Source organism: Pistacia vera, unplaced genomic scaffold (genome assembly GCF_008641045.1).
Source record: "Pistacia vera cultivar Batoury unplaced genomic scaffold, PisVer_v2 Contig505, whole genome shotgun sequence".
In the NCBI taxonomy this organism is placed as follows: domain Eukaryota; kingdom Viridiplantae; phylum Streptophyta; class Magnoliopsida; order Sapindales; family Anacardiaceae; genus Pistacia; species Pistacia vera.
In genome coordinates this window covers 46,272-117,810 of record NW_022196341.1, presented here as the reverse complement: position 1 = coordinate 117,810, position 71,539 = coordinate 46,272, and the positions used below count along the sequence as shown (strand labels likewise).

Genomic DNA, 71,539 nt, shown 5'->3' with positions numbered 1-71,539 from the left:
ACACATTTCTTGCTATCCTTAAAGATCACACTCACATTCTACTCAATCCCATAAAGTTGATTGAGTATCTTGCATTGTTACGAGTTTTCGTATCAACATTTTGGCGCTAGAAGAGGAGGGTCTTTCCTTACAACTCGTCACAACAACCACAAAAATAGTCATGACACATACCAAAGCATCCACAAGTGCAATCAGTACTAATTAGCCGACAACAATGAAAAGACCTCAGAATTTGAATCAAAGTCATATGATTCTTACTATAAATTGATATACACAGTAGGTATTTATAGATTTACAAGAAAATATAAGGAAATAAATATTAGTGAGCTAATCAATCTCAAAAATCCTATAGTTAATCCATAATAATAACAAGATCCTACTGCTAGCAAAGTAAATTGTCAACAACTACTCTAATCTATTATAGACAACAATCTTCTGACTTTGATATTTTCCAACACTCCCCCTCAAGCTCAAACTGGTTTGAAGATATCTTTCAAAGCCATTTCCTAATTAAAATTTCAATTGCTTCTTTGACAATCCCTTTATAAGTATTATCCGCACCTTGTTCACTAGTAGAAGTAAGTCATGCAAATCTGTCTGCTCTCCACCTTTTCTTTTATAAAGTGTCTATCGACCTCAACATGATTCATTCTATCATAAGTATACTGGTTGTGGGCATAGAAATAGCAACCTTGTTGTCACAGTACACCTTCATATAGTTAATGGATTAAACATATTCAATCTTCTAGTTTCTCTTAATCCACAATACTTCACAAATTCCATGAGCATAGCCTTAATTCAGTCTCTGCACTACTTCTAGCTACCACATTTTGCTTCTTACTGCACCAAGTAACCAGTTTCCCCCAATGAAGTTCATATCCAGAGGTTTATTTTCTATCTGTTATGATCCCAGCCAGCCAGTTTGCATTAGATATATTCCACTTGAAGATGTCCATGGTTCTCAAACATAAACCTATACTTGGAGTTCCCTTTAAATATCTCAATCCTGTAAACAGCATTAAGTGCTCAGGTCTAGGAGAATGCATGATTGACTTACCAGATTGACTACAAAAGCTATATCAAGGCGTGTATGTGAGAGTATATCAATTTTCCAACCAGTCTTTGATATGGTCCTTATTGATACTTCTTCAGGCTTGGAGGTTGTAGCTTCACATTAGAATCTACAGGTGTCTCAACAGCTTTACACCCTAGTAAACCTGTTTCTCCAAGTTAGTCAAGCACTTATTTTTTGTGTAAACAAAGTTCCTGTAATGCCCAACATGGAGGTACATGATTTAATTATGTTTTATAGCCCTTAGTTAATTTTTATTAAAGTTATTTTAAGAGAATATGAAGAAAATGTCTTAAACTTGTATTAAGGTAAAATGGTCTTTTCACTCAAAATTAGTTGTGAAAAGGGGAGTGAAAAGAGGTAAATTTCATCAAGAATGCAATAAAAATGAGGGCATATATAATTGACTACGGGACAAGGATGGAATTTCAAAAAAAGTATAAGGGCAAAATGGGAGTGAGTTTATAAAATAAGATGAAAGGGTTTTGTAACCCTTATTTCCTTCATTCCACTGCCACACTACTCCCCCATTTTCTCTCAAATTTTCATTCAATCCTCCTAGGATTTTGAGAGCTTTTGAGTAATTTTTAATAGGGTTTTGATTCAGACTTCAAAAGGTAAGAATTCATGCTCTTTATCTATGATTTATTTGTGTAAAGTTGAGTTCTTAGTGAAGTTTTGCTTAGGGTTAGAAGAAGTTTGAATCCAACAAGATTAGAGAGCTTAGTAGAGAAGACTCAAGCATAGCGGAAAGTAAATTCCACTCAAAATCCAACTCAAATTAAAGTTTAAGAATTCAAGTGAGTAGAGATTTCTTTTAAGTATGCATATGTTATGGTTATTGAGAAATTGAGATGAGATTGATGATGAATTATGCTTGTTGTTGGATATATTTGAATATGAGAAGTGTATGTGATGGTTTGATGATGGGTTGAAATTGGAATAATTGGAGGAAATTTTGGGAGTGTGCTTGCCGTGTAGGTATGGTGATGCTACAAGAGAGATTTTCTCTCATTTTTGGATGGTTGAGAAACAAATTGAATGATAATTAAATTAGGGTTTGTTTATGCACAAGTAATGTTTGATGAAATGCCTAAGTGAGAACATGTTACCATGGTTGCCCTGTCATAGCCGTGACCTTCTGAGTAATTTTTTGGCATCTTACAGATTGAACTGGGTTGAGACCAAAACATAAACGTTGTAGCCCTGTCTCTAAGCTTTAAAAAAAGACCAAAATTGTAGCAATCTAATGTGTATAACCCAAGTTATGCCTTCTTGAGTGTGACCTGTGCAGAATAACTATCTTAATGCAACATTGCATTTGTGCATTCCATAAGTGCCTTAAGTAAGAAATTTTAAGCATGAGCCATCCTTATACATTAATTGTGCATTGAGAAGTAGCTTGAGAAAGAGTAGAAAACTTTGTGAATGAACTACTTTAAGAGTAGAGAGAATGAGAAAAACACAAAGAGCGGGTTGGTGCTTTATAAACTCCACCCGGCAGTCACGAAGAGTGGCTTGGTGCTTTGTGAACTCCACCCGGCCGTGCCTCCGGTAAGATAAGGTCGTGACTTACAATAGAAAATTAATAAAAGAGAGCTATGTGAAAGAGAAATAGAAAAAGAAAATAAATGAGACGAGAAGTGTGTAAGGAAAGAATTAAGAAAAAGAGTTACGGGGACAGACGAGTAGAGGATTTATTTACTGAGCATTATTTTTGTGCTCACCCCGTTGTTTTTCTTTGTGTTTACATGATCTAGGTGAGGACGCGGTCAGATTGGTGTCGGCAAGCGAGGAGCAATAGCTACACTGTCCACTGTTTTTGATAACTTTTTTTGTAAAATGTTTATATGTACAAAAAGAAAATTTTGGGTCTATCTACTTTTATTGATATAAATGTATTTTACTTTATGTATTTCTATGAGTATCCTAGTATAAATGAGTTATTACAGATCCCTTTCTTTGACTTGGCGAACTTCATACCCAGAAAATACTTCAAGATGCCCAGGTCTTTGATTTCAAATTCATTAGCAAGTGCCTCATTTAATCTCTCCAGTTCAATGTTATCATCCCCTATCAATATTATATCATTAACATAAACAATTAGAATAGCAACCTTTCCTTCATTTGAATGTTTATAGAACATAGTGTGATATGCTTGGCCTTGACAATAACCATGATTGTTCATGACATTTCTAAAGCATTCGAACTAGGCTCTGGGTGATTGTTTGAGGCCATATAGGGATTTTTTTTTTTTTAATCTACATACTTTGTTCTTGCCAAGTTTACCTTTGACCTAAAGTGGCAGCTCCATAAACACTTCTTCTACTAAGTCCCTATTTACGAGGGTATTCTTCACGTCCAACTGATGTGATGACCAATCATAGTGTATAGCCAAGGATAGTAAGACTTGTATTGAATTTATCTTGGCTACTGGTGCGAATGTCTCCTGGTAGTCTATTCCATGTGTTTGTGTAAACCCCTTAGCTACAAGCCTCGCCCTGTATCTTTCTATACTACCATCAGCTTTACATTTAATGGTAAACACCCATTTGCACCTCACAGTCCTTTTTCATTTTGGTAAGTCAGCAACCTTCCAAGTATCATTGTTACGAAGAGCGTTTATCTCCTCTAGAACTGCTAATTTCCAATCCAGATGATCAAAGGCTTCCTAAACATTTCTTGGAACAAACAGGTGAGAGATATTGGAGGTAAAAGCTTTATGGCTTTCTAAAAGTCTATGATAAGAAAGATATTTAGCAATAGGGTGTTTGGTACATGTTCTGACTCCTTTCCTAAGAGCTATAGGATCACTGAGATCTAAAGATTCATTAATAAGAATTGTAACAGAAGAAGAATTACCTGGATTTTCAGGATGATTAGTTGTTGGGGCGATTATTGATCATGCTCGAGAATTGTGAGTTAATCCTTACTATTTTGATGTAACCTACGTTTGGATTTTGGAATAAACAAGAAGCTCATAAGAAGGATCATCCCGTAGTATTCCTCTCCTTGCTTGTGGTACATCTATGCCTAGATCTAGAGAATTAAGATTTTCTTCTTTTTCATTACTTAAAACCCCCTTTTCTTTCTCATAAGAATTTTTTTTTTTTTTTTTTTTTTTTCAAAAACTTCAAAGATAGACATAGTTTGCTAAAACTGATCTTCATTGCTTTTCTCCCCCTGAAGATTATTTTGGTAAAAAACTTGATCTTCAATAAACACCACATCCATGATTATATGATGCTTCTTCGTTTTAGGATTAAAGCACTTATACCCTTCTTTATTTGGAGCATACCCAAGAAAAATACATTTTTTTGCTCTTGGATCAAGTTTACTTGTAAGGGAATTAGGAATGTGAACGAAAGTAGTGCACCCAAAAACCTTTAAAGGTAAATCTAAAATTAATCTATTTTCAGGAAACTGGTTTTTCAAAAATGACAGAGGAGTTTTATATTGCAAAACACAGGTAGGCATCCGATTAATCAAGTAACATGAAGTTAATACAACATCCCCCCTTAAACATTTTGGAACATGCATAGAAAATATTAAAGCTCTTCCAACCTCTAATAAGTGTGGATTTTTTCTTTCAACAATGTCATTTTGTTGTGGTGTACTACGATAAGTCATTTGATGTTGAATACCTTTTTCTTTCAAAAAAATTTCCAAATATATGTTAAAATATTTTGTATCATTATTAGTTCAAAATATACAAATTTTTGTTTGAAACTGATTTTCAATCATACTATAAAAGTATTTGAACAATTTTTCAACTTCAGATTTTTCACTCATCAAATAAACCCAACATAGATGAGTATGATCGTCTATAAAAGTCACAAACCATTTGAACAATTTTTAGGGACCCCAAACATCACTATGAATTAAATAAAAAGGCTTTGATGCACGATATGGTTTTGACTTATAAGAAATTCGGTGACTTTTAGATAAGTGACAAGTTTCACAATCAAATGAAGTACAATCCAAACTCTTAAATAAATCAAGAAATAAATGTTTTAAATAAGAAAAACTAGGATGTCCTCGTCTAAGGTGACAAACCATTATTTGTTCATGCACATGGATTGAACTGATACTACCACTCAAACCTTGAGCTTGTTTATTGTTAAAATTGTTATCATCAAAATAGTATAGGCCATCAATCATCCTAGCACTGCCAATCATCGTCCTTGACTTCTAGTCTTGAAATTCACAATGGGAATCAAAGAATGTGACATGACAATTAGAATATTGTGATAATCTACTCATAGATAAAAGATTACAAGAGAGTTTAGGAACATGAAGAACATATTTTAGTTTAATTGTTTCTGAAATTTTTGTTGAGCCTTTTTTAGCAAAGGATGAAAAGCTTATGTTGATGTATGCCCTAGAAACCAATCGTGTTGTCGGTTTCAAGACATTATATCTTGTAAATGTATTATGAATAAAAGAAAGTATTTTTATTTCACATGTTGATTTACTGCTTCATGTATATTATATTTAATATTACATGTGAAATGTCCGAATTACACGAATCTTTAAAAGATCAAATCATTGAAGCATTCCCTAACAAGTAATGTTAATTGGGTAATAACATTGCATAGTAGGCATGCTGAATGTCTTTATTCAATATCATGTGATGGTATTAGTGTGGGTAATTATAAGAGGCATGTAACTAAGGCATTAGCATGGATAAACGGTTAGTGAACTGTTTATCAAATATGACCGATTACAATGAATCACATGAGTGTGGTCAACGATACATTATAGGATCGTGCTAGTGTACCACTGATCCTTAGACCTGAGACATCATGGTTGGAATCAACATAGGATGCATATGGTTCATATGGTGTATAAGCACGAGACTAGTCATGTCTTGTGTAATAAGGCAGTTCGGTCATAAGTTATTCATGTGTGAGGACAAGTGATGGTCAAGATGGGATCCGTTAACTCAAAATAATCCAATCTCGAGTTCCTAGAAGAATGTCAATATACATTAGAAAAGGGAAATATTTGGCTAAAGTATAATGAATATCAGATGAAAAGTAGTTTCATGTTGACGAGTTTCATTGTATCGATTGACAATTCGATTAAAGATTAAGTTAAGGGTTTTGACATACCATGAACCATTCTTAATCAAGATTAGATGACAAAGGGATTTTACTACACAGTACATATGATCAAAAAATGTTCATTGGAGTTTATACTTCATTGTGGTTTAGGGGTTATGAAACATTGCTAGATGTTTATCACAATCAATGGGAGTTTCGATTATAAGGAATTATAACAAAACATATCGGAATTTGATATTGGGCCCACAGCTAGATCATAGTGAACCAAAATGGTCACACATAAAACCAAGCTCGAGGAGAGAGAGTAATACATATCATTAATCGGATTAATGATGTTCGGACGTAAACGGTTGCATCCGAATTAATGTATTGGTGAGAAACGATTATCTATGGATAGCTAGCACTAACCAATGGTAATAAGGATTTATTAAATATTATTATTGAATTGGATTCAATAATGGGGGAAAAAGTGCATTGGTTTTATTCTAAAGGGTTAGAATATTTAATGGAATTAAAATTTGGTCTAATTATGAATTAACCATAAAACCAAGGACTCAACATAAATGTTTATTCTCAAATCAATTTTAAATTGTTTGAGGCCTTCCCAAAACAATTTAAAATTGCACTTTGTGCCCATGGTATATAAATAAAGTCTTATACCATTTTTCATTATGAAATAACTATCATTCACTCAAAAACTCTCTCACTCATAATCGGCTATCTCTTCCTTAGTTTGTGTCACATTTTGAGTTTCTTCAATCTTGTTTGAAGAATAAAGGCTCTAAGAAAGAAGATCCAAACATTAAATAGCAAAGGAGTAGGTAATATACTATTCTTTTTCTTTAAAACATGCTATTGATGCTATGTTTGTGTTCTACCATGCATCCATCATCTTGTTCATCATTTCACACCATTTCCATGTCCGAAATGCATGAATAACAATAGCTTCCATCTGTAATCCCAACTTTATTATTACCAAGACAAGGTGACTATGATTTAAACAAATGAGGAATACTAGTCATGTGATTGGATGCACCTAAATCAATCATCCATGGTGCAAAGGCTAAAACACTAGAGTTAGCATTAGGAATTCTACCTAATAGGGCAACAGATCCAAGAGGGATACCTGATGATGGATTAGATTTTAGTAGTAGAAGAAGTTGATCAAACTGCTTCTTGCTCAAATGATTGGTTTCGGTTGCATTAGCTTTGGAAGTTATGTGACTACTTTTATCTCCGAGTCTGATGCCCTTCCCATTTGTTGGTTTTCCATGGAGCTTCCAACAATTTTCTCTAGAATGACATGCTTTGTTGCAGTAGTCACACTGTACTCATGGTTTCTCATAAAGCCTTTGCTGGTTTTGGTTGTTTTATTGTGACCAATTTACAGCAAATGCAAAATTTTCAGAATTGTTGATAGTAACCAAGGCAGAGTTCTCAGTAGATCTGATCTTATAACGCTCCCTTCTAACCCAACATAACACTTCGACGACTTTCCTCCCTTCTTACTTTCAAGAAGACTTCTCTAATGGAAGGATGAGGTTGTTTGCCAAGAATTCTTCCTCTAACCTCATCAAACTCAATGTTCAGTCTAGCCAAGAATTTAAAAATTCTTGCACTCTGCACAGTTTTTCTTGTGGTGATTCCAATCATCTAAATTATTCCACTCATAATTGTTGAACAAATCCAAATCTTTCCAAAGGCCCTTGACGGCATTAAAGTACTTAGACATGCTGTCTTCTCCTTGTTGGGTTTCTCTAACTTTTTGCTATAATTCATAGATCTGAGATTGGTTCCCAAGATCGGAATACATCTCAACAACACTATCCCAGAGTTCTTTTGCAGTAGGGTATCACATATAGTTGGAACTGATGTCCTCATCCATGGAGTTCACCAGCCATGACATAATCATGGAATTTTTTGCATCCCATGTAGCGTATGATGGATCTGTCTTCTCAAGTGCTTTGATTTCACTAGTAAAGTACCCGATCTTGCGTTTCTCTCGGATATACATACATACAGATTGGGACTAGCAAATAAAGTTTCCTTCTTTGAGTCAAATAGTCGTAATCTGGACAGAATGAGACTCGGTATGGCTAATATTGGTGTTATTATTTTTTGTGGTGACAACAAAGGGAGACGCGGATGAAATGTTAGACATAGTGATGAATTTTTTCTGACAATTTTATTCCCAAACAAGAGCCTGATAATCTGATACCATAAAGACTATAGAATTTGAATCAAAGTCATATGATTGTTATTATAAATTGATATACATAGTAGGTATTTATAGGATTTACAAGAAAAATAGATAAGGGAAGAAATAATTAGTAAGCTAATCAATCTCTAAAAATCCTACAGCTAATCCTATAATAAAAACAAAAATCCTATAGCTAGCGAAAGTAAATTGTCAACAGCCACTCTAATCTAATTATAGACAACAAATCTTCTGACTTTGATGTTTTCCAACAACTTGGCCATCAAGAAGCCAATCAGAGGTTTACGCAGACTCGCCCGCCAATTGTTCCACTTCCTCAACCAGTAAACAAATACGGCATAGGTACATCAAGCCCGGAGAATTCCCAAATGATAGACATGCTAAGGTCGATCACTAGTGCAGTCCAAACCTTGCAAGAAGAGGTGAATGGAATGAAGAAAGTACAGCAAGGAAACTAGACTCCTAGCCAACAAAATGTTGCAGCAAGAACGCAAAGCTAGGAGCTTGAAACCACTGACGATGACTCTAGTTCGTCTAGCAAGCACCACCATCGGCGACAAAGAGTGGAGGGAGCATAGAGGCGTGAGAATCAAGATCAGAATAACCCAAGCAGACACCTAGGGAAACAACCAATGGGCAAGAGAGAAAAGCGCTAGGAAGTTAATCGCTCTAAGCGAGCTAATGATCAAGTTTAGCTTGCCGGTTTGAACCCATGCCAAGATCGTACATCACATTAGTTAAGCGCCCAAAACATGAAACATGAAATGACAACTGTTACGGGCTGTCTTAATCCTAAAATCGATCTACCTACACTTGATTCAATCTCAAGTACCTGGGGTGCCTTTGAACAAACCACCCAATGACGAGCTCTAGCAATGAGCACGAACTTTGACAAAATAGACAGATTTTGGCAATAATCTCCAGCTACCCTAAGTAAGTTTTCAATCTTAAAATCTAGAAGAAAAAAAAAACTCAATATTTTCGTTTATATTCAACCTAACCACAACCACAATGGCAAAGTCAAGAGCAAGAATGGAGAAAGCAAGGGAAACAAAAACTTACTGTAAATTAAAAGTCGAGAAACCATCGAAAAATCATTGTGAAATTGAAGTTTGAGGTAGAAAACATTTGGTTTTGAAGAACAGTATGTTTGGATTTGCAAAAGAAAGGATTTGAAAAGGTTTAAGCCTAGGGTTAGGTACCTTTCATAGAAAGGAAACCTGAGCACAAAACGATCTTGGCTGTCCATTCTTGCCACGTGGTGATGATCGCATGTAATTGCCATTTTGAAAAGCAAAACGTTAGCCTGACTGTTCAGCGTGATTGTTTGCCTACGGCTACATTAAATGCATGGATGTTACCCTTCACATCCCAAGTTGAAATGTCATCTTGGCCTTATGTCCTTTTTCAAAAGAAACCAATAACGCCAAATTCTTTCAAGTTTTTGGTACCTCGTTAGATAAGCATACATGTTGCAAAGTAACAACTCGTACTAACACACTGGTTCGTCATCAAAAAGGACACTAAGAGCAAGCTCTATCTAGAACTCGAATATGTTTGATTGGACCCGATTCACAAACCAATTTAGTTTGGCAGCAACTTGCACATTGATAGCTCATCCAAAAAGGCTCATAGTTTTTGAAGTTCGACACAACCTCTAAAAACTGGGGAGCAAATGTTGTGTGAGGATGTGCGACCAGCTTAGAGCAGGCAGTAGCTCGGCGTAACTTGTGAAGCAATAACCAAATTGAAGGGAGTTGCGATTAGATTGAAATGAGCTATGTTCATGCTGAAGCGAGTTGTTTGGCAGTTATCTTATAGATCATGGATAAATTTTATCTCTAAATATAAGCGTTATCCCCTAAAATCAAGGAGAAGATCATGACAACTCTCCCTATAATTTTGGTCTGTTGTAAATGATAAAATCTACCTGGAAATATCACCAGGACATTGAGCCACTAAAAATCATGAATTCCTGCAGAGAGACATGAAAACGAATGTGAAGCACTCAAGGGACATTAATGTGGTGTTTGCAGTAGGCACTCTGATGCTCAAGTTAGCAAGATTGTGACGAAAAACTGAGCTGGAGTAATGGTAAGGTAAGTTACTGTGTTTCAAGGCTAGGCAAACTGTTTTTATCATAGAGTAGTCGAAATGCAGTTCTACAACAAAAAACGGCTCAATGGGGGAATTATGACACACTTGCGTTAGAATGCTTGGATTCTAGGCTGATAAGTGTGTAAAAACATATATAGAATTGAAAGGGCTGGCTTCTGCTTTTATAGCAAGTCATGAAGGTTTCAGTCTCAGTAGAACTAGGAGTTCTATGGCTTATCCATTTAGGAATTCTAGTTTCTGTGAAACTAGAGTGTTTGAGGAAGAAAACCATTTCTAAGACTCAAAAATTGCCAGGATTTATGAGAATCATGATAGGACTTATAGTCTGTGGACGTTTAGAGTTTGCATAAGACTTTAGGACTAGTTAAATGTCCGAGATCATCTAATACTAGGAGTCTTAGGTTGCCAGACTCTTTGTAGACTTAGGAGTTTACGAAGTCTAGTTGGTATTTCATGGACTTCACGATTTAGGTCACTCAGTGAGCTAGATCTCTCTAACAAGTTGGGCTAAGATGCAAGGCGAGCTGGCCAAAGGTCTCAAGCTCATCTAACTTCGAATTCCACAAAGACTTATACAGTAGCAGAACTCGTGGAGTGTGGACAAGCTCGTAGAAGGTACCAACTTGTAACCTTCCTAGAAAAGATTTCAATGCAAGACCCACCAAATTCAGGTCACGATTGTTTTGCTAGAACAACCAAGGTTGAACCAAAGGCCATATTGGTGATGTGGGCCAACTGTAGTTGGGTCAAAATATTGGGTTGTATAATGATTACAATGTTACTGGACTGTTAGGGGTCCAGTGTGATTTTTTGCCTATACACCTGTCAATCTCGCCAGGACCATGGGATTGATTCCCTAAAATCAAGTCATTATCCCAAACTTTACTATTGTAACCATTATCATCTTATTGTATAAATACCACCAAAAAAATCATTTTACGGTGTTAGCAAAATTAAAGAGAGAGAGAGAGCTTATTTTGTAAGGCAAAATAAAAGAATAGTGGACGTATGCTTGATTGAACACGTCGTATCACTTTAAAAATTGTCTTTCGCTTTTATTTTCTTATTCAAATCAATTTCTTGTTGATCCTTAGATATCACACTCAAAATTCAATCATATTCTATTAAACTCAAAATATTTAGATTATTTTTAACCCTCTAGGTTTGTTAATTTAACTAAACACTTCCAATAATAAAAGTTTATAAATTGACAAAAATAGCTTCATCCACCCACGTATTGTCGGCAACCGGCCACTATTGTCGGAAGGTAGTCGAAATCTGTTAGAATGGCGCACGATCGGCTAGATCTAGCCGGTTGTGGGCCAATCTGGCCTTTCTCGACCATATATATCGTAGATATGGCCGATGACGGCCACATCTAGCCATTGACAACTACCACATCTTGGTCATCATTTGGCCATCAACGACAGCCAAGATATGGCCGTCAATGGTAGTAGATCTGGCCTTTTCCAGCCAAATCCATCGTGGAACTAGTCAGAAAAGGTCAGATCAGCGCACGATCGACCAGATCTAGCTGATCATGTACCATTTCGACAAATTCTGACCACCTTCCCATGGTGGTGGCTGGCTGCGGGCAATACGTGGGTGGGTGGCTGGGAGTGTTTTTGTCAATTTATAAATTTTTATTATTAGAGGTGTTTAGTTAAATTAACAAACCTAGGAGGTTAAAATAATCTAAATTATTTCAGAAAATGCTATTTAGAAATGTAACAATTTTTTTTCATAATCCTATCATATTTTCCAAAAATGCTAAATAGCATAGAATGTTATTCTAAATAACTAACCAAAGGGAGCTCACTTTCAATGTCAAAATCATATAAGCCATTAAATGCCTAAACCGAATTATCAAATCTTTTTTTTTTACCTTGATCTGAGAAAATAATGTAATTATTGTAGAATACCTAGGAAATAATTTAATAGATTACAATTGTAATTGAGATAATTAAGGAAATAATTTAACACAATATTAGCATAATAAACAAATATTTAATTTGGTTAAAAAAATATTTAAAAATAAAAGGAAATAATATAATTTTGGTATAAAATCAAGGAAATTTGTTAGAATATAATTGTAATTGAAATGATGAAGTGTTGATAGATAATAAGCAAAGATTTTATATGTTTTCAATATTTTAATAGGCGTTATTTTCTTTTACCATTGCAAAATTTTAATATTTGTTTTCATTATCTGAGAAAAATATATATGTTTATAATTTTTGTTTCATTAATTTACAAGTAATAAAGGGTGTCCAAACTTTCCATAATTTTTTTAAAACCTACCATATAAATTAATGATGAGGCAACTTCCAAAATCAATTAACCTCAAGGGGTTGGCTTGACGATCAAAAAAGTTTATTCTTTTTTTTAGGTTTTTGGATTTAAACATTGAGGCCAACTATTATATTGTAACTTATTTTATTCGTTGGACTTGTAAGGTATTTGATGGATCCTGAAGATTAGTTAAAGTGCACGCAAGCTGATCCAAACACGCCGGTTACAAAAAAAAAAGGAAAAAAGATTCCAAAATCAATTTTGTTATGCTTGGAAAAGTAGGGCTCACACAGAAGTCTTGTCAGCATGGATGGTCAGAGCTTAAGAAAGTTCTACAACCACTTAGATGCGGCCGCGTCGCGTGATGACGCGAGCAGCATGCTCCTACCAGTGTAGTAGGTGTACGCTAGGTTGGCAAATGGTTGAAAACGATCCACGTATCCAATCCCTGCACAAGTCAAGGAAATCACGCGGACAGATGAGCAATGGGACGCAGAGATGGATTTGCACGACATATACCCCACTTGCAGGTTTATTAATCATTACCTTGGTTCATCCCATTATAAATAGAGGATTTCTCTCCCATTTGTGAGATTGACTAATTTCACTCTAGAAAAGCTTACTCTCTCTCTCTCTTATATTTTCAAAGCTAAAACTCAACTTATTAATACAATATCAGTAGACGTAGGATTCGCCTTGTGAGCATCTAAACCACTTTAAACATTGTTTTTCACTCTTTATTCAATTAAATACTTCAATAATCATGTGTAACTTCTGAGCTTGCTCAGCATTTCTCACATACAAATAGTTTATATCAAAATCAAGCATCAACAAATTCAAATCTTAAAAATATACATGTTCAACTTTTATCTATAAAAGGGAAGCTTGAAAATTACATTAAAGGGTTCGACAGACAGTTAACGACTTAACGTTAAGGTTATTACTTATTATGGCCACCACTCGAGGTGACACTTTGGACCCTGCAGTCTTACGTCTTGGGAGGCTTGATATAAAAATTGAGTACCCTTTGTCGGATAGACGACAAAAGAGGCCCGTTTTTCAGGTAGGTGGTGTGCACATTCCCATCTGTAAAGTTTTATGATTATTGATTAGTGATTATTTTTGTCGCTCTTTATTCTGTTGTGAGGATTAATTTTCCTTGCCCGTGTTGTCATACGTCTAATCTACTTTATGATGGCTGGGTGTCTGCCAGGTTTGCACTGCTAAAATGGACCTAAGTGATGAGGCGGACTTGGAGGATTTTGTTTCTCGACCTGACAAAATCAGTGCTGCAGAAGTCGGTTTCAATTTTCTTTATAGAAACTCACTATGTTACGATTGTAGTTGACTCCTATCTAGCAGGAAAATCTTTCTAGGCTTTTGCATATTTCTTTTCTTCAATGTCACATAACAGATCCATTTTAATCTACTCAAACCAGAAGGGATGAAACAGTTGATGAAGAGTTAGTGGGTGGGGCTCTAGCTCATTAGGTTCATTTTATGTTTTTAGAATATGATGAAGATATCAAATATATTCATAATTAACCAATTTTCGACTACTACAGATCGCAACTATCTGTCAAGGAGTCGGAATGCATTGCAATACGCAAGAATCGGTACGTCATAGTACTCCCAACCCAAAGGACTTTGAAAAGGGTTATGGAAACCTGACACTGACTTTGAATTTTACAAATGAAGAGGGCCACAAGTGTTTGTCTAATGTTTGAGCCGTATAGCATTGTTGCACTATCCAAAATTCACATCATTGAATTTGACATTATCATATCATCATTTAAAATTTTCAATACCATAGAATTACACAAGAATTTTAGGGTAATTTCTGTGATGTGAAAGTCGACAAAAGCTTTATATGTTTATATATTCATTAGAGCAACGAAAAACACATCATCTTGGATACTTGGATTCTTCAATTAAGAGTTTGATAGAGCCTCCATAATTGGATTATTCTTGAACGATTCAGCTGATGAGGAATCGTTTTTATTTTTGGTGTGGAAATTAACAAGTTGAATAAATCTCAAATCTATAAAGTGGAATCCAATGCGAAAAGAGGGAATCCTAAAACGTCCTTATACACTCTTAAGTCAAACACAAATCCCACACTAGAAGATCTTGTATTTGTATTTTAAGTCAAAATCACCCCATTACATACAACTCCTATCTAGTTAATGGCAAATTTTTGTTTACCCCAAGTATCTGACTAAAGTTCAAACTGATACACTTTTGATTTTTCAGGGGTTTTAATGTAAAATAAACATTAACCATAAGAGGTTAGCACAGTAATTGGACTCATGATTTGCTTCTACAAAGTCTAAGGTTAAGGTATGAGTCCACTCATGGCTACATCCGAAAGATGGTTGACAAGAGGAAGTGTCCAATAAAAACAGAGTTTGGTTGACCAGAAAGTAGGAGAAATGCTGGTATCTTTATCAATGAAGGATTCTTTTGACAATAAATATTTTAGTTTGATCTATAATTCAGACAACAACACTTGCTGTTGTGTTTGTCGCTTTTGTTGTTCCCAATTTCTTTAATAAATTAAATAATATTCCTTCTAACAACCCAATTATTCTTTTTTAATTATTTTCATATCATCCACTGCTTAAACACACTCTTACATATTGCCACAACTCAACTCAATTCTGGTGTGTTGTTTTATTAAAAAAAATAAAAATAATTAAATATATAACAAGGAATATTATTTGCAAGGTATGAAGAGAATGATTAACTTATTTTGTATACAATTTTAACTTATTTTCAATAGGGTCAAATTTTATTTAAATAAAATAATATGTAGGAATGTCAAGGTCAAAATTACAGTACTTTTAATTTGACATGATTTAATTTTTAATTTCTTTATTATATATTGGCATTTTAATATTTCATGTAACAGTTATTAATATTGTATGTTAAGCTGTCTTAATCAGTTCAACAACTAAGCAACATTTTAATATTTTAATTTCTAATAAAAAAAACTAATTAATGATCTCATAAATAATTTTCTACAATAAATCAAATTTAAATAAATAAAATGTAATTTAAAATAATGATTCTTAAATATTATAAAGGGACCTACAGTATCTAAAATTTCGATGCATGGCCTAAGCCTTCACCTAATTCTAGAAAAAGTGATGGCCCTACCATGTGCTTTTAGAATAAAAAGTCGTAACAAAATGATTGTTTCAACTTCATTCTTTCAAAGTTCTTCTTAATAACTTATTATTATTATTATTATTTATCAAGTCTAACACTTGAAAATCAGCAAATGTATGATTTTAATATTCAAATCTATAATCATTTTAAGCTCAATTTTAATTTAGCAATAAAAGTACATGATGCAATTAGTACACAATTTTTTACAATTTCAGAATGATCATGCTGGAAGGAAATTATTCAAATTATATATAAAAAAAATTTGAAAATTTGATTTTCAATTTGGGTTGGATTAGGGGTGTTAGCCGAGCTGAGTTGCTCGCGAACAGCTTGGGCTCGGCTTGACTTCTGTCTAGTGACTCGACTACAATGTTGACTTGTTGAGCCGAGCTCGAACACGCCACCACTCGACTCGTCAAGCTCGCAAACTGAGCCGAGCTTGATATATTATAATTTTTTTCTTATCTCTTATGTCTCTCTTTTAGCCCCTCTTTTTCCTTCGTCGTCTTTTCTTTTTTCATATTTCTCTAGTTTTCCTTCTCCTTTCTTTCTTTTTCTTTTTTCTCCTCTTCCTTTCTTTTGTTTCCGACCGACAACACTTGGGTTTTTTCAAGTTTGCTTGCGACCTTGTTCGTTTGGAGTTTTGTTTTGTGTTTGTTTGGAAGTTTGTTGATTGTTGAAGGGATTTCAAAGTGTTGGTGGTTGTGTTGTTGTTTTTCCGGTCGCTAGCAACCCCAAACGGTCTTAACTCCACCTCTTTCCAACAAGCATACCAGAAGTTCAATAAAAGGCCACACCTAGTGCCTGCCACTCAAGCTCGCACACAACACTCCACCTGCTCGATCTTTGGTCGAGCTCGAGCCTAAGCCCAAGCTCAATTTTTTAGTGTCGAGCTTGAGCTCAATATTGTAGCAACCAAGCTGAGCTCGATAAGCCCAAAGCTCGGCTCGGCTCGGCTCGGTTTGGCTTGATTACACCCCTATGTTGGATACATTAGTTTTTAGTTGGATTTATTACATTTATTGCAATGTAACACATTGGATTTTGTCTAGGTATATATGGTTTGATAGAAAATTAAATTAGATAATGATGATTTTGTAATTTTTGGTTGAATTTTGAGATTATTTATTTATTAATTAATAAGAAATTTGATTGCGTTAACATGAAGTATATGCTTTCTGATTTGCTTCCTTGCAACTAACGAAAATTTAATCACTTTCATCCAAAGCATCGAAATCGTTTATTTTATATTATTTATCAACGTAATGAGGAAAATATTTTTTTTAGCACTATATGATGAAGACAATATCTTATTTAACAAAATGTAAATCTTATAAAATATCTCATTTACCCATGCATTTAACTATTTAAGTCTCAAAATTAATGAGGTTAGCAAAATGTATTTGTAAAATTAAACTTTTAACCATTAAAAAGAAGGGTATAATTGTAATTAAAAGGTAAACATATTTTGGTATAAATACCCAATGATTAGTTAATAAAGGATACATTAATTTTATGCAAGTCATGGAATGATGATCAATAAAGAGTTAAAACTTGTCATTCATGGATATGTTATATAGGTTAGATTGGTTGATTCAAAGCAATAGAAAATGATTCATCTTGGTTGTAAACATCCATCAATCTAAGTTGTAACTTAATTATCATTCACCACATTTAACATTAAGCATAAATAATAACTAACAAAGCTTTTTTTTTTTTTTTTTATCACCAAGAGTGTTCAAGCTAGTTTACGCGCACCTCAATTATTTTTAAAGATCTTGAAACTGTCAGTCAGGTAAAAATGTCAATGACCACTTTTATCAGGGGTTGTGAGGATTCGAACTTGAGAGACCATATAAACTTAGATTCTCTTTTATTCTTTTACCATTTGGCTACACAGTTGTAGTTTAATAATAAATATTATACCTTAAGTTACTAAGTTAAACCTTTCAAACATATCTCTTTTTATTGGATAAATTTAATTAATCATCTCTTATGTATTTTTATATGAGCTCAAAGAGACAAGATAACAACCTATGAATAATCAGTACAAGGATCCACGTTGCATGGTTATAAAAACATGAATTAAATTGATTTGGTGGGAGTTGTTAAGAGTATTAAAAAAAATAAAATAGAGTAGTTGGATATTCCTCTCCTCAACCTCAAGGAAATAGAGTCACCTCTAAATTTAAAGCATTTTGCCTTGCGTCATTAATTGGTTGGGTTGCCGTATTCTAAGGTAACCAATCAAGCTAGCTATACTTGAATGCTCTCATTTAATACACTGTATACTTAGCCAAGGAAAATGGTATTCAAAACTTTAAAGTAGTTCTTATATTAAATGAATTCATATTCCAATGGTCCCTTCTCAACACCACCCATGGGAGTTCACACATGGACATATTTAAGGCAATTGGTCCTCTTCTCTTTGTCAAATCTACCGCACAAAACAAGATCAAGAGGTTGGTGATAGGGATGTTCAAAACTAGTTAATTGATTTTGTAAATCGAGCTGGTTTTTTAGTTTAGGAATTTTTCTGAATTGAAACCAAATCGATTAACCAGTTTTAATTTAATATTTAATGTATTTTTAATTTAATATTTTTATAATTAACCAGTTTTGGTTAACCAGTTTCCGTATTTTTCTAAACCGGTAACCGAATCGAAAATTATGTTTTTTATTTTCTTTGAACCGAACCAGTTTTTCGAATAACCAAAAATTCGATTCGGTTTTTGCATTTTTTTTTTTTTAACACCCTTAATTGGCGAGGAGGGTCATTGGCGTAAACCCTCCAAATAACATATTTAAGGGATGTTAAACTTTTATTTACAATGTAAATCTCTTATAGGTGAATGAATATTTGGAGTGACGTAGAGCTCCTATAGGTGATTATTATGCAATAATCAACATAAATTCACAAAAAGGCAAGTGAGGTGAATGCCTATTTCAAAAACTTTATGGGAGTTTGTTGTAGTTTCTGAAAACCTTATGGGAGGTTCTTGTAAAATGCAAATCCTCAAATTAAAAAACAAAAGAAGAAAAAGAGAGAAATGTGAAGGCATAATACTACAAGTAAACGGCTACACACAGCTTGACTTTAAAGAAGAAACATTAAAAGGTGTTGAAGAGAGAAAGTCTCACTCTCACTCTCTCTCTCACTCTCTCTCTCACTCTCTTCATCGTCAGTCAAACCCCATTGCTTTTCTTTCTTTCTTTTTTTTTAACAAAATTCTCTCTTCTTTAACCTCTAGCCAGCTCAAAACAACTGCTTCTAACATGTCTCACATCATCCCCACGTGTCTCCAATTCATCTTAATTTACTTCCCACTTCACTTTTTTTAGTTCAACCTCAAATGCTGGATCTGGAACTCCACTTCCTACATTCCTGAGCAAATGTTATTGCATAGACTCTTCAGTTTTACCTCTAATGTTCAAGCTGAGTTGACCTGTCAACTCATTATTGGATGACAGGTACACTTTCAATTTACATTTTTTTAGTTTTAAATTTTTCATCTTTTTCACTCGGTAGATCTGGGTCATTCTGGGTTTTTGATTGATTATGTAAATGTGGTTTATTTTACGAAAAAATCCGTTTTCTGAATATACGTTTATAAATTTTTTTGTGGGTTTAGTGTTATGTTGCTTGCATTGTCATAATTTTTTGTTGTTTATGAGAATTTAAAACTCTTTTTGTATTGAAAGTTTTGTGCTTGTTGTGTAATTGGTAAAGTTAGATGTATTTGTAATGGAGCTTTAAATTTCATACACTTATTATTATTTCTTTGTTTGTATTGCTGCTTTTTGATAATGCTTACTTTTATGTATTTTTAACAAACTTTTTCTTTTTTAAATTTGAGATAACTTTTTAATGAAAAAGTTGATAAATTCCCTAATTCATTATGTTATCTGAATGTAGATGTTTCAGTCCCTCAATGGTTGAAATAGCTATTAAATTTCTTAGCTTTGAACAAGTACTTTTGGGTTTCAGTATTGTGTATTTTTAATGGGAAAAAAAAAAAAAAAAAAATTGCTCCATTTTAGCAGCAGAAGTAGGCAATGCTTTATTTCTGTGCATATATTTTTAAGCATAAAAATATAACTTTTATGGTTTTATAACTTTAATACTTTATAGATCAGAAAGAAATCGAGGGAAGAATTCTCCTGTATAATTTCTGTTGTTTGGGAAAATTAGCACCATCTCTATCATTTGGAAAATTAACGAAAAGATTTGTTGCATTGGCTTTTACAATTGCGAATCTTTGTAGTTATTATTGTTTTGGCTTGTCCATAGATGGAGCTTGTTTTCTTTTCTTGTAAAGATTCCTGTTGATTATTTATTTACTCTTTCTATTAGTGGTTGTTGATTTGTGTTTCTAGGTGTCTAATGTTGCTCTGTGGTTTACCAGGAATTCAGGGCCTCCATCGGGTTCCTTTCTGTTACGGCATTCAATTTCAGATACCCTGTGTCAAACAACTCCTCATGAAGTTAGAATTCACTTCAGTGTTTGCTTTCCTATTTATCATAGTCAATCTGTTTGCTTCAGCTGTTACAGACCTGAACTCGGATCGACAAGCCCTTCTTGATTTTGCAGCTGAGGTTCCCCATCTAAGGAAACTCAACTGGAGCTCTACTAATCCCATCTGCCAGTCTTGGGTGGGCATCACTTGCACAAAGGATGATACTCGTGTGGTTGCACTCCGGCTCCCAGGAATTGGACTTGTAGGCCCTATTCCAAACAACACTCTTGGGAAACTAGATGCCCTTAGGATTTTAAGCCTTCGATCTAATGTACTAACTGGTAGTCTACCTTCTGATATTGTCTCCCTTCCTTCTCTGCATTACCTCTTTCTCCAACATAATAACTTCTCTGGTGACATTCCTGCATCCCTTTCACCACAACTCACTGTATTGGATCTTTCATTCAATTCCTTAACGGGAAACATTCCGCAGAGCATAAAAAATTTGACCCAACTCACTGGATTGAATCTTCAGAACAACAACCTTTCTGGACCCATTCCCACATTAAATGACACTAAGCTCAGGCACTTGAATTTAAGCTACAACCATCTTAACGGTTCAATCCCACTGTCCCTTAAAAAGTTCCCCAATTCCTCTTTTATAGGAAACTCTTTCTTATGTGGACCACCACTACAAGCGTGCTCCATTATTCCACCTTCTCCATCACCTACTTCTTCTCCACCCCCTGTGTTACCCCGAAAAAAAAGCTCCAAACAGAAACTAGCATTGGGTGCTATCATCGCCATTGCTGTAGGAGGAGCCGTCGCACTATGTTTTCTAGCTCTAATTATTTTATTTTGCTGTTTGAAGAAAAAAGATAATCAAAGCAATGGTGTATCTAAAGGGAAGGCTTCTAGTAGTAGCAGGGGTGAGAAGCCTAAAGAGGAGTTTGGAAGTGGGGTGCAAGAACCAGAGAAAAACAAGCTAGTTTTCTTTGAAGGTTGCTCTTATAATTTTGACCTTGAGGATTTATTAAGGGCTTCAGCTGAAGTGCTGGGTAAGGGTAGTTATGGCACAGCATATAAAGCTGTCCTGGAGGAATCAACGACAGTAGTGGTTAAAAGGTTAAAGGAAGTGGTTGTGGGCAAGAGGGACTTTGAACAGCAAATGGAGACTGTTGGAAGGGTTGGGCAACACCCAAATGTTGTGCCACTTCGTGCTTATTACTACTCAAAGGATGAAAAGTTATTGGTTTATGATTATTATTCAAGTGGCAACTTATCAACACTTTTGCATGGTATGCTTTTTGTGCTACTCTGTTTCTTTTATTCAAGTCAAAGAATAATTAAGAATGAAGGAGTAACTAGGAAGCTTTATTTTGTTTTAAAATTTAGAGTTACCTTGAAAACTGACAAAGAGATATCTTGCCATGTTTATGACACGTAAACCTATGAAATTTACTACCCTTATCTTCATATTTGGAGTCAAGAGTTCATATCTTTATACTTGACTATTGTGAGACTATTGAAAAATCCCCCATATGTAAAAAGGTAGTCTGTTTAGATCTTACAATTTATCAATGTGGACTCTAGCATACTGGTGTTTTATTATTAACTCGGGAAGTTTTTAATAACCCAAATATGAGGAAATAGATATATGGCAATATGAATACGAATATTACTATGCTTATGAATAAACATGTATTATTGCTGGAAGTTTATCATATTAAAATGAGTGAAAATTAGAAAATAAAATGACAACAACCCTATTCTATATGGCATTATGTAGTGATTTGACTGTGGAAAAATGATCTGTAGTTTAGAGATTTTTTTAACCTGTTAAAAATGGGAGTATGCTTGAGATAGTAGCTTGATAATCGAACTGATGACTACTTTATTTTCTTATGTTGTCGGAGATCTATGACTCAATTTAGAAATGATTCATCATATCAGTAGATATGTGATCTCTAAATTAGTTGACAAATTGTGACTTAAATATTTAATGTTGTTATCATGGTTACATAGTGACTTGCAATATTATAATTTGGTATAGGATAAAAATAAGTTTCGAAGGATATGTGACGGATTTGATGATTGTGTAGTGACATAGGATTCTTACCATTATATTTGACATGGCTTGATTACTTGGAAGAAACAGGAGTACGTTTTTATGGTACGGATGGATTTCAGTGTTGATGGTTCAGAAATTATTAAATCCCGGGAAAGTAATTGACTGTGAAATTGCTTCCATAAGAAAGTATGAAAATGCAACTTGGATGATTTTAACTTCCTGATAATCTAAGTTATATAGAAAAGCTTGGATATTTTTAGGACTTGAGCCTGGATGATACTAACTTCCAGATAATCTAAGTTAAATAAAAAAGATTGGATATTCTTCAGAACTTGAGGCGTATTAATTAGGATTTATATCATTTATGCAGAACCACCCATCAGTACATGGGATTTCTGCTACCTTCTTTACAATGGTCTGTTATTTTAGAAATCTGCCTTGGTCTAGTCCAGCTGTTTCATCTGGAGGATTCTCTTATACCCTGCATTATATATTTGTTGACAGGAAACCGGGGAGCTGGAAGAGCGCCACTTGACTGGGACACCAGAATAAAGATATCCCTTGGGACTGCAAGAGGAATCACTCATGTTCATTCCATGGGTGGCCCAAAATTCACTCATGGAAATATTAAATCCTCAAATGTCCTTCTCAACCAAGATCTTGATGGTTGCATCTCTGATTTTGGCCTGACCCCTCTTATGAATGTTCCTGCAACTCCATCTCGGAGTGCAGGCTATCGTGCTCCCGAAGTGATTGAAACTCGTAAGCACAGTCATAAATCAGATGTGTACAGTTTTGGTGTTCTTCTCCTTGAGATGCTGACTGGAAAAGCGCCACTCCAGTCTCCAGGCCGTGATGATATGGTCGATCTTCCGAGGTGGGTTCAGTCTGTTGTTAGGGAAGAATGGACAGCTGAGGTTTTTGACATCGAGTTGATGAGATTCCAGAACATTGAAGAAGAGATGGTGCAGATGTTGCAAATTGCCATGGCTTGTGTGGCAAAAGTGCCAGACATGAGGCCTAATATGGATGAAGTTGTTAGAATGATTGAAGAAATCCGGCAATCTGACTCGGAAAACCGGCCGTCATCTGAAGAGAACAAATCAAAGGATTCAAATGTGCAGACTCCATGATTGTTTACAAAATTTGTGCCTAATTATTTCAAGATTCAGTATTTTCTATGGGGAGATCATAGTGATGTTTTCTCAAGCATTATTTGGAACTTTGATGCATCTGTGGTGGCTTCGTACAGTGTGAATCTGTTCAATTGTGCAATTTTTCTTAGGAATGTAGGTTTATTTTTTTCCTTTTTTTCAACTCATTTGATGGGTTTTTCATTTAAAAATTTGTTGTAATAATTTTCATTTCAACTTTGTGAATCATTTGATGACCTTCAATCAATGTTAGTTAATCTGTCCAGAGACTCCAAACAGCTTTTTCTATAAGTTTATCAAGGCACTATATGTATATATGAGAAAATTAATTATTCACCGCTAGGGTTTAGCCAAACTATTATTCCCCACATTCCGGAAACTTAATGTAAGTTTTACAANTTTCTTATAATTGTTGGACTTAGATTAATAATAACCACTGTATCCGCATAGTTGTGAAAGTAGGATTGTGTATCCTATGCTTTGGATAATAATTTATGCATTAGGGAGAGCTTTTTATACCTCGGGTGTATCATGTGATTTATGTGTTAATTTAATTGTATCTTGTCGTGTTGATTATTATTATTGATTAAACTTAAAAGTAACTGCATTTATGACTAATGAATGGGTTTGATCTTTCTTTTATTTTACTATAAAATGCCAGATATGGCGTGTAGGGGTGGTTGAGTTGTTTCAATAATAAAAGTGGCAACTAATATCAACTCAATATAACGAGTAGTATTATATTTATAATTTTTTCATACAACATTTTTATGCAATAAGGTAATTTATTATTGGTCAGATTCGCCAATTTGTAATGGGTTTCATCTATCCCAAGTTGTATAAAAAAGTCACCGTAACAGAATTCCTAACCATTATCAATATCTGGAGTCCTACGTTCTCGTATTATTTCTTAGCAGCCAATCAGACTTTCAAGAAAAACAGAAAAAGTAAACATCCAATCACCACAATTGAGTAGTAGTGCAGGCAAATTTAAAACAATAATATTATGTTTATTCATGATCTTATATCTTACTAATGTGTGTAAATATAAAGTATAGTATAGATATCATAAGCATAGTATGGATATCATATATAATTTTAACAAATGTGAGTAAGGCGGTTAATAAGTTCGTGAGTAAGCATAGCATTACTCAATTTAAAAATCAGTTCAAATCTATGTACGAATGGGTTAATTTAACTTATTCAACCCCCACATTTTATCAAACTAAAGTAAACGACTTTTTCCCACCCAAGGTTTGCTTTAATGGCATTTTTTCATCCAAAAAATTTCAAAATACAATTTTCTTACTCAAAGTGAATATTCCATTATTACCCAAAACTGATTCTAGTCGATTTTGACGGCGAAAATTTCCTCCATCACCTCTGATCTCCTCTCTACAAAACTCCTCGCACTTCGGCACCTAATTTCACGTCGATTATCGATCACCACAAATTTAGGGTTTCTTATTCTTAGCTGATTTTCGATGACAAATATTTAATCGATCACCACCATCTTATCTACCAGCCTCTACTATAGAAAAACCCTTCTACCTTGGTTCCTAGTAACTCGTCAAATATTAACTGAGAAACTGAAGTGTGTTTTGGGTATTAGCGCAATATAAATGTGGGTGAGAAAGTGGTATTTTGAAACTTTTTGGATGGAAACATATAATTAGGGCAAACCTTAGGTGGGAAAAAGTTTATACTCCAAACTAAACTCCATAAAAAAAAATTTAATTATTTTAACAATACTCCTCACTTCATTCCACATTTGTCCTAAAATTAAAATAAAAACACCCTAATTTGATTGCAAAGTAAATTTATGAATACTTAAAATTATATATCCAATCATAGTTTATAAAGCGGCGATTATTAATATCTAAATGAAATTTTGTCACAACCAAGGTGATTAAGAAGAATAAAACATGTAAAAATAAAAATTACAACTCAAATTTGTGGATGCCAAATAATGTTTAAAGAAAAGAAAAATGATGTGTAGGTACTTAATTAAAACTATAAATGCATTTTATGTGATTTTAATAGAGAATAATATTGTAATTTAACAAGTCATCAAAATATAATTATAGGCAAGCTTCTCAATATAATTCAGACTACATGGGCCTGTTTAGATTTTATTTGCTAATAATTCAGATTGGCCCATAAAAGTTCATTATTCAGTTAGGCCCATCGAAAATAAATTTTCTCTTCTTTCTTTCTTAATCTGCCAGAGGACTCAAACAGCTTTTTCTATAAGTTTACAAGGCACTATATGTATATATGAGAAAATTAATTATTCACCGCTAGGGTTTAGCCAAAATATTATTCCCACATTCCGGAAACTAATGTAAGTTTTAAAACAACTTTTTCTCACCCAAATAATGGTTAATGAAATTTTAAAATACTACTTAATGATCCAAATTTATATTTTGGTGGTGACAGGAAGCAAATTCGTTCCAAGCTGTTGGGGCTTTTGAAGATATGAGATCGATGAGTTTTTTGATAGTGGAAGATTGAACTTTTGTGGTTGAAATTAATCAGAATTTGACTTGGGAGGGGGGTTATGAAAACCCTAATAAATCGATTGTCTGCGATTAGCAAGGTTGGTGAGAGTAGGGTTTGAGGGGTTTGATAAGTGATGATCGGGGAAGAAAATAGTGGTGGTGTGTGGGTCACAATGTTGTCGTAATTGGAACCGGAATATAAATTTAGGTAATAAAATGATATTTTAAAAGTTTGAGGTGGATGGAAAGTGTATTAAACCATTATTTGGGTGGAAAAAACGTGTTACTCATTTTTATACTCAGAGCATGTTTGGTTGGTCTTATCTAATGGCTAAAGGAGCTTATTTACACTTATAAAAAAAATTTAAGTTGCATTCAAAAGCGTTTATAAAAATTAAAATAAGTTATATTACGGTTGTAGAGAAATTCAAAATTTGAGCATATCCCATAAGTTCTTTTGAGTTTATTCAACGTGTTATAATTTTAAAATATCCTTATTTTGTAATAAATTGATTTGATTTATTATTACGTTTAAAACCTTCTTTTGTAAAAATACTAGAAAACATTTTTACATTTTCCTTATCAAACAACTAACGAATTTCCCATAAAAATTATTATTTTCATAAGTTTGCTCTGATAAACTCTTTTCTATAAGTTCTATTGCAACAAGTTGTTCCAAACAGATTTATTTTATGAGTATGTCAGTTTGTCTTAAATGGATACTAAGTAATCTATCTATACAATAATTTCTTCTATACATAGTAACTATCTAAGACACTAAATTCCTCCATATATAAAAATTATCAAGCCAGAATTAGAAATAAAAATGATAACAAGTTTGGGTGAACCCCAACCCCAACCCACCTTAGGATGAATAAGTAGATTTTCATTTTTTATATAAAAAAAAAATGGGGTGGTGAAAGAAGCAATTTAACATGCAAAATATAGCATTTCCGTCCATGGTTTTGATTGTGTCAATGGCGATTGCAGAAACCAAAAACAATCACCTAAGTTATGCCATTGACAGATTCTCAGGGCCACACAAGAAGCGTGTTGCCTTCTCTGAAACCATTATCAATCACAATTATAAAATCCATAAAGATTCTCCCCGACATCCTCTTTCCTTTCTGTTTGTTTTTCAGGACATGCTTGGCTTTAACAACTCTTCTTCTTCTTCTTCTTCTCTCGTCCTCGGTTTAGCTTCTTGTTCGATTCTCCGTTCCGCTTTGCCTCAAATTAGAATACTAAACTCCAAAGATCAAATCATCCTAATTCAATAGGGCAAAGGGCGTTGAATTATGATTCAAATTTCCACGTCGGTTTACCAACAATAATGAGAGAGTTATTTGTCCTATGGATCATTAGCGTTTCAGATGTCTTCGCTGCAAAAAATATAGCGCAGGCTAATGTGGAAGGGTTTTCGCAGGCGACGGGGAATGTTAAACGTTGAATGTGATGAGTACCTCTGAGGAAATTCTAAAGTTGATGATCCGAAACGTTTTAATGGGAGCGTGATGGTGTCGATATATATTAACTGGATATGTAAAATTTTATGTTGGAGGATTGAAGACGTATAGGATGCAGATGGAGGCGAAATGTGGAGGTGTTAAGCAAGCTGATGGAGGAAGCGGAACTAAATGTAATGTTGAGCTGTTTTATCCAAGTATTTGAATTTTTGAGTTGATTTGTTCCTAGTTTTTGGTAGCATAAATTACAATTTCATGGAAACAAATGGCCCATATCAGTATTGCAGTCATGGCTCATAAATATAGAAAAAGATATTAATGGCTAAATGCATGCAGTGCACAAGACCGGAGTTGGATTATTATCAGAAATGATCATTTTGGTGGCAGCGCCAGCACTACTGGTCTCGATTGCTGGAAGCTTAAGGCACGTTATGATGATATTCTTGGTGTTGAATTAAAATTTGTAATTTTTGGATGTTTTAGTAGCCAAGCGAATTGGAAATTGGTATGATTTTGATAATATTCGTGATTTGTTACTTGGACACGAGTTTTGTCAATTTCTTATGCATGAAATTTGCTCATATCTTTATCTTTGTCAAAGTCTTGTTGCTTATTAGTCTTAATGAAAACCAAAGATTTGGTTTTATCCGGTTCTTATTGAAAACAGCCTACAAAAATTGAATAGATTATTATCTCTAGTAACATTGTCATATCATCTTTTCAAAATAATATGAATAACAATAGACAGATGGTGAAGATTGAGAAGAAGCCATTTCGATATCCTCCATAGCCTTATTAAATTTATATTTTTTAATTAAATATTCTCACAATAATCACTTAATTACAAATAACAAATAAAGACATTAATACTACAACTATTAAAAAACAACAAAATTAAATTAAAAATTGAAGTAATTTTATAATCTTCAAATTCATTTTATTTTTTAAACTTCAAATTCAGATTATTAAAATACTTCAATTTTTATTTTATTTGTTAATTTCTTAAATTAAAGGAAAGAATGCCTAAGGGTATCTGAGCAAATATAATTTAGTTTATTTTAAATTTGTAATTTAAACACTACATATATATCGAGATTATGAAGGGTATTAAAGTCTTTTAATTTGTTCTACTAAATTAACAGCAAATTGCTGTTAATTTGTCCCATTTTAGAAGATTACAAAAGTTTTGTCCTTTTTAAATTCATTAATGTTCCCTTCTCTACACAATATAAACCCGATTCTTCACCCAATTCTCATTATTATATATGTTTGAATCCATTAAGGCAATTAATTTTTCAAAACCTTCGAGGCATTAATTTGATAAAAAACAATAATTTCTCCCCATTAGATTTCCGAAAATCAAAGGGTATTGATATTAACCATCTATTTAAAATATTGAAGGAGCGTGGATCTTACGGAGAGAAAATTCTAGAAGCAGAGGCAGGTGTTTACTCTTCTCCTTCACCTTCAATATCTATAAATATTACATAACCGCGGTGTTGAATGATCATCATCTGTAGAGTTATAGTAGTTTGATCATTGATGGCGTCCAAACCATCTTGAAGGAGCTCAAAGATTTACAGAAGGATCCCCCAACATCATGCAGTGCAGGTAATACATTAAAGAATGAGAAAATTGTTTATATATAGAGGTAATTGATGAGATTTTTTATGTAGGTCCGGTTGGTGAAGATATGTTTCACTGGCAAGCAACGATTATGGGTCCAACTGATAGCCCTTATACCGGCGGAGGCTTTCTCGTTTCTATTCATTTTCCTCCTGATTATCCTTTAAGCCCCCTAAGGTTAATTTTTATCTTCAATTCTTTTTTTATTTTTTCTATTATCATCCGTTAATGTTAAATTTAGGTTTGGGTATCTATTGCATATGAAATTGTTTGTTTGATGTGTTAGAGCATTATGATTTTCTAATGGTATTTTCTTGAGCTTTAGCCATATTTCGAAACATATACAAATTTTAATTGGGATAGTGAAGAAGAAAAGCTGTACAGAAACTCATGTATTTTATAATGTAGTTTATTGAGAGATTCAATAATTTTATTGCAGGTAATTATTGTTTAATAAATGGGATTATTAAAATGGGCAAAATCCGTTTGTTAGAACAATTTCCAGCCGGAGCTCAGTTGTTCCATTTCAGACCTCAAAAGATTCTATTAAATATTTTTCTTTTTTTTGATTTCCGTAAGGAGTAGGTTTCTCAAGTATAAACAAACATGCCCTAAAAACTTGTGGTCCAACAACTAGATAATCTTGCCTAGCTGTCGGATTGCACTTCAGGTTGGATGTAATGTTCTTGAAAATTACCTTTTAAGGAACTGATGTTAGGAAATTTTTTTGTTTTTTCGTTTTTTTTTTAATTTTGAAGTCAGCTTGCTTTCTGATTACATGTGGCCTTGTATTTTATGTATGCATAGGCTTGACAATGCTCTCAAATTATATGTTTCAGGTTGCATTTAGGACTAAGTTTTCCACCCTATATAATAGCAATGGAAGTATAGTTTAGATATTCTTAAGGAGCAGTGGAGTCCAGCACTTACAATTCCAAGGTTTGATTTTACATTTTCTTCTCCCTGTTATTTTTATCATCATTCTGCTTAATTAATTATCGATTTTAATGACAAATAATTAAATTGTTGGGGTTTTGTCTCTTTAATTAACCAAATATGTGTAGAGTGTGAGGTTCCTCACAATATTTGAGGAAGTTTACTTATATGGCTATATTTTTCATTATCCTTACTACTCTTGGTTTGTGTTTTTTAATGAGCACGTGCACACACCATAAGGTTAATAGATAATATACGTTGTTAGTTATAAAATTTAACACAATAGCTATGTTTGCATTCTCTTGTCTAAACTTATGATAATCACTATTCCATACCCTAGGTTTTTGTCTAAACGGCAAACATCCTTATCAGCCATAGGTCAGGTTGAAAGAGATGTAGAGTGGATGTGATGATGATGATATGGAGAAGCCACCGCGTCATACAAGATTTTCTCCATGTTATTGTTAGATAAACTAGTTGTAATCCTCTTAGTTTTTCTTTGGAAAGTGAGTCTCTTGGCAATGTTCATAAATCTATTTTACAAGCAATGTGCTTCTTGATCATAGGCAGTTAATTGTGACAGTAGACCTATTATCTTCTGAAGCTCTTCATTTATTTGAGTTCAGTTTTACATTTATGCTTATCGATTTATACTGTAAACTCTGATGCTAAAATAATATCATGAGTATCTACAATAGGGACAAGTTTTGAGTTAAATATTGAAATCAGAAGTATTTAATCCAAGATATCACAAATTTTAGTTAACTGGATACTGAAATGAAAAATCTTCAAATGTATCCTTCACTGGAAATTGCTTGACAACTGGAGTAAATTTCTTTAGAATTATGAAGCTCCATGCAAGGACAACACTGTTAGATATTAAACATGCCCTGCATAATGTAGCGTTTTGTTTTATATGTTTTAACGCTGTTGCAGATTCTTTGGTAATTGATTCCAAATATTTGTTGCCAAGATGATTTTATGAGCCTCCAATTAAACAAACATTATCCTGGATTATAGGTGCTGTTATCTATATGCTCTCTTTGACAGACCCAACCGGATGACCTCTGTTCCCTGAAATTGCCCACATGTACAAGACTGACAAGACCAGTATGAGGCCACGGCTCGCAGCTGGATCAGAAATATGCAATGGGTTGATGGTGATAATGGCGCCCGGCCTCTTGGAAGAATCAGAGAGTCATGATCCTTCTCATTTTGGTAAAATTAGGAGAAATATCTAGAGTATCGTCTTTCCTGTTTCTTTTCATTATTGGGACTGTTGTGTGGAAGATAACTTGTCAGTTTCCTTTGTGAATATTTGTTTGGAGAATACATTAAAAAACAGGGAAAACAACTGTAATGTAATGTTTGCTTGTATTTTTATTTTGGATACTTGAAAGAAAAGTGGTTAATTTTTCCTGGTTTTCTTTGAAGGTTGCTCTTATAATTTTGACCTTGAGGATTTATTAAGGGCTTCAGCTGAAGTGCTGGGTAAGGGTAGTTATGGCACAGCATATAAAGCTGTCCTGGAGGAATCAACGACAGTAGTGGTTAAAAGGTTAAAGGAAGTGGTTGTGGGCAAGAGGGACTTTGAACAGCAAATGGAGACTGTTGGAAGGGTTGGGCAACACCCAAATGTTGTGCCACTTCGTGCTTATTACTACTCAAAGGATGAAAAGTTATTGGTTTATGATTATTATTCAAGTGGCAACTTATCAACACTTTTGCATGGTATGCTTTTTGTGCTACTCTGTTTCTTTTATTCAAGTCAAAGAATAATTAAGAATGAAGGAGTAACTAGGAAGCTTTATTTTGTTTTAAAATTTAGAGTTACCTTGAAAACTGACAAAGAGATATCTTGCCATGTTTATGACACGTAAACCTATGAAATTTACTACCCTTATCTTCATATTTGGAGTCAAGAGTTCATATCTTTATACTTGACTATTGTGAGACTATTGAAAAATCCCCCATATGTAAAAAGGTAGTCTGTTTAGATCTTACAATTTATCAATGTGGACTCTAGCATACTGGTGTTTTATTATTAACTCGGGAAGTTTTTAATAACCCAAATATGAGGAAATAGATATATGGCAATATGAATATGAATATTACTATGCTTATGAATAAACATGTATTATTGCTGGAAGTTTATCATATTAAAATGAGTGAAAATTAGAAAATAAAATGACAACAAACCTATTCTATGTGGCATTATGTAGTGATTTGACTGTGGAAAAATGATCTGTAGTTTAGAGATTTTTTTAACCTGTTAAAAATGGGAGTATGCTTGAGATAGTAGCTTGATAATCGAACTGATGACTACTTTATTTTCTTATGTTGTGGGAGATCTATGACTCAATTTAGAAATGATTCATCATATCAGCAGATATATGATCTCTAAATTAGTTGACAAATTGTGACTTAAATATTTAATGTTGTTATCATGGTTACATAGTGACTTGCAATATTATAATTTGGTATAGGATAAAAATAAGTTTCCAAGGATATGTGACGGATTTGATGATTGTGTAGTGACATAGGATTCTTACCATTATATTTGACATGGCTTGATTACTTGGAAGAAACAGGAGTACGTTTTTATGGTACGGATGGATTTCAGTGTTGATGGTTCAGAAATTATTAAATCCCGGGAAAGTAATTGACTGTGAAATTGCTTCCATAAGAAAGTATGAAAATGCAACTTGGATGATTTTAACTTCCTGATAATCTAAGTTATATAGAAAAGCTTGGATATTTTTAGGACTTGAGCCTGGATGATACTAACTTCCAGATAATCTAAGTTAAATAAAAAAGATTGGATATTCTTCAGAACTTGAGGCGTATTAATTAGGATTTATATCATTTATGCAGAACCACCCATCAGTACATGGGATTTCTGCTACCTTCTTTACAATGGTCTGTTATTTTAGAAATCTGCCTTGGTCTAGTCCAGCTGTTTCATCTGGAGGATTCTCTTATACCCTGCATTATATATTTGTTGACAGGAAACCGGGGAGCTGGAAGAGCGCCACTTGACTGGGACACCAGAATAAAGATATCCCTTGGGACTGCAAGAGGAATCACTCATGTTCATTCCATGGGTGGCCCAAAATTCACTCATGGAAATATTAAATCCTCAAATGTCCTTCTCAACCAAGATCTTGATGGTTGCATCTCTGATTTTGGCCTGACCCCTCTTATGAATGTTCCTGCAACTCCATCTCGGAGTGCAGGCTATCGTGCTCCCGAAGTGATTGAAACTCGTAAGCACAGTCATAAATCAGATGTGTACAGTTTTGGTGTTCTTCTCCTTGAGATGCTGACTGGAAAAGCGCCACTCCAGTCTCCAGGCCGTGATGATATGGTCGATCTTCCGAGGTGGGTTCAGTCTGTTGTTAGGGAAGAATGGACAGCTGAGGTTTTTGACATCGAGTTGATGAGATTCCAGAACATTGAAGAAGAGATGGTGCAGATGTTGCAAATTGCCATGGCTTGTGTGGCAAAAGTGCCAGACATGAGGCCTAATATGGATGAAGTTGTTAGAATGATTGAAGAAATCCGGCAATCTGACTCGGAAAACCGGCCGTCATCTGAAGAGAACAAATCAAAGGATTCAAATGTGCAGACTCCATGATTGTTTACAAAATTTGTGCCTAATTATTTCAAGATTCAGTATTTTCTATGGGGAGATCATAGTGATGTTTTCTCAAGCATTATTTGGAACTTTGATGCATCTGTGGTGGCTTCGTACAGTGTGAATCTGTTCAATTGTGCAATTTTTCTTAGGAATGTAGGTTTATTTTTTTCCTTTTTTTCAACTCATTTGATGGGTTTTTCATTTAAAAATTTGTTGTAATAATTTTCATTTCAACTTTGTGAATCATTTGATGACCTTCAATCAATGTTAGTTAATCTGTCCAGAGACTCCAAACAGCTTTTTCTATAAGTTTATCAAGGCACTATATGTATATATGAGAAAATTAATTATTCACCGCTAGGGTTTAGCCAAACTATTATTCCCCACATTCCGGAAACTTAATGTAAGTTTTACAAACAACTTTTTCTCACCCAAATAATGGTTTAATGAAATTTTTAAAATACTACTTAATGATCCAAATTTATATTTTGGTGGTGAACAGGAAGCAAATTCGTTCCAAGCTGTTGGGGCTTTTGAAGATATGAGATCGATGAGTTTTTTGATAGTGGAAGATTGAACTTTTGTGGTTGAAATTAATCAGAATTTGACTTGGGAGGGGCGGTTATGAAAACCCTAATAACTCGATTGTCTGCGATTAGCAAGGTTGGTGAGAGTAGGGTTTGAGGGGTTTTGATAAGTGATGATCGGGGAAGAAAATAGTGGTGGTGTGGGGTCACAATGTTGTCGTAATTGGAACCGGAATATAAATTTAGGTAATAAAATGATATTTTAAAAGTTTGAGGGTGGAAAGTGTTATTAAACCATTATTTGGGTGAGGAAAAATCGTTTACTCATTTTTATACTCAGAGCATGTTTGGTTGGTCTTATCTAATGGCTAAAGGAGCTTATTTACACTTATAAAAAAATTTTAAGTTGCATTCAAAAGCGTTTATAAAAATTAAAATAAGTTATATTACGGCTTGTAAGAGAAATTCAAAATTTGAGCATATCCCATAAGTTCTTTTTGAGTTTATTCAACGTGTTATAATTTTAAAAATATCCTTATTTTGTTTAATAAATTTGATTTGATTTATTATTACGTTAAAACCTTCTTTTGTAAATTAATACTAGAAAACATTTTTACATTTTCCTTATCAAACAACTAACGAATTTCCCATAAAAATTATTATTTTCATAAGTTTTGCTCTGATAAACTCTTTTTCTATAAGTTCTATTGCAACAAGTTGTTCCAAACAGATTTATTTTATGAGTATGTCAGTTTGTCTTAAATGGATACTAAGATAATCTTATCTATACAATAATTTCTTCTATACATAGTAACCTTATCTAAGACACTAAATTCCTCCATATATAAAAATTGTCAAGCAAGAATTTAGAAATAAAAATGATAACAAGTTTGGGTGAACCCCAACCCCAACCCCAACCCCACCTCAGGATGAATAAGTAGATTTTCATTTTCCTATATATAAAAAAAATGGGGTGGTGAAAGAAGCAATTTAACATGCAAAATATAGCATTTCCACGTCCATTGGTTTTGATTGTGCCAATGGCGATTGCAGAAACCAATAACAATCATCCTAAGTTATTGCCATTGACAGATTCTCAGGGGCGACACAAGAAGCGCGTTGCCTTCTCTGAAACCATTATCAATCACAATTATAAAATCCATAAAGATTCTCCCCGACATCCTCCTTTCCTTTCTGTTTGTTTTTCATGGACATGCTTGGCTTTAACAACTCTTCTTCTTCTTCTTCTTCTTCTCGTCCTCGGTTTCGCTTCTTGTTCGATTCTCCGTTCCGCTTTGCCTCAAATTAGAATTACTAAACTCCAAAGATCAAATCATCCTAATTCAATAGGGCAAAGGGCGTTGAATTATGATTCAAATTTCACCGTCGAGTTTACCAACAATAATGAGAGAGTTTATTTGTCCTATGGATCATTAGCGTTTCAGATGTCTTCGCTGCAAAAAATATTAGCGCAGGCTAATGTGGAAGGGTTTTCGCAGGCGACGGGGAATGTTACAACGTTGAATGTGATGAGTACCTCTGAGCGAAATTCTAAAGTTGATGATCCGAACAGTTTTAATGGGAGCATGATGGTTGTCGATATATTATTAACTGGATATGTAAAATTTTATGTTGGAGGATTGAAGACGTATAGGATGCAGATGGAGGCGAAATGTGGAGGTGTTAAGCAAGCTGATGGAGGAAGCGGAACTAAATGTAATGTTGAGCTGTTTTATCTCAAGTATTTGAATTTTTGAGTTGATTTGTTCCTAGTTTTTGGTAGCATAAATTACAATTTCATGGAAACAAATGGCCTGTTCATATCAGTATTGCAGTCCATGGCTTCATAAATATAGAAAAAGAATGTAATTAATGGCTAAATGCATGCAGTGCACAAGACCGGAGTTGGATTTATTATCAGAAATGATCATTTTGGTGGCAGCGCCAGCACTACTGGTCTCGATTGCTGGAAGCTTAAGGCACGTTATGATGATATTCTTGGCTGTTGAATTAAACTTTTGTAATTTTTTGGATGTTTTAGTAGCAAAGCGAATTGGAAATTGGTATGATTTTTGATAATATTCGTGATTTGTTTACTTGGACACGAGTTTTGTCAATTTCTTATGCATGAAATTTGCTCATATCTTTTATCTTTGTCAAAGTCTATTCTTTGAATTAAGGATGTTCATGTTCTTATTAGGTCTTTAATTTATAACCAAAGATTGAGTTTTATCCGGTTCTTCATGCGTTGTTATTGATAAACAGCCTACAAAAATTTGAATAGATTATTATTCTCTAGTAACATTGTCATATCATCTTTTCAAAATAAATTTATGAATAACAATAGACAGATGGTGAAGATTGAAGAAGAAGCCCATTTCGAATATCCTGCATAGCCTTATTAAAATATAATATTTTTTAATTAAATATTCTCACATATAATTCACTTTAATTACAAATTAACAAATAAAGACATTTAATACTACAAGTATTAAAAAACCAACAAAATTAAATTAAAAATTGAAGTAATTTTAATAATCTTCAAATTCATTTTATTTTTTTAAACTTCAAATTTCAGATTATTAAAATTACTTCAATTTTTAATTTAATTTGTTAATTTCTTCAAATTAAAGGAAAAGAATGCCTAAGGGTATCTGAGCAAATATAATTTAGTTTATTTTTAAATTTGTAATTTAAACACTATATATATATCGCGATTATGAAGGGTATTAAAGTCTTTTAATTTGTTCTACTAAATTTTGCTGTTAATTTGTCCCATTTTAGAAGATTACAAAAGTTTTGTCCTTTTAAAATTTCATTAATATGTTCCCTTTCCTCTACACAATATAAACCCGATTCTTTCACCCAATTCTCATTATCTTATATATGTTTGAATCCATTAAGGCAATTAATTAATTTTCAAAACCTTCGAGGCATTAATTTGATAAAAAACAATAATTTCTCCCCATTATAATTTCAGAAACTCAAAGGGCTAAATTGATATTAACCATCTATTTAAAATATTAAAGGAGCGTGGATCTTACGGAGAGAAAATTCTAGAAGCAGAGGCAGGTGTTTACTCCTTCTCCTTCACCTTCAATATCTATAAATATTACATAACCGCGGTTGTTGAATGAATCATCATCTGTAGAGTTATAGTAGTTTGATCATTGATGGCGTCCAAACGCATCTTGAAGGAGCTCAAAGATTTACAGAAGGATCCCCCAACATCATGCAGTGCAGGTAATAACATTAAAAGAATGAGAATTGTTTATATATAGAGGTAATTGATGAGATTTTTTATTGTAGGTCCGGTTGGTGAAGATATGTTTCACTGGCAAGCAACGATTATGGGTCCAACTGATAGCCCTTATACCGGCGGAGTCTTTCTCGTTTCTATTCATTTTCCTCCTGATTATCCTTTTAAGCCCCCTAAGGTTAATTTTTATCTTCAATTCTTTTTTTATTTTTTCTATTATCATCCGTTAATGTTTTAAATTTAGGTTTTGGGTATCTATTGCATATGAAATTTGTTTGTTTGATGTGTTAGAGCAGTTTATGATTTTCTAATTTGGTATTTTTCTTGAGCTTTAGCCATCATTTCGAAACAATATACATAATTTTTAATTGGGTAATAGTGAAGAAGAAAAGCTGTACAGAAACTCATGTATTTTATAATGTAGTTTATTGAGAGATTCAATAATTTTATTGCAGGTAATTATTGTTTTAATTAAATGGGATTTATTAAAATTGGGCAAAATCCGTTTGTTAGAACAATTTCCAGCCGGAGCTCAGTTGTTTTTCCATTTCAGACCTCAAAAGAATCTTTTACTAGATATTTTTTCTTTTCTTTTGATTTTCTGTTAAAGGAGTGGTCTTTCTCAAGTATAAACAAACATGCCCTAAAAACTTGTGGTCCAACAACTAGATAATATTGCCTAGCTGTCGGATTGCACTTCAGGTTGGGATGTAATGTTCTATGAAAATTTTACCTTTTAAGAAACTGATGTTAGGAAATTTTTTTTTTTTTTGTTTTTTTTTTTTTTTTTCAATTTGAAGTCAGCTTTGCTTTCTTGATTACATGTGGCCTTGTATTTTATGTATGCATAGGCTTGACAATGCTCTCAAATTATATGTTTCAGGTTGCATTTAGGACTAAAGTTTTCCACCCTAATATTAATAGCAATGGCAGTATATGTTTAGATATTCTTAAGGAGCAGTGGAGTCCAGCACTTACAATTTCCAAGGTTTGATTTTACTATTTTCTCCCTTGTTATTTTTATCATCATTCTGCTTAATTTAATTATCGATTTTATATGACATCATAATTAATTGTTGGGGTTTGTCTTCTTTAATTAACCAAATATGTGTAGAGTTGTGAGTGTTCCTCACAATATTATGAGGAAGTTTACTTATATGGCTATATTTTTCATTATCCTTACTACTCGTGGTTGTGTTTTTAATGAGCACGTGCACACACCATCATGGTTAATAGATTAATATTGTTAGTTTAATAAATTAAACACATATGCTATGTTTGCATTCTCTTGTCTAAACTTATGATAATCACTATCCATACCCTAGGTTTTTGTCTAAACGTCAAACATCCTTATCAGCCATAGGTCAGGTTGAAGAGATGTAGAGGATGTGTGTGTGATGATGATATGGAGAAGCCCACCGGCTTCATACAAGATTTTCTCCATGTATTGTTAAGATAACAGTTGTAATCTCTTAGTTTTTTCTTGGTAAAGTGAGCTCTTGGCAATGTTCATAAAATCTATTTTACAAGCAATGTGCTTCTTGATCTATAGGCAGTTAATTGTGACAGTAGACCTATATTTTCTTGAAGCTCTTCATTTATTTGAGTTCAGTTTTATACATATGCTATGATTTATACTGTAGAACTCGCTGGCTATAAATAATATCCTGAGTATCTACAATAGGGACAAGTTTTGAGTTAAATATTGAAATCAGAAGGATTTAATCCAGATATCTACAAAATTAGTTAACTGGATACTGAAATGAAAATATCTTCAAATGTTCTCACTGGAAATTGCTTGACAACCTGGAGTAAATATCTTTAAGACTTATGAAGCTCCATTGCAAGGACAACACTGTTATGATATTAAACATGCCTGCATAATGTAGGTTTTGTTTTATATGTTTTAACGCTGTTGCAGATTCTTTGGTAATTGATTCTCAAATATTTGTTGCCAAGATGATTTTATTGAGTCCTCCATATTAACTAAACATTATCTGGATTATAGGTGTTATCTATATGCTCTCTTTGAAAGACCCAAACCCGGATGATCCTCTGTCCCTGAAATTGCCCACATGTACAAGACTGACAAGACCAAGTATGAGGCCACGGCTCGAGCGGACTCAGAAATATGCAATGGGTGATGGTGATAAATTGGCGCCGGCCTCTGGATAGAAATCAGAGTCCATGATCTTCTCATTTTGGTAAAATTAGGAGAAATATCTAGAGTATCGTCTTTCCTGTTTCTGTCTATTGGGACTGTTGTGTGGAAGAACTTTGTCAGTTTCCTTGTGAATATTTTGTTTGGGAATACATTAAAAAAAAGGGAAAACAACTGTAATGTAATGTTTGTGTATTTTTATTTTTGGATACTTGAAATGAAAAGTGGTAATTTTTTTAATTGTTGGACTTAGATTAATAATAACCACTGTACCGATAGTTGTGAAAGTAGGTGTGTATCCTATGCTTTGGATAATAATTATGCATTAGGGAGAGTTTTTATACCTCGGGTGTATCATGTGATTTATGTGTTAATTTAATGTATCTTGTCGTGTTGATTATTATTATTGATTAAACTTAAAAGTAACTGCATTTATGACTAATGAATGGTTTGATCTTTTTTATTTTACTAAAATGCCGATATGGCGTGTAGGGGGTTGAGTTGTCAATAATAAAAGTGGAACTAATTCAACTCAATATAACGAGTAGTATTATATTTATAATTTTTTCATACAACATTTTATGCAATAAGGTAATTTATTATTGGTAGATTCGCCAATTTGTAATGGGTTTATCTATCCCAAGTTGTATAAAAAAAGTCACCGAACAGAATTCCTAACCATATCATATCTGGAGTCACGTTCTCGTATTATTTGCAGCCAATCAGACTTTCAAGAAAAACAGAAAAAGTAAACATCCAATCACCACAATTGAGTAGAGTGCAGGCAAATTAAAACAAAATATATGTTTATTCATGATCTATATCTTACAATGTGTGTAAATATAAAGTATAGTATAGATATCATAAGCATAGTATGGATAATATAAATTTAACAAATGTGAGTAAGGCGGTAATAAGTTCGTGAGTAAGCATAGCATTACTCAATTTAAAAATCAGTTCAAACTATGTACGAATGGGTTAATTTAACTTATTCAACCCCCACATTTTATCAAACTAAAGTAAACGACTTTTTCCACCCAAGGTTTGCTTTAATGGCATTTTTTCATCCAAAAAATTTCAAAATAATTTCTATCAAAGTGAATATTCCATATACCCAAAACTGATTTAGTCGATTTTGACGGCGAAAATTTCTCCATCACCTCTGATCTCCTCTTACAAAACTCCTCGCACTTCGGCACCTAATTTCAAGTCGATTACGATCACACCAAATTTAGGGTTTTATTCTTAGCTGATTTTCGGATGACAAATTTAATCGATCACCACCACTTATCTACCAGCTCTACTATAGAAAAACCCTTCTACCTTGGTTCCTAGTAACTCGTCAAATATTAACTGAGAAAATGAAGTGGGTTGGGTGTTAGCGCAATAAATGTGGGTGAGAAAGTGGTATTTTGAAACTTTTGGATGGAAACATATAATTAGGGCAAACCTTAGGTGGGAAAAAGTTTATACTCCAAACTAAACTCATAAAAAAAAAAATTAAATTTAACAATACTCCTCACTTCATTCACATTTGTCCTAAAATTAAAATAAAAACACCCTAATTTGATTGCAAAGTAAATTATGAATACTTAAAATATATATCCAATCATAGTTATAAAGCGGCGATTATAATATCTAAATGAAATTTTGTCACAACCAAGGTGATTAAGAAGAATAAAACATGTAAAAATAAAATTACAACTCAAATTTGTGGATGCCAATAATGTTTAAAGAAAAGAAAAAGTGTGTAGGTACTTAATTAAAAAATATAAATGCATTTATGTGATTTTAATAGAGAATAATATGTAATTAACAAGTCATCAAAAATAATTATAGGCAAGCTTCTCAATATAATTCAGACTACATGGGCCTGTTTAGATTTTATTTGCTAATAATTCAGATTGGCCATAAAAGTTCATTATTCAGTTGGCCCATCGAAAATAAATTTCTCTTCTTTCTTTCATTCAATTAAACAAGTCATATTAAAATCAAAATTATTACATTTGACTTTTTTTTTTTTTTTTCTTTCTTTCTAGAAACTGTTGGTACAATACGGTATTTTTAGGACATGGTTTAGAATGAAGGAAAAAAAAAAAAAAAACCATAAAACCATACGGTTCCATATGATACAATTATTAGCACAAAATATAAGTTTCATTCTTTTCTAGAAACCATGTGATACAACAATACCATTTTTCGGCACATGGTTTATTCGAACCGAACCGTTTATCATTTTTTTTTTTAATTTTTAAAAAACCTCCTAAAATTAAATATATCATAAAACCATTTAAAAATATCAAAATATCCCATACCAAAAACCGACAAACCAAACAAAGTTATACCGTTATTAAACTAATACTTAAAATAAATTACACATACAACATTTTTCATACAATTTGACGTGGCAAAAGATGATAGATGAAAGTTTATTCTTAGTTTAAACCAACCAATCATTTTGCACTCAAATTGTATGAAAAATGTTATATATTATACCATTCTCTTTACAAATTTTAGTACAACCGAACCATATCACATTTGTCCACTAAAAACAACCATCTTATCTAGGTTTCATGAAAAGCCAACAATCAAATTAAAATTAATACGAGGGTCGATTGGCACAACTAGAAGCTATTAATCTACAAATGCGCTAACAGATTCTACATACTCGGACACACAAATATTTTGATATAACATTTTAAAGATATACAACGTCCATATCAGTGAGCCAATCCTAAGTTGTAATAGCAAATCACTTTGTCCGTGTAAACTGTTTTCCAAGTACATTGATGTTGCCTGTATGAACAAACAAACTTTGCACCTTACGTAGAAAAGATTCCATGCCAATAAGACTTGTGACATCCATGTACTGAGTCGTCAAATGAGTCATGTTAAGAAAGCCCAAGCTTATACTCTAGCACCATATCAATAATTGACATTCTATCCAAAAAGCAAAGAATGAAACAACTGTAAGGAAAATTTGTTCTCCTTTTAAGTCTACCTCTTTAAATTCATGTTCCAGCAAAGAAAGAAACAAATGGAGGAGGGAGCTCAACCACATATATAAATTATAAGACTCTACCAAATTAGCGATGTAGGACAAATATAATTTAATCTACTAAATTGATGATGTAGGACAAATACAACCCAGTCTGCTAAATTGGTAATGTGGGACAAATACAACTTCTAACACTCTTGCTCTTGCTCGGGGTGCACTCGATGTGCATGACCAGGGTCCAAACGGTGCACGCCGAGCATCCAAGAAGAGTATACTTGGAGCTCCATTAGAAATGCTAACAACAAAAAAAGAAGAGTAATTCTTTCCATGTTTTTGTCGAACCGGTCGTCACAGCCACAAAATTAAACCTAAATACCGTAGTTAGCGATAAGCAGGGTCGAATCCACATAGAGCAAGACTAACAACCTAATGTATATTTGAGTAGTGGAAATGAAATTGGCAATTTGATTAATTAAACTAAACAAACTAAATGCAAATAATAAAAACGTGAAATTAAAACAAATAAAGACTTTATAATAAAAACGTTGCCGCTACGGTTTTGGTTCGACACGAGACTAACTCACACAATTCTCCTCGACCCTCTATTATCCCCTAAACCTACAAGCAAGGTAAATCAATGAAATGACTTTATGGCACTCTAGGTATAATCTATCCACTAGTATAAGAACAATCTTGGGAAGAAAGGTGAAGATAGGACTTTTTCGAAACTCCATGAACAAGAAGCTTATGATTTGTCTAAAAAGCTATGGGGCAATGGAAGTACTAGTGGTGTCCTTAAATCTGTGGCAAAGTCTAACAGCAAAGCAAAAGAATCGAAACCAGAAAGGGAGTAGTGAGTCCTTAGCTTTTTGCAAAGCTGAGTTGAATGATGGAACTAAAGGGAAGAAGATGGATATTGATAATGATAAGAAAGGGAGCCTGCATTTGTTTGATACTGGTTTGGAGGAGTTTATAATGAACCAGGGTTTAGATATGATTGGAGGAGCCAAAAAAGTGGAATTGGAGGAAAGGTGGAAGTAGTTGCAGATTGCTCGGTTGCAGTTGTTTGTGGAGCAGGATGATCTGATTAAGGAGTAGACTGAGTTGGTTTTGGAGGCCATGAAATCATCCAGTCATTAGGTATAATTTATGTTTTTTGTGGTTATTGTTTTGAGAATTAATTAAGCTATTAGGTTGACACTTTTGCTTAGCCTTATAATTTGACCCAACTTTCTTGTTTACGCAAGTATATTTGCAATTGTAATTTGTTATTGCATTCAGTAAAGCTTAAATTGTCTTATAAGCAATGTAGCTTCTTGATCTATAGGCAGTTAATTATAACAGTATACCTATTATCTTCTTGAAGCTCTTTATTTGAGTTAAGTTTTATACGTTTATACTTATTCGATATATACTGCAGAACTCTTGATATTATAAATAATGTCATTAGCATCTACAATAGTGATAAGTTCTAAGTTAGATTTTGAAATCAGAAGTATTTAATTCAAGTTATTTACAAAATTTTAGTTAACTGGATACTGAAATGGAAATATCTTCAAATGTATACTTCACTGGAAATTATCGTGATGAGTGAACGAGTAAATTATCGTGATGAGTGAACAATGTTATGATATTAAACATGCTCTGCATAATGTAGCGTTTTTATTTTGAGTAATACTACACTTACAAATAAATTTTACAAAGGTCTTCGGTATTTGATTCTCAAATATTTGTTCCCAAGATGATTTTATTGAGTCCTCCATATTAACTAAAAAGAATTAGGGAGAATTTATAAATGTGTTCTATTTCTAAAGTTGACAATTCCAAGAACACTTCAAAAACTAACATAAACGCCTTGATTGATTCAAGTTTTAGTAATTTTTTCTTATATGATTAGTTTTTTTTTTTTTTTTTTTAATTTAAACAATGTAAACATCAATAGTTTTCTCAAATTTAGAGATCAAATGGAGTTGTGTTTGTTTTAGGTTTAGAAGGATATGAGATCTAAAAATTAATTCATGATATAAAGAAGAAATGTTAAGTAATTTTGATAATTATTATGAGCTTCAATTTACTAGTGAAATTATTTCTTATTGACCTAAATTTCATTTACTTTTTTGGTAACTATATATATAAAACTTTGGAATTAAAGTGTAATGAAGAAGAATAAAACATTTTATTACAGTTATACCCTCAACTAAAGTAAAAGTTGGGGCTAAAGAAAAAAATAGTGGAGGCTAAAAATCATTTCCCTTAGAAATAAGGTAATTGGAGAATGAAGTTTTATTTCATTCATAATTGATAATGCAAGTGAATTTATTTAATTAAATTATTTAGTTTTGTATTCTAAAAAATATATCAAATTATCAACTGAATCGAGTTGATTAAATTGAATTGAGTCAATTTGATACAGTTATTCTCAATTCTTTCACACATAGTTTTTATATTTTAAAATAATTAACTATCTTTTTAAAAAGTTTAAACACATTTTTTTTTTTTAAAATAAATTGTCATTTGTAAAGTTACAAAGAAACTCCTATATAAATTGACATGCACCCCCCCATATCATATGTATGCCCTCATATGTATAGTAAAATAATAAATACCTCTGACAGTTTAACCAAACTCAGGCTTAAAGCCCGGGTGAATCCAGCCAGGTATTAACAACTCTAGCTTTTTCCTTAGCCTCGGGCTTGCCCTTCCAAAATTGACCCCGGGCCGAGCCCGACCTGGACCCACGATAATTATTTTTTTTATTTTTTAAAGCTCTCTTCTTTGAAAAGACGTGTTGTAAGAGGCAGAAGCAATATATTAATGGGAATTGTGTTGATTATTAAAAAGATAAAACATATAAAATAATAACCTAACAAACTCTCACTAACCCAAGGTAGGAGATTGTGATTGGCTTGGTCAGACGGGACCTATTATTGGATAAGCGAAACCAATGTGAACTAACGAATTGTGAGTTGACACGTGACATTTGTGAAAGAAAATTAGTGAATGTAGTATTACTCAAACATATATGCATGCATGAAAGTATAATATGAAAGGTAAGCAGTTACGTCAAAATATTATGAATATGATACTATCAAGAAGATATATAAAGTAGAATGAATTATGCTTAGTTGAGAAGCAATGAGAATGAGGGGCTACCCCTTTCCAACTCTTAATTGCATGATTGCTTCTTCACATGCCGCCTCCTTCTGGTCCATTACCTTTGCTTCTATTTCAAGCCATAAACAATTACACTACACTTGTTTTATTTATATATGTATCCTTTCCTTTATTGTTCTCAAACCAAAATCATCGTTTAAATTGAGTTCTATTACGTTTGTAAATACCCTGTAACAATGAGGATTTAGATGGATGATCATGGCCAAAGATCATTATTTTTTTATTTTTGAAGGATTGCAAGGTTTGACGAAGACTCCAATTCCTTATAACATATATACGTATGTTAATTAATGACGGTATCTGAGTGAGATTTGTTAATTTAAGAAGATATTTGATTTGATTTGAATTGAATTGTTAAAATAAGCAACAATTTTGAAGTAGAAAGAGGGCTGTTATGTTATGTGTAGAGTCAAACATACATGCGACTTCACACATATACGACGTTCCCAATTCCCAAGTCACGTGGACAATAGTGTCCCAAAGACACTGCATGCTTTCGTAAATTCCACCACGTTTTTTCAACATCTACAATTAATTTCCTTTAATTACATCAGAATTATGGTCTTTCCTTGGTAATTTATAGCGCCTTTTCATTTACCTAATAATAATTAATTTATAGCGCCTTTTCATTTAACCATCAGCATGCATGCGATGTGATGGTGCATGGTGAAATGTGAAGGCATTATATTTATTTATATGGTGGGAGAAGAGAAGACTATTTGGAAATTATCGATATTGATCTGTTGACACGTCAAACTCAAAATAGGCAGCTGGATTCATTGTTACCGTCTCCCCTCCGACAATGACCCACCCCACCCTATTTCTTACGCAATCACTCTTTCACCTATTTGCCACAACACAACTAAATTCTGATATCTAACTCATGCTAATAAATTGAGATTCTCTATTTTCCTAAAAAATTATTAATAATAATAATAATTACAACGTCTTGAAAACAGGCAGATCATAAATTCTTCCCTCACTGTAATTCCCTGTCTTTCCCGCCAGAAGCACTCTTTTAACTTAACCCACCTGCATGTAAAAATTTAATATTTAATAATTAATTAATATGCCCTTTTTTCCTCTATAAATTGCCACCTTATCTTAAACCCCAATTCGCTTTCTTAATTTTACTCAGTTCTCACTCTCTCTCTCTCTCTCTCTTTCCATTGCCATACTCTCAAAACCTTCCACTATACCAATCATCATGTTCATCTCCTAGCCTTTCCACTCCAGTTACTGATACCTCCAAATGATTTCTAAAACTTCAGTACAACCCACCATGATCCATCCTCCTCAAAGGCTCGTTAGAATCATCCTCACAGACGCCGACGCCACTGATTCTTCCAGCGATGAAGAGTCCTATCACCATCACAACAGCAACAACTCTGCACGACAAGTCAAAAGAATCGTCAAAGAAATCAACCTTCAACTCTTTCGTCCTTCACAATCCCCACCTCCCTCTACAAATCAACCCTCCAGAAAGAAGAAACCCACAAAGCTCAAGTCAACGGTAGCTGACGTCACTGCCTGCAAAAAGTATAGAGGAGTCCGCCAGCGACCTTGGGGCCGTTGGGCCGCCGAGATCCGAGACCCGACCAGAAGAAAACGGGTCTGGCTTGGTACTTATAATACGCCTGAAGAAGCTGCTACTGCTTATGATAAAGCAGCACTGAAGCTAAAGGGTGCTGACGCCGTTATAAACTTTCCTAACTCCGTTTCAACGGAACCCGTTGTTGTCGGTCAAAAGCATAAAGTTGAAGTCCAAGATCAATCGCTTAACGGTAGTTCTGCTCCTTCGCCCACTTCTGTTTTATGTTACGACCAGTTAACTCCGTTCGATAACGGGTTGGGTTACGGTGACATTGACATTGACGTTGACGCTGACGTTTTCGGTTTCGATTTCGGTTTCAAGATTGACGCGCCGTTAAGTCTGCCTGATTTTGTGTCGTCGGAGAAATACTTTGGGGAGGATGAGTTTAGCGAGTTTAACGTTGACGAATTTTTAGTGGAAGACGTGCTATAGAACACGTGTCTTAATACTGTGTTTGTCACTTGTGGGATGGATAGTTACTGAAGAAAAATATTAGGGAGATTTTTGTAATTTTCCGTGTTACAAGTTCTGTCTGTTCTGTGACTAAGCAGCCAAGAATTCGTGACGTGGCATAGTGTGATTTTGGCGTTTGAGGAACAAAGGTTGAAGTAGAATTCCAAAATTAGTAAATTTTGTTTGATAATTGGATATTATTTATCAAACTAGGGAGTGTAATTGAGTGAGTTAGCAGATTTTGGCAACTAGAAAGGTTAGCTCAAACGTCTTATTGACGATTTTGTAATTTTGAACAATTAATTATTAGTTAGTGTTCTATTTATAAATCAAATTAATTCGAGAGTAGTTTTTTTAATCTATTTAGGACATTTTATTAGTTGCTAATTTCACCATCTTTTTGGCGATTTGATTAAAATAAAAAAAAATAAAAAAAATTCTTATTGTATTCAAATTATATACGAATTTTATAAACAAATTATAAAATAAAACATTCTCCTTCTAATCTCAAAAGTGATTGAATTGATTTACCGAAAGCTCTTTTTGAAGCAAAAGATATTAAATAAACAAGATGAATAATAATGAGAAGGGCTCCTTGGACATCACGCATAGATTTAAAAAGCAAAGAGATATTTTATTAATTAGGCCTTAAATAACATTTATTTTATGTTAATGGTGATAAATCTTCCTAAACTTACTGGATAGCACACAAACTTGGAACTTTAGAACATAAAACACGTGGCGAAAGCATAGCCACTTTCTCAAACCCAAAGACAAAATGTCATGGCATGACTGAGTTTGGGTTTTGTCGGAAAATTTTGGGCTCCATCTATATTTTGTTGCTTTCTTTATTTTTCTAAAGTTAATTTTAAATAAGAAACTTGGTATTTGATGATTTATGGGATAATATAAAGTATAATGTAAACGACAAATTCTTGACTTGAAAAGTAAATTAAAAATAACCTTCGATTTGTTCATTTATTATTTTGGAAGTAGTTTTACTTAAACACCTACAATTGTACGAAATTCTATAGTTAAAATCAATTTTACTTTGTATCATTTTCAACTATATTAATGTATTTTGTTGTAAACTTGGAAAATGATAAGACCATTTACTATACATAACAAATACTACCTATTCATTTATTAAATATGATTCTTTCAAATTCTTTGTGATATTTTTTTCTCATTTTCTCTTTCATTTCTCTCAAGTTAAATATTCTTATTTTATTAATTACTATTTTTTTTTTTTTTATCAAGGGTGTTCGGGTCAGCTTGTAGGTATCTCAACTAATCCTCTAGAGCTCTGAAGTTAATGATTAGGTAAACCCTCCAGTAGTCATCTCTATTAGTAACTGATGAAATATGAAATGCTGAAGATATTTATTCTGGAATCAAGCAATTATTGATTTACAATTATTTTATTGATTGTTGTAATATTTTGTAATCAAGACCTTATTACATTTCCTTTATTGTATTATTTCATTACCTTTATTGTATTTAAAGCCACTATATAAATTGGTTGATGTACTCATTACAATATAAGAAATATACATAAAATTACAGTCTTTTATCATCTCTTTTCTTGACAGTCTTCGACACTGTTTCAGTCACTTTGTCAAGCTTTCATCCATTGGCATTCTTTGGCAATGTGCTGCCTTTTCTGCCTTCCTTCCAACTCAAACTCTAACATGGTATCAGAGCAAATCTTTGCTTCTGCTAGAATCATGTCTAAGCCATTGTTTCTCTGAACTTGCAAAACAAGGTAGTAGGATTAGATTTTTTTTTTTTTTTTTTCCAAACATCACCAAATGGACCCAACCAAAACACCCATAGAACCAGACTCAAAGTCCACAGCCACAAATGAAGGCCCACACAACCAAACTAATCCCACTCCTCCAACAGGCCCAAACATCCACACTGGTCCAAACCATCAACCAGAGCCCAACCAACAACCCGGATTCAACTTTCAACCCGGCCCATTTCCATTCGGGTTTATGGGTCAAAACCCTAACCCGATGGGTCAAAATCCCTACCCGATCTTCCAATTTCTTCTAGCCTCCACCAATTGACCGAAACCAGGGGATGCTGTTATTTCTACGGTTTTCGATGGCTTTGAGCTTGCGCTCGTAAAACAGCCATTGGCCGGATCTCAAAATTACGCCACTTGAGCCAAAAACTTTCGGCGAGCTCTGGTAACCAAAAATAAGGAAGGGTTCATTGATGGAACCCTTCCCCAACCCACTGAACCACACCTTTCCCAGCACTGGATTCGGTGCAATACTCACGTTCGCGCATGGATCAACAACTCCCTGACCTAGGAGATTGTTGTTGGCTTGCCTCAGACGGAGAACGCACATGAAATGTGGACAAACATCAGAGAGATGTATGGCCAACTTGATCTTCCAAAGATTTTTACATTGCATAAAAATCTTCTTAAAATCAAGCAACACAACCTGCCAATCACCGTTTATTTCAATCGCCTTTCGGTGATTTGGAACGAACTTGACGTTGTTGAAGAACTGCTTGAAGGGCCCTCCGCGATTCTTCACCAAATCAAACACCTTAAGTATCCAAACAGGTTAATCCATTTTTTTTATTGGTTTAAATGACAGTTTTTTGGCTTTTCGAACACAGATGTTGGCTACATCACTGGCGCCATCTCTCTGGCGCACCTTCCAATTGGCCGTGCAAGATGAAAACTAGAGATCGGCTTCGTCTGAATCCCAACCCAATACTGAGGCTGCTGCGTTCGCAGTCAACCCACAGCGACGGCAGACTGGACCATCGGAGATGAAACATGGAAATGAAAAGGGAGGCTAGGGTAATCTGAAAAGGAAAGCATTCTTTTATATGGAGGTGTGAACGGCCCAAATCTCATCTCCTCATCTAGTGGCTTAAAACCAAATGGGTTATTTGGGCTTAATAACAGTTTGCGCTCGAATTTGGTTGCTAGCCCAAATTCCAGAAATGGCTCAAGCTTTGTAGCTGGCTCAAATTCGGGAAATGGCCTAGCTCACTCCACCAATTTTAATTCCTCTCATGGGCCATTCAAGTCCAACAAAAATCGTTACTGTGATTTTTGCAAACGGAGAAACCACACGAGGGACACTTGTTGGAAATTACATGGCCGCCACCAAAACCAACGGTCTGGATCTGCCATTGCTAATCAAGTAAGTCACCTTGTCATTTTTGGGAATCACGCTGCGGCCCCTATGTTTAGCCAAGAACAGTATCATCAGATCCTGCAGATGTTAAATCAAAGTCTACAGGCCAATACAACATCCTACGCAGGTACATCTTTTTGTTCCAATATTACAAAATAAAATTTTTGGATAATTGATTTAGGGGCCAGTGACCACATTGTTTGCGAACCCAAACATTTTCCCCACACATCCCTTATACCCTACACATAAGTCCGCATGTCAAATGGTACACATGCACCAGCCACCCAATTAGGAACTGTTCATCTAAATAAACATTTAATCATTTATAATGTCTTGTTTGTTCTTGCTTTTCGTTTCAATCTCATCTCTGTTTCTAAATGATGTCAAGATAATGTATGTGTATTAAAATTCTTTCCTAACAAATGTGAGTTTCAGGATCGTTTGACTGGGAATCTGATGGGCTTGGGTAAAGTTCACCAAGGTCTTTATTATTGGATAGGTTCCTTTGATGCTAAAAACTCAATGTCTTGTATTACTGAAATAAAAGTTCTATTTTTAATACAAACATTAATAAAACTTCTTTTATTTTGCATCAATGTTTGGGTCATAGTGCATCTATTCCTCAACCCAATTGTCCTATTTGTCCTCTTGCAAAACAGTCCTGCACCAAATTTCCCAAACACACGCCTTCCACCACCCGTAAATTTTCCTTAGTTCATATGGACATATGGGTCCATATCACACAACCAATCACAATGGCTCTAGATATTTTCTCACCATCGTTAATGATTACTCTCGGGGAACCTAGGTCTACCTCATGCAATCTAAAACACAGACACTCACTCACATCATACATTTTTTGTCCATGGTCAAAACCCAATTTGATTTTTCGGTTCAACGGATTCGAACTGATAATGCTAGGGATTTTTTCAACACTCAATGTTCGGTCATTTTTTCCTCTCTTGGAATTATCCATGAAAGCTCTTGTGTTTATACCCCTCAACAGAATGACATAGTTGAACGGAAACATCGACATCTTCTAGAGGTCGCCCGTGCCCTAAAACACCAAGCCAACATTCCTACCACCCTTTGGAGTGAATGTGTGGTCACGACCACCTACCTGATCAATAGGATGCCGAGTCGAGTTCTAGATGGCAAGACACCCTATGAAGTTCTTTCTGGTAAACCACCTACAGTTGATCATCTCCGAGTATTTGGGTGTTTATGCCACTCTACAAATTTAAGAGGGCATGATAAATTTTCTCCTTGGGCTACTTCATGTGTTTTTATAGGTTACCCAATGCGTCAAAAAGGTTATCGACTATATGATATCACCTCAGAAAAATTCCTGATTTCTAGGGATGTGGTTTTGAAGATTCCTTTCCTTTTTTAGATAGGTCCCCTTATAATGAATCTCCGCAGTCTCTACCTTTTTTGGAAGATCCTTCAGCAGCTGATCTATCAGGACCCTATTATACCATGCATCCCATTCATGATATGGGACCCTCCATGTCGACCTCAGAACCAGTTTCCACATGTCCTAATCCATCTCTAGAGAACCAGCTTCCCAATTTGCCTCCACTGGATAATACTCCTATTGTTCCTGTTTCTCTTAAAAGATGTTCCACAAGGGTCACTTGTCCACCTGTTTGGATAGAAGACTATGTTTTCCCTACCATCCACACTACCATAGGTACTACTTACCCTACTTCCAACTATGTTACTTATGATCGACTGTCTCCTGCCCATAAGATTTGTATCAATCAGATTTCCGCCCAACAAAAGCCTTTTTGCTACTCTTACATTGTTCCCCATATACATTGGCGTCAAGCCATGGCCAGTGAACTCAGTGCTCTCTCTCAGAATCATACCTGGGATCTTGTTCCACGTCCTTCTTATAAGAAACCCGTTGGTTGCAAATGGGTTTACAAGATCAAGCATCGTGCTTATGGATCCATTGAGCGCTACAAGGCTCGTCTCGTTGCTAAAGGTTTCACCAAGAGAAAATGTTTTGATTACCAAGACACTTTTTCCCCAATAGCCAAGCATGTCACTGTTCGGGCTTTCTTGTCTATTGCTGTCATACGTGACTGGCCCTTTCATCAAATGGACGTCCATAATGCCTTTCTTCACAGAGATCTTTATGAAGAAATCTACATGGATCTTCCTCTTGGACTTCGTAGACAGGGAGAGAATATGGTTTGTCGTCTACGCAAGTCCTTATATGGTTTGAAGCAAGCATCCCGTCAATGGAACACAAAATTCACAAAGGCTCTAATAAACATGGGATTCACTCAATCCAAGCATAACTACTCTCTTTTCACATGGCATAAAGGTACCACCTTCATTGCTCTTATAATTTATGTTGATGATATTCCTAATCACTGGGAACAATGAGGATGACATTCGTACCCTGAAAGAGCATCTCAACAAACATTTTCTTATAAAAGATCTAGGGGAACCAAATTATTTCTTGGGCATTGAGATTGCACGTTTCCCAGCAGGTACTTCTCTAAGTCAAAGGAAATATGTTTTAGAACTTGTGTCCGATTCTGGTTTATAAGCATGCAAACCCAACATCATTCCTGTGGAACAAAACATCAAACTCACATCACAGTAATATGACCATGAGACATCCTCTTCAGAAAATGATCCTCTGTTACAAGACTCATCTCCTTATTAGAGACTCATAGGAAGACTCATCTATCTCACCATGACAAGGCCTGACATAAGTTATGCAATCTATATACTAAGTCAGATCATGCATGGACCAAAACAATCTCATATGGATGTAACGATCAAGGTACTTAAGTATTTAAAAGAATGTCCTGGATCAAGACTCCTTTTACCTCGAGATAGGAATTTCGACATCACAGCATATTGCGATTCAGATTGGGGTACCTGTCCTATGACTAGAAAGTCTCTTACAGGATTTTGCATTAAAATTAAAGGATCCCTTATATCATGGAAAACGAAAAGGCAATCAACAATATCACTTTCCTCGGCTGAAGCAGAATATAGAGCGATGGCAAAAACAACTTGTGAGATTGTCTGGATTCTTGGATTATTCAAAGATTTAGGAGTGAAAACAGGAAAACCAGTCACTTTATACTGCAATAACAAAGCTGCTAATGATATCGCAGCAAATCCAGTTTTCCATGAAAGAACCAAACATATAGAAATTGACTGTCATTTCGTCAGGGAGAAAATTCAAGAAGGGATTATCAAGACCATGCACATACGAACATCAGAACAACCAGCAGACATTTTCACGAAGCCTTTATGTAGTCGTCAGCATTCTTATTTTTTACCCAAGCTTGGGGGTATTGACATCTACAAACCACCAACTTGAGGGGGAGTGATGAAATATGGAATGCTGGAGATATTTATGCTGGAATCAAGCAATTATTGATTTACAATTATTTAATTGATTATTGTAATATTTTGTAATTAAGACCTTATTACATTTCCTTTATGTAGTATTTCATTACCTTTATTGTATTCAAAGCCACTATATAAATTGGCTGATGTACTCATTACAATATAAGAAATATACATAAAATTATTGTCTTTTATTATCTCTTTTCTTGACATTCTTCAACACTGTTTCAATCACTTTGTCAAGCTTCTATCCATTGGCATTCTTCGGCAGTGTTCTGCCTCTTCTACCTTCCTTCCAACTCAAACTCTGACAATAACCAAGGGGAATCGAACTCAAGATCTCTTGAGTAATACACCCAAGAGTTTCTATTCGATCACTCGATCACCCAAGGATAGTTTTAGAAGATAACTGTTAAGTTGTCATCTCACCGATTAACTTAACATGTGTCAAAGCTAAAAGTTTAAAGTTTGAATTCTCATATTAAAATTTAAGTTTCATGTGAAGGGATTTATTGGAATAATATAATGCCAAACTTTCATGTAAAAGGTCAGTTTGACCAATATTATGTTAACTTAGGCTCCGTTTTGTTCATTATTCTGATAGTTTTTAGAATAATCTTTTGAAAAAAGTTAAATTGGGTGGGTATTACGATGTAGGATTTGAAAATTAACAAAAATATCCCCTATGTTTGTTTATTTACTAAACACCCCTGTAATAAAATATTAAAAGTTAACAAAAACACCCTCAACCCACCCATTAAATAAGGACAGCCGGCCACCACAGCCGGAGGGTAGCCGGAGTATTTTTGCAATTTCTAAAAAAAATATTTTGGGGGTGTTTAGTTAAATTAACAAATTTAAAAGATTTAAAAGAAATTAAAAAATATAGAATAATATTTTGGGAATAATGACATTTTACTGTTTAACTTTTTTGGGAATACTAATAATAGTATTTCCAAAAGCGAACCAAACGAAGCCTTAAACTTTTAGGTAGAACCACAATTAATTAAGAATGTTTTTGGGTTTAAAAGGTTCCGTTTGGTTCATTATTCTGATAGTTTTTAGAATAATCTTTTGAAAAAAAATTAAATTGGGCTTGTATTATGATGTAGGATTTGAAAATTAACAAAAATATCCCCTATGTTTGTTCATTTACTAAACACCCCTATAATAAAATCTTAAAAGTTAACAAAAACACTTCCAACCCACCCATTAAATACGGACAACTGGTCACCACCGTCGGAGGGTGGTTGGAGTGTTTTTGTAATTTCTAAAAAAAATATTTGGAGGTGTTTAATTAGATTAATAAATTTAGAAAGTTTAAAAGAAATTAAAAAATATAAAATAATATTTTAGGAATAATGATATTTTACTATTTAACTTTTTTAGAAATAATAATAGTATTCCAAAAAAACGAAACAAAGGGAGCCAAAATGTTTAAAAAATAAGAGAAGATACAAAATGATAAAGAGAAACGTTGCGTATAAAACGAGGGAAATGTAGAATGGAAAAGACGGAAGTAGGGCCGATTAAAGATGGAGATGAGTGGTTGTCAAAAAATAATAATAATAATAATAATAATAATAATAATGGAAGCCCCCACAACACGTTGGACTTTGAGAGTAGGCAGTGGGCACTGTGAACCGGCGGCTGCGTTATAAATCAATTAATTAAAATAAAAATTAAAAAAAATGCACAATTTTGAAAATCGAGAGGATTTGTGGGGCCAAGTTGGTGACCAAACAGATATGATAATTCCCAAATTATATTATATAAATATAAATATTAATTCTAGTTTCCACCACCGCCCTACACGTTACAGCCGCCTTCCACTACTTAGATTTTTTTTTTAATAATTAGATTAATGTATCCAAAGCTATTGGTAAATGGTGACACTTCATTTAGCCAATCATATTTTGGCTATTTGGGCACGGAGTCAAAGCCATGACATTCAATTTTTCAAAATTAAGACTTTTGTTTGTTATTTTGCTCTAATTAATTATCATCATCAGCTGCAGTTTTGGTTCATGCATCACTGTGTTTCATTTTTATTTGTATGTGGCGAAAATTAATGCACCAAATAGTCCATTTAATTTGATCCCATTTCTCATTATTATTTCAAGCAACCAAATTATCAAGAAAATTAACCACCTTTTGATCTATTGATTAGATAAAGATTTTTGGATATATTATCAAGAGATTTTAAGTTTTAATCACCTCAATCTCTAAATAAGGATAGTCATTGAAAGGTATATCTGATCGTTAACTTTAAAGCACCAGGAGATGACTATTAGAAGATATACCTGGTCATTAACTTTAAAGCTTCAAGAGATTAATTGAAGTACACGCAAACTGACCTAAACACTTCCAGTTATTAAAAAAAAAAATTATGGAGAAAATCCAAAAACTAGTTTTTATTTACTCTTTTAATTAATATGCTTTGTGATTGTCAATTTGTCATCCAAAGAAAGAAAAATCAGACTTCAAATAAATAAAAACAGAAATAATTAATAAATAAATAAATCGTTTACATGGATATATATGAGATGATAGTGGGTGAGCCCACACAAACGTTCTTCTGCTAAATTTGTGTCATCATCTTCATAAATGATGACTATAAGTTAATAACACTCTTAATTTACAAAAATTAATTAATGATATAAAGAATATCATAACTATTTTTCATGTATATTATTATTTATATTATATATTAATGAGATGTTTTCTTGTATTATTATCTTAAATCTTTTTATTTTTCTTAATTTATATTAACGAAGTGTTTTTGAATTTTAAATCAAACATGTTTTATCTTTTATTAGAAGCAAATGGACCCAGTGATTGAGACAAACTTTTGGTTGAGTGGGGGCAAATTAAAAGAAAAAAATTTAAATATTAAAAGTAATAGATAAAAAATACCAAAAATTGATCATATATAAACTTGAAGCACCAATTGATATTTCTATTTCGTATGAACGAAAAAATTAGTCAAAATAGACGAAAAAATTTAATTTTATAATTCCAAAAAGGTTGAAGAAAAAAAAAAATCAAAACATGGAAAAAGTGGTGGCACAAAGACTTTTACAGAAGAAAAGGGGGCTTTTGTGACAAATACATAATGGAAGGGGATTAACTGAATTCTCCATAAGTCACCCCTTAGTGGCTCCGTCTCTGAATGGACCAAGTTCAATGATCCTCCACATTTTCATAAGTCCAATTACTTGCTATCGTGCAAGTGGGAAGGATGGATAATTAGCGAGTTATCTATTTTATTTCTTCATGTAAAAATTTATAGAAATTGAGTTATCTATTAGTTCTTCTATAACAATTTTGCTGGTTTTGACATATCAAAACATATAGGGCTCCAACATAAAATTGGGAAAAAAAAATAAAATAAAAGAATTTAATTACCATATAAGCTCAAAATTTGAACCTCTTCAAATAAAAAAAATAACAAAATTTTATATTATATGACACATGAACTTTTCCTAGGTATCAACAATAAAAAAATTATATATATTTTTTAATGAAAAAAAAATCTTTTTGACCGATATTGAATTCATACTAAGTAAGACCCTATTGTTTTATTAGAAACCTTATATAAAAGATTTAAATGATAGACACCCCTCAAGTTGATATGATAATTGATAACATAATATTTCCAAGATTTATGAGATAACAAAATCCCCTTACTATTAGTAAACCATCAGAATTTATAAAGTTATGAGTTAACAATTATTAAATAAATTGTCATCTTACTATTTATTTTTACATGTAAAACCTTAAAGAGTTTAATTATTTTATCAAACCTCAAAAGGATTAATGTCATTAAAATATGATAGGTAAAGCGAGATTTGGTGTAAAAGAATAAATTAGTGCTTTTCAATAATTATAAGATAAAGGAGTAGAAACTTAAAGCCAATCCCAAGGAATAGTAAAATCATAAAAAAGGAAGAGAAAATCAAAAAGAAATGGGAGGAAACTTCTTGGAAATGGAAAGCAGAATAGTACTATCAATAACTTCTCCACAAATGACAAAAAACAGAGCCTTATGTTGTTCAATCTCTTTTCGACTAAACAATGACCATTTCAACTTCCACAATAAAATGTAAATAAATAAAGTCATTGAAATCTTCTCCGACGTTGGCTTTTAAGTTGTCTCTCTTAATCAATAACCCAAAAAATCTTTTAAATGTTGAAAATGAAAGTTAAAATGAATGGCTGAGAATACACTATATATAGTCGCTGTATGAAAGACAAAATAACTTCTCCCATGGGTGATATTGATATTGGACCAAGATCAAGACCAAGACCCAGACCAAGACTGTAGAGCAAAGAAACGGACGTCAGTTGTCTGTTTGTGAGATGTGGGTATTAATACTCACAAATAAGGGGGTTTGGGATCATATAATGTTTTATTACGAGGAGATATTATATTAGCGGAATAAAAAATCACCTTAAAAATTATTAAAAATATTTAGAAAATGTTTTTAGCTGGTTCGAATAAATTAGTGAATAATATGTTTGGTTAGGAGGATAAATAGGTGAGTATGCTATATAAATTACTAAATTGTCCTCTTTTTTAAATATTAATATAACAGTATTTTTTATTATTATTTTTTGAATAATTTTTTTAACCGCTACTTTTCAGATTTAGCAAAAACACTCTAACAACCAAAAACGTTTTAAACTTAACAAAAACACTCTTACCCATGCCAAGGCATTGTTGGCAGCCAGCCACCACCGTTGGCGACCACTGGCAGTGCCAAAAATCTAGTCATGACGTCGGCAGTACCACAAATTTGGTCGTTTCACGACCAAAGACCCAGATGTTTCACGACTAGATTAGTTGCCGTTTCACGGCTACATCTTTGGCTGTGAAATAGCCAGATATGGCTTTTTCCGATCATGGATCTGTGATCCATGGTCAAAAAAAGCCTCACCAGCGACAGATCCATGGTTAGAAAAAGCCTCACCAGCGCACGACCGACCATATACGGTCGGTCATACGCTATTATGGCGACTTTTGGCAACCTCCACGCGGCGGTCAATGATGGCTGCCGGTAGTGGCTAGTTCTGGGTATAATGACATTTTTTTTTTAAATAATGACAATAACAAGGGCAATGTCGTTCGAAAAATTTAAAAAGTGAGGACAAAAGTGTCTACATGAGTGATTGAGTGTTTTGTAAATATTAACATATATAAGGTTAATTTGGACAAAATGCTCAACTGTTTAGGGGCAACATGGGAAAAAAATTGCAATACTATGGTAAGTTTTAATAACAGCCCCCCTCTCCGGTATTAAGATTCGCGAAAATATACCCTCCAAATGCTATTGTTTGTCATAAAATATTATGCGAATAATTTTTTACAAACCAACCAAACATCGTCATCTGCTTAATTTAAAAAATATTACCTTAGTTATCTATTATTAACTCGATCCAAACACCCCCTAACAATGAATACATATTACAATGGGGTAAATGAAATAAACTCAAAAAATTAAAATAATTACAAAAAAATCAAACCACCACTAAAATAACATAAGTCTTTTAACCAATTCTCAATTTCTTGATAGCCTTATCTAGGATGATTTATTTATGCATGCTTAAAAGTTAAATCACATATTTGGATAAACCACCACTATGGGGCTTGATGGTAATAAAGTAAAAAGGTTCAATATGGGTTCTTGAGTTCAAGTCCCCACAGACATTAGCAGGGTGGCCACTGAGGAGATTTACTCGATCATTCACTTTAAGGTTTCGAAAGATTAGTTGAGATGCGTACAAGCTGGTTCAGACATCCCAGTCACAAAAAAAAAAAAAAAAAAATTATATGTTTGGGTATTATTACCTGGAGGCCAATTGTTTTTCAAATTGGATTGATAGGTGAAATATCATAATTTCCTTCTTGTAACGGTTTTTCACCGTCAAAAATCATGTTTTTGATACAAATAAAACTTGTGTGTTTTTAATTTGTCTTCCAAAAGACATGTCAGTCAAATGATAATAAGACTATTGTTTTTGAAAAATGTAACACTAAATTGATAATCTGCCTAAAAAAAAATTTAACATAAGGTTTACCTATTTTTCTATCTTTGAGTATTTGTGTTAAGCTGTTATTTTTCTTGTATTCTGAATAAAATCAATGAAAGGGTTATTATCAATTCAAAGAAAAAAGAATATAAATTTCTTTGTATCAATAAACAGATACTTTATTCATCAAATGACCGATAATAACCCTCTTTTAAATCAGAAGTTGACTCCTATAAAGAGTATCAAAAACTCTTTTGATAAAGGTAAATGCGGTCAAATTGATCTTACGAGAATATATGAAATTCATGTCTATCTTGTTGATGTTTAGGTGATCAAGGCATGCAAATAACAGGCGTTTGTTAGCGAGAGACCAAAAGCAACGCAATGTACTTCGTTTGATTCATGAAATAGGCCCAATTTCAACACACGACAAACCAACAAGGGTTTCATTTCATCATACACCAAACACTTTCTTCAGTGGGGCAAGTGACTCAATTGTATGATTTCTTATTGCTTTTATTGTTTACATGTTTCTAATATTATAATTAAAATGATTGTTTGATTCTCTCTTCATAAAGTTCCAACTTTTCGGATTTGATTTTAAGTTTCTGTTTGGTTGTTTTTATTTTCTTTTTCTTTTTCTTTTATCAATTCTTTTTAAATTTCATGTTTTGTAGTGACTATATCGATGGAGGACGAAAATCAGAATGACGTGGCAGAAGTAAGGTTATTACGTTTTTATCGATAGGGCTGGCTAATGAGTGGTGGATTGAAGTGCTGTGTTTTGTTTTTTTAATTTCTTCTGTGAAGCTTGCACCTTTTGATCCTACCAAGGAGAAGAAAAAGAAGAAGGTTGTGATTCAAGATGCTGCAGTCAATAAATTGGATGATAAAACTGATTCATTGTCAGGTATTTGAATTAGAGAAACTTATTATCTGTTATTTTTTCATAAAATACTGTTCATGCTTTACTTTTTTATCCGAATAGGTAATTTGTGTTTATTTGCAGTCTCTGAGGGCCTTGAAAGCACTTTTACTGGTTCTAAAAAGAAGAAGAAGAAACCAGTAAGTTATAAGACTTTTAAAGGGAAAGCTTTAATTGAATGGTTTTTTTTTTCATTAAATGAAGCAGTAATTGACTTGCAATGCTTTATAAAAAATTTTAGGTAGAGGCCAGTATATTGAACGAGGAGACTGGGAATTCTGGAGAAAATTTGGATGTTAAGAAATTGCATTTTATAAATTTAGTGGTCAATGTAGCAGGCTAGCAGTAAAGTTATTGCATGCTTGTTTTACATTGACCGATTTTTCTCTTTAATTTTTTAATCTAAGAAATGCTGTTTTGTTGCCCATTTAGATCGTGCAGGGGAGAATGAAGAAGCAGAAGGGGCTGCCGTGCAACCGTGTTAACCTTGGGAAGGGAGTGATCGTGATTATGAATATGAGGAGGTTTATTACTTATTTAATTGTAATTAATTTTGTAATATTTTATCTCTAGGATAGTGCTTTCTTGAGTGGCCTTGTATGTTTATTGGTGAATTTACAGGTTACAATCAAGTTGAAAGTACATTTTGCTAATTCTGTGTGTAATGCTAAGTTATGTGCCTAATATTTTGTGTTACATCTATGTGCTACTCAACATAATTGAATCTTTTAAAACTTACCTTGTGGCATATGATACTTTAGTCATGCTTGGGCGACATTACATATGCTTCTGGATAAATAAAAAGTGTACACACTAAACATACAGCAAAAGGAGTGAAATCCTTGCTCAGAGGATGTCTACAAGATAAGAATCTAGAAAATGGAAAGCAAGAGTCTCCTATCATCTACTTTTAATTATCTTCAAATTGCCTAGTTTCATTGCTTCCTTGCAGGATTAGAGGACTGTTAAGGTCGAATTTTGTTGCTCCTTGGGATAGTGACTACTCAAAATGCAACCTCAAATGTCTTCTTGTTGTTGACTCTTGAGGTGCTCTTGACTATGATTTGTGTCTGTTGAGGCATTCTTGATTATTCTTCCATAAATCATTTGTAATGATGATCAGATCTTCTGGTAGCTGGTTCCTAGTTTTGCTAAAGGGGTAATCTTTATATATCACCTTTTGGGTGTTCTTAAATTGATCCTCCTTTCTTAGACTTTAAGTAGATCGTGAAAATAGTTGCCCCCTTTTTATTGTTGTGTGAAATTTGTCTGTCCTAGTGGTCTCTGCTTTTGAGGTCATGGAAGGGTCTTTTAGCTTGATGTTTGCAATACACATTAATTTTATTGGTCTTTGGATATTGCTAATTTAGTTTAAACAGAATGTGCATATCTATGGTGGCATAATTGTTAATTTGATTTTAATTTGCTTGTTATATATCTGTCGTGGCATCATATATTTGTTTCCCCATTTTCTGTTTGCAGAAGATACTGATGTTTATTTGTAGTATAGTGTGTACTCTATTTTGGTAAGGTGTTTATACCTCTGTTTTGTTTTTGCTTTTGTCTCCTGCTTGTGAAGCTTCTCGGTAGGCTCTTTAATGTTCTCCGAGAAAATAATCCTGAACTTGCTGGAGATAGGCGTAGAACTGTTATGAGACCTCCCCAAGTTCTTCGCGAGGGAACAAAGAAACTGTGTTTGTGAATTTCATGGATCTCTGCAAGATGTATGTTCCAATTCTATTCCTACTTTTGTTTGTAACATGGTAATACTTTTTCCTTAAATTTGCTGTTGAATCCAGCTTTGTTTTATTTTGTATTTTTTCTCGGTTTGACTTCGTAAACTGCAATTTGCATTAGCCCCAAGGTTTGGGTTGAGTAGTGAAGGCATTATGTCATAATCAAGAGGTCAAGAAACTGAAATTATAGCATGAAGGTGATACTATTATCTGTTATCAATGAAGGTAATATTATATACTTTTGTCTTTTCATTTGTATCATCGGAAGTTTTTTTTTTTTCTTTTTACATACGTATCCAATTTCCTAAAATTACTTTCATCAGTCAGCTAATTTAAAAAAAAAAAAAAAAAAAAAATGAGTTTATATATTTTGTCTAATGAAAAGGGGGAATGGGCATTTCCTTGTGCACAACTCTGCTTTGGTCCACTTTCTTGATATGCTATATTCGACAAGTTTTGTCACAGTGACGGTGTAGGATCCAGCAATAACTACTGGTTTAAACCTTGATGAACATTTGAGAGGGGTTGAGGGATTTTAGGTTATCAAAAAACCTACAAAAGTACATACTGAATATCTTTTTCTTTTTCTTTTGTTCATTGGAAAATATAGCATGCATCGGCAGCCAGACCATGTCATGGCATTCTTGCTCGTGGAACTGGGTACAAGTGGATCACTTGACGGACAACAAAGATTGGTTATGAAGGGTAGATTTGCTCCCAAAAATTTTGAACTGATACTGCGTCGTTATGTCAGTAAGTATCTTGTTTTTAAGTTTTTGTGCCATACATGGAAAAAAATAGTTATCAAATGTGCAACTGTAACTTGGTTGTATTTATTTTTTTTCATTATAATATTTGACATCTTGTACTTAAATGTTTTGGGTGCAAAAGTCCCGACACGGTACTTTCGAAGGAGAATCGTCTCTTCTTTCTCAGATGTGAGAAGGTAAAATAAATTTTTCCATCGGCTTGTGTTAACAATGTGTTACCTGGATGTTACTCACAATTGGACCTAATTTTTATGATTTCATTTCTGCAGTGTGGCTCCGGACCGTCAGTTGCTCCAATCAAAGCTGGTTTTGTTGCCCGTGTTGGCCGGAGGAATGCTGGGACCTGAGCTCCCTCCTATTCCGGTTCTGAGTTGAGGTTAATAACTATATATTAATGATTTTTTTCCCTTTTTCTACCATCTTAACTTGACGTGTTTAAATGAAATTTCATTGTTAGAGCGTCTTTTCTATGGCTATTTTTGATGACTTAAAATATGAAATAAAAAAGCTTAGAATAAAACTTTACTTATTTGTGTAATGCATAAAGTACATAATATGCGATATGATGAGATTATTCGAATAGTGCCCTGAGTGAATTTAAATAATGAAGACTATAATTAACACAAGTGTGAGTAGAAGTGGTATGTTTCTTCTTGTGCTTCCGCTCTTGTGATATTTAGCTGTACTGAAAGCTGCCAGTCAAGCACAAGCAAATAATAAACTGTTTAATAGGTGAGGTGGGTTTAAAAATTAAATAAATAAATGAAGATATATAAAAGAAAAAGAATACCGTGAAAATTGTCGCAACCATCAGTAATGTTGCCACGTATGATATCTAGAATGGCCCCATTATAAAATACAAAGTCATTCTTGACCAAATGAATACAGTCGAGAATATCTTTGATGTGGTCTCCGCAACCACCTGCCTCACAGTAATTCGGTAACTCATTTTGGGATACATCAACAATCCCAGACATATTCAATACGTTCTTGCTTTGGCACACATCTGAAAGCTATTCAAATTCCAATCCAACCCACACCAAATATATATTCATTAACCATAGTGAAGATACAATCAAAATTTGAGAGATAATCAGGCCAATTGACAGGGATGTAAGAACCTCGATCGTTTTTTTAAAAGAGTGGTGTTATTTAAGCCTCATCCAAACTCTTTCAAATCTTTCAAATCAATTAAAAATAAATAAATAAATTTTAATTTTAATTTATTTCAAAATTACCCATTTTCTAATATTTTACAACTTCTTTTCTTTCCTAAAATCTCATGATTTAGAAAAAATTATGGAAAATCCATAAAAACGAACCAAAAACAACATTGGAAAGAATATTTCCGGTGCAAAATCATGACTGAAATATTTTTTCCAACCTTTGTTTTGTTTGTTTTTATGGGTTTGATAACTTTTTTCCAAATCACAAAGTATATTTGAGCAAAATTTCAAGATGGATTGTTTTTAAATGAATTTGTTATTTACTTTGTTGTTTATCATAATTAGATAAATGAGAAGTTTAAAGGATTAAGAAGAAGATAAATTAAAAAAAAAATTAGGAAAGTAGAGAAGTTTAAAAGGATTAGGAAAAGGTTAATTTTGGAATAAGTTAATTGATTTTTGGACTTAAAAAAAGTTTAGGTGAGGCTTAAATAATACGACTACGAAATACAAGTATGAGTCCAAGAAAAAGTTCGGGTTTTACAAACCCGGGCAGGGCCTACTTGGCCGAAGATGAGGGTTTTAAAATTTTACTTAAATATGTGGGGGCTGGAGAATTATTACGAGGTTATTTTTAATTATACATCATTAAAAGAGAGCTTAAGATAGTTTTCAGGGTGCTATGGAATTTTTAAGGGTTTTATTAGATTTTACATGCAGGTCTGTATGTAATTTTTCATAATCTCATATAATATACTTAGACCCGAACTTTTTTACCAAAGCCCGGGCCGGGCCCAGGTGTAATATAATGCCCAGACTGGGCCGATGATGGGCCAGATTTTTTTTAATACCCCTACCAATAGATACCTGTTTACCCACAAGTTTTAAGCTATAAATATTTCATATTTAACCAAAACCTTAAGACAACAGATGGGCCTGGGCGTAATCCAGGGAAAAATTTACCAAAATTAAAAAAACAAAAGATAATAATTTTGGAGATGTTTTTATGAAGATTAGAAGTATAAATGAAGAAGTTAGATACTTTACATTTTGCATGCACTTATAGGCATTTATCCACTTCTGGTAAGGTGCTAAATTGACATTTTTAAGGGGCGAAGGGAAATCTGAATACAAACATAAAGTTTTGTTAGCAAATTGAGCAATTAATACAAGAAGGAAGAGAGAATGAGAATCACCTTTGTCAGCTTTAGCAGAGCAATTCAGGAGAAGAAGACTCCCCATAAAGAGCCAAAGAAGACATCGCCTGTTAATAATCTCCATCCCTTACTTGCTAATTTCAAACTTAATTGATGGATGTTAAAGGGGAAACATTTGAATTTAAATAACTGAAATGGTTCAAAATTTGAGCTTAGATGGGTTTAAGTATATGCTGAGAATATATGAAGCATTTTCCTTTGTTGAAAAAACCAAGAAAATATAGTTTTGTACTAATATGTCGGAAATTAAGAGGTGCAACACTTGTTTTGCATCACTATAATTTATTTCTCATCTCCAAATCATATGATATTATATATTAAGGTCATTTTTGGTGACTATTTTCACGGATCAGTTTTTGGTCATACCGATGAAAAGTTGTGTCATTTTACATTTGTTCTTATGATAAAACACAATATTAATTCCCAACAAATTCTCTTTTGCTTAGAAAACAAAAGCATATTTTATAAAATCCAGATGTAATTGTCACATTACATTCAAACCCTATAAATAATAATATGTTACTTAATTAAATTATATTTGGATTGAAGATGGTGCCTCAGAGGTCTAATGAAAAAAAAAGAGACCCACGTGTTTTAGAATAAAATACTTACACTCTTGTAATTAGAGGTGGGAATTAGGCCCGGACCCAAAAAGCTTAGCCCAAAAAATCGGTCCTAGGATTGGTCTCAAGCTCGGGCCCAAACCCCCCTCTCCAATTTCCTTTTAACCTCTGGAGAATATTCAAAGCCTCCTATTTAATATAAAATTGACAATAAATGTAAGGATTAAAATAGAATTTTACAAAAAAAAAAAAAAAAAAAAAATTGTCGCCCTAATATCTCATGGGCCGAGGATCGATCCTTGATTATTTGGGCCTGGGCCTTGAAGCATCGGGCACAAATTGGGCCTGAACCCACATGTTTTAGAATAAAATACTTACACTCTTGTAATTGATAAAAGTTTGTGAAAAGTAAAGGTGGAAAAGTAACCCCCCCGGCCCGGCCCGCGGCGGGTTACTTTGTTTGGCGGGCCGGGCCTAACCCGCCCGCCAACAAAGGCAGGCCGAGCCCGGCTCGCCATTTTCTCCAAAATGGCTGGCCCAGCCCGGCCCGCCAGCCCTAACCCGCCGGGTTAGGTGGCGGGTTGGGCCGGGTTAGCCCGATTTTCCTTTTTTTTTTTTTTGTTTTTTGTTTTTTTATTTAACTTTTCAAATAAATAATTATAAATATAATTGTTTTTAATTAACTTTTCTAATATCAATAATTCAATTCAATTTTTTTTGTTTGTTAACATTTCAAATATTAATTCAATTTTGATACAATAAAATTATAATATAAGAAAAATTAGACTTATTGGAGTATGGAAATTGGAATTTGGAAAATTGGAAATATGAATTAAAAATTGCAAAAACTAATAAAAATTAAAATATGAGCAAATTGCAAAAACTAATAAATGAATAATTGAGAGATTAGAGATTAGAGAATATGAGAGAATGAGAGAATTTGAGTTGTGAGAAAAATGTGAGAACTTAGGGCCAATTTATAGGAAAAAATGGGAAAGAGAAATGACGAAAAAGACCCTTTCAACGGCTATAAAACGGCTATATTTCAAGGGTAAAGGGGTAATTTGAAAAATAAAATAAAAATTTTTATTTTTTTTTTATTTTTTTCGGCCAACCCGGCGGGTTGGCTGTTGCAACCCGCCGGGTTGGCGGGTTGTAACTGCCAACCCGCCGGGTTGCACACAACCAACCCGGCGGGTTGCCGGGTCTCTTGCAAAAGAGACAAAATAGCAACCTGTCGGGTTGCTGGTTGCCATTGTGCAACCCGGCCCGCCCGGGGGTTGCTGCCGGGTTAGGGTCAACCCGGACCGCCATCTTGGCGGTCCAGGCTTAACCCTCATTTTCTCGGGCCGGGTTAGGGTTGACCCGCCTAACCCGGCCCAAATTTTCCACCTCTAGTGAAAAGTAATGGTTATAAAAAATTCAAGTTTTTATGTATTTAATGTTTTAATTGTTTGATAAATCTCAATATCTAACTTCTTGTAATTGTAGGACAAAAGATAAAATAAGAATACATTGGTCATTGCACCTAAATTTTTGTGTCATAATTAAGTTTTCGTCGATCAATTATAAGAATGTAAGCATTCTATTATGAAACCAATGAATCTCTATGTTGTTTTTCAATAAACCTCAGGGTGTCTATGTTAAAACGTCTGCCGCTTTAATTAGAAAACCCATGAGAAAAATGCTGTGTACATGTGATCAGTCTCTAAAAAAATCACTTAAGATGGACGCCATTTGCTTATCATACATAGCATCTTGCAGTTGTGCTCTAGCTTTATAACTCGACCATACAATGTTTTCATATAATACACATGGCACCTTGTTAGCATATGGTCCTGTGAATTGGGGACCACCTAGTAAGGTTGTGGGCCTATGTCAGGTCCAGGCTCATTGGAGCATTGATCCCATATTCAAATTCCATATTATTATAAAATTTATCATATTCATAGATATGATAAGGTTTAAACATTGATAATAGCCTCTCGTAAAGTATTCGAGATTGATAGTTAGGTCCAAAAGTATATCATATTACAAAAACACTGTTCACTTTATGGGCCCAGCAAATTTTTGTATGGACTTGCCGTTACGTGGACACAATAGGGCAGCATGTCTACATGGCATCAATGTTTAGTAGCCCAAGCCATTGATGCACTTACATGTGCATTGCGAAACCTTCATCTTCGCCCATTGTTAAGTATGCGGCTATGTGCTGTCATTGATGGAATACAAATAAAAGGTACAACGGTGAGTAACCTTAGGAACCATGTGGGAGGTTACGTGTTCGAGTCTTACCAAGCATAAACTGCTGATGTTGCGAGGTTGCTTGAAGGATAGAATGTAGAGGCCCATTTTTGTTAAGTAAGCCTAAATGGGCTTAATCAAGGATTTAACTCCAAAAAGAAAAACAAATAATCTCATAGAGTTGCTTGAAGGATAGAATGTGGTGGCCTTAGTAGCCATAGATAGTGGTGCTCTATCGTCAATTTTGGTCATTAAAAGCAAGGTTTTAAAACCCGACCCAAGGGGTGACCTGTTCAGGTGACCGAGTCATGGGTTAATCGGTTAAATCGACGGTTTAACCAATGGTTTGATAGGTTTAAAATCTAACAAACATACCCTTGATAAATACCATCAAACCCTATAGGTTTGATATTTAGCAAACACAACCCCTGGCCAAACGCAAATCGGCTATCGATTGGGAAAGCGGCGGCAACACACTAGGGAGAGTAGATCGGGTGATGGGGAGGATGAATCGACAGTTGGAAAGTTAAGGCATCGCCGGAAAATGGCAGATTGATGGTGGATGTCAAATGGTCACGGTGGCTTTTTTTGGCGAGATGACTGTGGAATGTGGATCTTCGTGAACGACGGCAAGGGAGTTTGGGAGAAGGTAGATCGGTGGCTAAGGAGGCCTATCGATGCCCGAGAAGGCCGATTGATGCCGAGAAATGGAAGAAAAATTGCTGGACAAAGAAACATCGCGCGACGAGGGGAGGAGATGAAGCTTCATGGCCTCGGAGAAAGTCAGAAGGTGGTTTTCGATAGCAAGGGAAGGGGGAAGGTCGTTGGAAAAGGGGAGGTCATTGCCGATTTGCATTTGGCCAAAGGGTGTGTTTTACTGGATTTGAAACCTTCAAGGACCGATGATATTAATTAGGGGTGTGTTTACTAGATTTCAAACTTGAAACAATTGAAAGGGTAACTCGACCTGAAGAAGGCCTCGGGCCCCGGTCCAACCGGTTAAACCGGTCGAGCCGGTCCGGGTTTTAAAACCATGATTAAAAGTAACGACTTGAAGAGCAAAAAAGTTTTTAATGGCCATTTTTGTCAAGTAAGCTTAAATGGGATTAATCGAGGATTTAACTCCACAAAAACTCCAATACAAGACTTTGGTAAAGTATATTAGGCTTAAATACTCAGATTTGTTCTCTTAAAACCCTTTCAATTTTTCTTTGAAGGCCAATGGACCCAAGCTACTTCTAGGGCTGTAAATGAGCCGAGCCGAGTCAAGTTTTTGATTTATCGAGCTTGACTCGTTTGCTATAGGATTGAGCTTGAGTTTGAGCTCGAGCCTGTCGAGTTAGAGAAAAGGGACTCGAACTCGAGCTCGATCGAGTTCGAGTCGACTTGACTTCATCTGCATCTTTATCTCCATCATCTCCATCATCTGCATATCTTTATCTCCATCATCTGCATATCTTTATCTCCATCATCATCATCATCATCTTCATCTTCATCTTTTTCTTCGTCTTTATCTCCATCATCTTCATCTTCATCTTCGTCTCATCTTCATCTTCATCTTCATCTTCGTCTCATCTTCATCTTCATCTTCATCTTCGTCTCATCTTCATCTTCATCTCCATCTTCGTCTCCATCTCATCTTCATCTTGCAGAGCATCAGGAGTTACGCAGACTTATGCTGCTTCCATCTCCATCTCCATCTTCTTCATCTTCGTCTTCGTCTACTTCCTTAACATAACCATTATGTTGATTTTGATTTTTGATTATGAATACTTGCAAGAACAAATTTAGGGGTTAGGGTTTGTCGATGTGGGATATCTAATTTGAGGGTTTAATTTTGTGTTTTAGAACAAATTACATAGGGGTTAAATGTCGTTTTTACAAATTTTTAAAACTAAATAATATAGATAACACTTCAGTCCCCCACAGTTTATAAAATATAACAAATAGACCCTGCTTAGCCGAGCCATATTAGGCTCGCAAGCCTATGAGCCGAGCCTCCCCATGTTCGAACTCGGCTCATTTTATATAGCGAGCTTGAGCCGAGTTGACTCGGCTAACCACAAGCCGACTCGGCTTGCGAGCCGCTCGGCTTGTCTGACAACTCTAGCTACTTCAACAGGGCAGTTTTTATGGGTTACAATGTAAGTTATTAGAGCATCCAGAGAAAGTTATGAAGCTAAAATATTTCTTTGAATTAGGCCCGCTTAAGCGTTACCTAATTGGATATTTTGGTTTAATTTGAATTTGAGATTTCGGTTTAACTCCATAAATTTATAGTTTCAAATTTATAGTTATTGTTTCTTAAAACATTATGTTCAACATGTTTTTGTATTTGCAAAGTATAAGCATAAAATCAAATTATCGAATTTCTTTTAAAAA

General features: G+C 33.9%; 8 protein-coding genes and 1 pseudogene across 8 annotated transcripts; 8 read left to right on the top strand and 1 right to left on the bottom strand.

Annotated features, from left to right (window-relative positions):
- Window positions 1–19,342: 19,342 nt before the first annotated feature.
- Window positions 19,343–23,882, top strand: LOC116105806 (probable inactive receptor kinase At5g58300). Its single transcript, XM_031392214.1, has 3 exons — window positions 19,343–19,408; window positions 20,344–21,693; window positions 22,971–23,882. Exons 1-3 carry the CDS (start codon window positions 19,402–19,404, stop codon window positions 23,597–23,599), a joined length of 1,986 nt encoding a protein of 661 aa, XP_031248074.1. The 5' UTR covers window positions 19,343–19,401; the 3' UTR covers window positions 23,600–23,882.
- A 5,259-nt stretch (window positions 23,883–29,141) lies between these two features.
- LOC116105807 lies at window positions 29,142–31,307 on the top strand (annotated as a pseudogene).
- Window positions 31,308–31,573: 266 nt separating this feature from the next.
- LOC116105820 (probable inactive receptor kinase At5g58300) lies at window positions 31,574–34,069 on the top strand. The gene is made up of 2 exons (XM_031392226.1): window positions 31,574–31,880; window positions 33,158–34,069. Exons 1-2 carry the CDS (start codon window positions 31,751–31,753, stop codon window positions 33,784–33,786), a joined length of 759 nt encoding a protein of 252 aa, XP_031248086.1. The 5' UTR covers window positions 31,574–31,750; the 3' UTR covers window positions 33,787–34,069.
- Window positions 34,070–35,356: 1,287 nt separating this feature from the next.
- On the top strand, window positions 35,357–36,073 carry LOC116105793. Its single transcript, XM_031392202.1, has one exon. The coding sequence runs from the start codon at window positions 35,357–35,359 to the stop codon at window positions 36,071–36,073; it is 717 nt and encodes a 238-aa protein (XP_031248062.1).
- Window positions 36,074–37,368: 1,295 nt separating this feature from the next.
- On the top strand, window positions 37,369–38,769 carry LOC116105812 (ubiquitin-conjugating enzyme E2-17 kDa-like). The gene is made up of 3 exons (XM_031392218.1): window positions 37,369–37,559; window positions 37,626–37,753; window positions 38,459–38,769. Exons 1-3 carry the CDS (start codon window positions 37,490–37,492, stop codon window positions 38,567–38,569), a joined length of 309 nt encoding a protein of 102 aa, XP_031248078.1. The 5' UTR covers window positions 37,369–37,489; the 3' UTR covers window positions 38,570–38,769.
- An 8,250-nt stretch (window positions 38,770–47,019) lies between these two features.
- On the top strand, window positions 47,020–48,289 carry LOC116105814 (pathogenesis-related genes transcriptional activator PTI6-like). Its single transcript, XM_031392221.1, has one exon. It carries the CDS (start codon window positions 47,161–47,163, stop codon window positions 47,932–47,934), a length of 774 nt encoding a protein of 257 aa, XP_031248081.1. The 5' UTR covers window positions 47,020–47,160; the 3' UTR covers window positions 47,935–48,289.
- A 12,477-nt stretch (window positions 48,290–60,766) lies between these two features.
- Window positions 60,767–61,946, top strand: LOC116105792 (eukaryotic translation initiation factor 2 subunit beta-like). Its single transcript, XM_031392200.1, has 7 exons — window positions 60,767–60,799; window positions 60,865–61,033; window positions 61,214–61,257; window positions 61,347–61,446; window positions 61,546–61,601; window positions 61,703–61,799; window positions 61,894–61,946. Exons 3-7 carry the CDS (start codon window positions 61,225–61,227, stop codon window positions 61,944–61,946), a joined length of 339 nt encoding a protein of 112 aa, XP_031248060.1. The 5' UTR covers window positions 60,767–60,799; window positions 60,865–61,033; window positions 61,214–61,224.
- A 3-nt stretch (window positions 61,947–61,949) lies between these two features.
- LOC116105791 (eukaryotic translation initiation factor 2 subunit beta-like) lies at window positions 61,950–64,355 on the top strand (the record flags this gene model as incomplete). The annotated part of the gene is given in 6 exon segments (XM_031392199.1): window positions 61,950–61,985; window positions 63,041–63,146; window positions 63,149–63,185; window positions 63,808–63,963; window positions 64,071–64,143; window positions 64,237–64,355. Coding segments are annotated over 6 exon segments (486 nt in total), but the record flags the coding sequence as incomplete, so codon positions are not given.
- A 107-nt stretch (window positions 64,356–64,462) lies between these two features.
- LOC116105819 lies at window positions 64,463–66,470 on the bottom strand. Its single transcript, XM_031392224.1, has 4 exons — window positions 66,330–66,470; window positions 66,181–66,257; window positions 64,758–64,980; window positions 64,463–64,659 (listed from the first exon to the last, which is right to left on the bottom strand). The coding sequence occupies exons 1-4, from the start codon at window positions 66,412–66,414 to the stop codon at window positions 64,565–64,567; spliced, it is 480 nt and encodes a 159-aa protein (XP_031248084.1). The 5' UTR covers window positions 66,415–66,470; the 3' UTR covers window positions 64,463–64,564.
- Window positions 66,471–71,539: the final 5,069 nt, after the last annotated feature.

Bases quoted from the DNA above. Each gene is read 5' to 3' on its own strand.
- LOC116105806 (XM_031392214.1), top strand. The intron at 21,694-22,970 runs GTATGCTTTTTG...ATTTGTTGACAG, and splicing joins CTTATCAACACTTTTGCATG to GAAACCGGGGAGCTGGAAGA.
- LOC116105820 (XM_031392226.1), top strand. From the start codon at position 31,751: ATGGAGACTGTTGGAAGGGTTGGGCAACACCCAAATGTTGTGCCACTT. The intron at 31,881-33,157 runs GTATGCTTTTTG...ATTTGTTGACAG, and splicing joins CTTATCAACACTTTTGCATG to GAAACCGGGGAGCTGGAAGA.
- LOC116105793 (XM_031392202.1), top strand. From the start codon at position 35,357: ATGGCGATTGCAGAAACCAATAACAATCATCCTAAGTTATTGCCATTG.
- LOC116105812 (XM_031392218.1), top strand. From the start codon at position 37,490: ATGGCGTCCAAACGCATCTTGAAGGAGCTCAAAGATTTACAGAAGGAT. The intron at 37,560-37,625 runs GTAATAACATTA...TTTTTATTGTAG, and splicing joins CCCAACATCATGCAGTGCAG to GTCCGGTTGGTGAAGATATG. The intron at 37,754-38,458 runs GTTAATTTTTAT...TATATGTTTCAG, and splicing joins ATCCTTTTAAGCCCCCTAAG to GTTGCATTTAGGACTAAAGT.
- LOC116105814 (XM_031392221.1), top strand. From the start codon at position 47,161: ATGATTTCTAAAACTTCAGTACAACCCACCATGATCCATCCTCCTCAA.
- LOC116105792 (XM_031392200.1), top strand. From the start codon at position 61,225: ATGGAGGACGAAAATCAGAATGACGTGGCAGAA. The intron at 61,447-61,545 runs GTATTTGAATTA...GTTTATTTGCAG, and splicing joins TAAAACTGATTCATTGTCAG to TCTCTGAGGGCCTTGAAAGC. The intron at 61,800-61,893 runs GCTAGCAGTAAA...TTGCCCATTTAG, and splicing joins TTTAGTGGTCAATGTAGCAG to ATCGTGCAGGGGAGAATGAA.
- LOC116105819 (XM_031392224.1), bottom strand. From the start codon at position 66,414: ATGGAGATTATTAACAGGCGATGTCTTCTTTGGCTCTTTATGGGGAGT. The intron at 66,258-66,329 runs GTGATTCTCATT...GTTTGTATTCAG, and splicing joins CTCTGCTAAAGCTGACAAAG to ATTTCCCTTCGCCCCTTAAA. The intron at 64,981-66,180 runs GTAAAGTATCTA...GAATTTGAATAG, and splicing joins CCTATAAGTGCATGCAAAAT to CTTTCAGATGTGTGCCAAAG.